The 72,089-nt window shown below is 43.8% G+C and overlaps 1 protein-coding gene across 5 annotated transcripts; it reads right to left on the bottom strand.

Annotated features, from left to right (window-relative positions):
• Window positions 1-21,443: 21,443 nt before the first annotated feature.
• BCAS1 (brain enriched myelin associated protein 1) lies at window positions 21,444-55,236 on the bottom strand. 5 transcript variants are annotated; one of them, XM_072350015.1, is made up of 12 exons: window positions 55,093-55,236; window positions 54,899-54,980; window positions 49,689-50,269; window positions 44,376-44,534; window positions 43,761-43,805; window positions 40,384-40,521; window positions 38,299-38,334; window positions 37,746-37,949; window positions 33,138-33,302; window positions 30,251-30,316; window positions 27,188-27,457; window positions 21,444-22,365 (listed from the first exon to the last, which is right to left on the bottom strand). In XM_072350015.1, exons 1-12 carry the CDS (start codon window positions 55,159-55,161, stop codon window positions 22,291-22,293), a joined length of 1,890 nt encoding a protein of 629 aa, XP_072206116.1. In that variant the 5' UTR covers window positions 55,162-55,236; the 3' UTR covers window positions 21,444-22,290. The 5 variants fall into 5 exon arrangements, with proteins under 5 accessions (XP_072206116.1, XP_072206117.1, XP_072206118.1 ...); XM_072350016.1 differs by lacking the exon at window positions 30,251-30,316; XM_072350017.1 differs by lacking the exon at window positions 40,384-40,521.
• Window positions 55,237-72,089: the final 16,853 nt, after the last annotated feature.

The raw sequence follows: 72,089 nt of genomic DNA, 5'->3' as shown, positions 1-72,089 counted from the left end.
ACACTGGATGCGAGTTTCACATTTGCCATGTAGGTTTGCACACAGCTTTGCTATAGGGTCGGTCGTACAGCACAGGAGATAATGTTTCAGCAATTTAAGCCATAACAGCTGCTGCAAAGAGCTGCCATTGGCCAACCACAGCGCTGCTTTGAAGTTGCCATGTCACAATAAAACTGCAGCTTCTCACAAATGCAACGTTTGGGATTATTGCCACAGAACTGGAGAACCTTTTAGAAATCACTGACGGGAAAAACAAAACCCAAAACCCATCACTAAAACACATTCAGCGTTTTTCTGTTAACTTTGTCTTGAAACCTGCAGCAAAATGAATCAAAACTTTGTTCTTCTTAATGACAGCGCGGAGCACAAAGAAAGAGATTAGGGTTTGCCCTGACTTCCTTTTGTGCTTGTTTATATCGTTGGAGCAGAAAGAATCTCAGTGCTTGGCAGCCCACTTCCTGAAGTCAGAAACAAATAACCTACATTTACTGCAAATGGTATCGAGACGGCAGAGCTCTGATATCACAGAGTCAACGATCTGGTCAAGTGGGAAAGATAGATGGGACACTTCCCCTTTTCATTTATAAATCCCAGCACAAGAGACAAAAACACGCACGGCCTTTTCCTGCCCCAAGCTGGCTATTTTGCTCCTCGAGAGAGATGCCTACATTGTATTTCTAAAAGCAATAAAAAATCATTACACATAGAGCACTGCAGCCGAGCTCTCGGTAAGGGCGCATCGGCATTTTATAACATTCACTTGAAAACATCTTAGGAGCTGAAACTTAATTGAAATGCTAAAGCTTTGTTTGCTCCCTCGCTCCAGCACAGCTGAAACAACAAAACCAGTCGGACAGCTTTTCCCCTTCGGTCAGGTATGCGCTGAACGAGCGATTTGAGCTCGGGGCCGGGAGCAGCGCTGCGCCCACGGCTCAGCCCGGCCCGGATCCCTCCATCCCTCCCGGACATCCCCGGCAGCTCCCGCCGTGATGGTGCGGGTTCGGACGGGTCGTGCCTCCGCTGTGAGTCCAGACACAGGATGCGGTGCGAAAACACAAGGGGTGCACCCTATTCCAGAACTTGAAAAGGTCTACAGAAGAGAGTTTAAACCTTCTGCCTAAGCGATATGTGCGTACAAAGGGACCGCGTTCCGTTCTCCCATTAAAGCTCCCCTTTCACATAAATGAGGGCTGCTCGTTTTATTCCCCTCCCCGTTGTTTATTCTCCAGATAAATTAAATTTCTGAAATTCCAATGGAGGGCTGCAACCTTTTGTAGAATCCGAAAAGCTTCAGGTTCTGAAACTGTCCAAACTGTTAATGTTCTTTTTTAAAAGCTACCTGGAGTAGGTGTAGTTAGGCAAGCACAGACACCCATAAAGCACTTTTACACCTCCTCTGCCTCAGAACGTTAATGCCAAATAAACGCTACCGTCTCCATTTCTCTGATGGAGAGAGCAATACAATAGGAAACCATAAATCTAGATCATATAGGGACAACCAAAGCATCTTAATCTGCATTTATTCTCACTCGCTGCAACAAAGTAACTCAGCAAAATGTGTATTATAGGGGGTGAGTTTTACTCCCATTGCCAAGCATCTCCAGTACAGCTGGAAACTGAGCAAAGGCAAAGCGCCTGCATGGTGTGTAATTCATCATCAGGGTATTGTGTGCGTTTCATGCCATGAGGACATACCTAACAGAAGGGTAGCTACAGCATTAATGATTTATTTCCCAGAATTTGGGAACATCAGTTGTACCTCTTTTTCCCCACAGTGGGAAGCCATTATTAATATTTACAAGCAATTCACTTGTAAGCAGGTAAAAACTCATGATCAGAATCAAATTACTGCACTCCTGATGATACTTCACCAAATGAGCACTTTATTAGGAAACAAAAGCTTCCAGAGAGACTATTTAACGATAAGTACTTGGTTTCTTTAATACTCCAATGATAATTGTTAGTGATACAATTATTTTTCTTGCCCAATGATTTTTCCCTCCCCTAGTGAGAACTGCTGTAGCCAATGCTTAGAGGATAATGTAATTATCAAGTTCATTAATGGACAATATTGCTTTTCCATTCACTGCACCAGATTTCTGCATCTGTTTGAATAAGGGTATATAACTCTCCAACAGTGCAGTGCGTAGTTCTTAATGCCCTCTGACAGCTAAGGGAAGCCCTGTGGACCCAGCACTGCGCGCCCATTTCAGAGTGCCCTCTGCCAGTGAGAAAAGGCCTTCTATCACAGGATTTCCACACCAGGTCTCCCCCAGCTGGCTGAGTCCCTGCTACAGGAACAGCAGTTAGATTCCTGTCTTGGGGTTAGGAGGATGAAAGTAATCATGTAATATTTTCTGTTCAGCTATCCCACTCTGCACATAGAAACAAGGGCTAAGTAAACCATAGACTGGTTTGAGTTGGAAAGGACCATAAGGGTCATTAACCCAACTCCCTGCAGTGAGCAGGGACACCTCCAGCTCCAGCTGGTGCTCAGAGCCCATCCTTGGCCATAGCTATCTCAGGGATGGAGCACTGCCTCCTCCCAGGCAGCCTGTGCAGTGCCTCACCACCCTCAGCACACAGAACTTGTTCCACACAGTCTAAATCTTCTCTCCATTAGCTGGAAACCATTTCCCCTTGTCCTGTCACAGCTGTGAGAGGGACTTCCCAAGCCTGGAATCACTCCACACCACTGAGCTCAGTGCCATCTGCAAAGATGTGTCATAGATGAAGACATTAAAGAACAAAAAGGTGAAAGGTAAACCAGAAAGGCACTCTGACAGATAGGACCAGCCACTCATCGGGACAGAAATAGAAAGAAAAGTCAGTGATGGAGGTAGTTTAATCTACCTGCATGCAGATGCTCCACCATGAAATATCAAAACAGACTTGTCCCCTTGACTGAGCTCTCCTTACAGCACTGCAGAGCAGCACCAACTTCACTGTGATCAAGATTACTCAATTTTACCTTATTTTTACTTTAAATGGTATTAATTCTGAAAGTTTTGGAATCTGTTTAGACTGTTTATTCCATAAAGTCCTGGTCATTTTAAAGGCCAAATCTGCTCATGAATCAGAGGAAGAAACTTATCTATTATTTTTGGTTAGTATCCACAGACAGAATAAATGTGCACACCCCTCATATAGCACCTTAAGGCAGCAGCACACCATGGGGAGGGACGAGGCCTGAAAGGAAACTAAATGCAAGAGAAAACTGTGGGGCTTTATGCAGCAGAGAACCAAAACTAAGCCTCTCCTAAATATCATTTTCAACAGGGTAGTGGGAAAAGAAGTTCTGATGCTGAGCATGTGAACCAAGACAAGGACTTTCACTGAACATTCAGCGTAGTGCCAGTAATTGCTGCCCACAATGAGAACAAACAAGCTGCAGTTGTATCATGGTACCGCAGCACATAATGCTGTTTGAGTTTCCCTTCTGTATGGTTTTGTATGCTGGGTGCTGATAAAGATCTTTTCCTCTAGTTTCATGTTTGCATGGTATTCTTGTGAAATGGCCAAACCTGTCTGATTACAGATTCTGCTGTCTCTTCTGATTAATGTCCTCCTCTCTGGACCCCATGGGAGAATCTAGGAAGCTTTCAGTGGGTTTTGGCTGCTTTCTGCATAACCTGGGCCATCATTCTCTGTGTCAGCCACGCACCGCTCAAAACCCAGCAGTGTACTCTGGGCAATGCTTGAGCTTTTATTTCTGTTCTTCAGAGCCATTTTTCTCTGAATTTGTACTGAACCCAACTTTAGGAGTGATCAGTGCCACAGATGTACAACATAGATATCCTGGTGTCACTTGGATCCAGAATTTCAAGTCCTTGCCTGCAGGGAGCCAAGAACAGCACAGCTGCTACAAACTGTGATTCCAGGCTTGTGAATTCCCTCTCACCTGACAGCAGTGAACAAGAAACTCTGGATTCTTTAGTCTTTAAATGGGGAGGCAGCATGTAGTATGCAGTACCAAGAACAAGAAAGCACACTGATATCAAGCCAGTATTCCAGCAGTCCTCTCCTGTGGCACAAGCTAACAGCTGGAGGTTCAGTAGTCATTCATTCCTGCCAGCATCAGGAAAATAAGCTACACCTGCCCTGTGGGGTACTATTGCTTCAGCCTGGAGAACCTGGCTGTATGGGAACGGTGGGCACCAAAAGGTGAATACAATAAAATTATTTGAGGTTACATTCCCATAGAAACTGTTGCTGCAGCAACAAGACCTTAAGTCTCTTAAAAATAAATAATAACAGCAAAAAAAGGCTTCGTCTCCTACGCTGCTTTTTCAGAAAGGAACATTCTACCTGGGCAGAGTGCTGTCCTGCTCTTGGAACACCCAGCAGGTGTACAGCAAGCAGGATGGCAGTCACCATCACACCCCATCCGTATTTCAAGGCAGTTCATCACAGCATTTATTAACTCCCCCAGAACAGGAAAAGAAAACAACACATTTGTGTACAATGTACTTATTTTGAACAGCTAATTGGGAAACGGGGGGAGGGCTCACATGTGAAAGCTGAAGAGTATTTCTTAGCGATGCTCACTATTACATTTGACAGACAGCATTTGCCTCCAACCTTTCAAACCAGAAGTGGAACAGATGTTCATGAAAAGCCAGTTAATTTCCTGCCATTTGTGAACTGATTAGAAACTGAAACATTAGCACACTGACACTTCTTTATTTTTAATCTTGCTCATGTTTAGAAAGGAAAAGAACCAAGGTCTGGTTTTCAGAGAGGGGTGGCCACACATTTTTATTTCCTCTTTTAACCCAAACCTGTGCTGCCGAGGAAATAAAAGGAGAGCAGAACGGACTCCCTGCAGCCCACTAGGAAGCAAACACTGCAAACCATCGGCTCGTGCTGGGCTGATGCAGCACAGTGAGCACAGGGAAAGGCATCGCTGCCTTCTCACAGCCCTACCTCCTGCCACAGCTGCTGAGCTCCTGAACAAAGGTTCTGAAGCTGTTTGCAAACACCGTTACCAAACAGGCAGTTCTGTTGTACAGGTCATAGTCAAAAACTCTGTATTCTGCCCCGTAATGAGGAAGAAGGAAGGAGGAACTTTCCCAGTTCCAGTTTTCAGAAGCAGTGCTACAGAGCTGCAAACACAGCAGGACAAGCACAATCTGCTTTCACAGTTCCCAGAACAGAAATCCAGGCCCAGGTGCAAATCTGGTATCGGCAGGCTGGATTCCATTCTAAACTGAATACTGTCTCCAAACCTACTTCAGGGACAACTAGCTTTTGTTATCAACATTTATGTGCTCTTATTAATGCCAAGTGGGAGAACTTTAGGCATGCAGTATCAGCAACTCCTGTACTCCTGCCCCAAGAATGCCTTTTGCTCTCCCAGCTGAGATGTAGGAAGTTACTCAACAGTAAAACTGGTCAGAATTTTTCAGACCAGACCAGGCTGCATTGGACAGGCACCTCTCACTGAACCTGCAGTGTGTTGCTGGCACAGCCTGGGCTGAGGGAGCCTTGGGCCCAGCCCAGGCTGTCCCTGAGGCAACTGCTGGGGCTCTGCCTCCAGCCAGGCTCAGCACTGCTCTTACAATGGCATGCAAGGGTCCCACTTGGGGGGGGTGGGAGGGTTTGAAAACCAACTATCCTAGTGCAGACAGTGTGTTTAAAGCAAACAAAACCAAACATACACCTGTTTTCTGCAAACTGGAAACCCTGCTTTTCCAGCCAGCTGTACCTGGGAGGGATTAAAAGATGAAAATATTAAAAAAAAAAAAAAGAAAAAAAAAAAAAAAAAAAAAAAGTAAGATTTCTGAAACAGAGCTCAAGGATTAAAGGAGAGGAATCTGCCAGGAAAGACTTTCTGCCCAGTCACAGGGACAGTCAGTGCTGGATATCCTTTGCCCACACTGTGCATACACCCACAGTGGGAAAGGCATACGCTTTCAAGCGTGTAATGTATACATTCCTTATCTTTGCTTATCTGAAGCCTGAGCAGTGTAACTGTGATCAAACAGAGACTCGGTGAGCAGTGGGCTCTCTGTGAGGGCACGTGTGTGTGCGACCGCACAGAAATGCAGGGCTGGTGTACAGAGAGCTGCTGAAAGACAAAAGCTGATGCTTCTATGAAAATTGTCTTGACTGCATAGCTGTTCCAGCCAAGGTGTGCCTTTCGGGGCACTTCTGGAAATGCATGTAATTGCTTTTCTGATTGAGTTTCACGTTTTAGTAACAGGTGGTTGGACTAATCCTCACAAAGTCACATGCAACACAAAGCTTAACTCATCCCGACACTGCTTTTCCCGTACTGAGCGGCACACACCCAGCTTAAAGGTTATGAAACCATGCAGTGAAACTCTCCGAGCCATCCACCTCCCCCCTGATATACGTGCAATGAGGATGTTACACAAATGTGCTCACCTCTGCTTTATTCAATTCCTTCAGGCCACACCTTTGATTGGAATAAATCAGAGGAACTAAACTAATAGCAGCAGGATGATGCACGTGCTTAAACATAAAGCCGGTGCCTTGCTCAGGCTGGAGTTTTCAGTTTCTCCCAGAATTTAGCCCTCATTCCAAAGACTGGCCAAAAAGTGCACAGTTCCCCTTTAAATCCCTTTCCTTACTCCACTTTCCAGTTTTCTTTACTATTTAATTCCTTTCTTCTTCCCACTTCTACTGCTCCTCTGCTTCCCCCTCTGCTGGGGGAGGGGAAAGGGAAGAATAAGTGCTTTGTTGTCCTTCCCCTCCCCCAGCCTGCCAAGTTTGCTTCTCCTCCCACCCCCTGGAAAACTGCATTTCCCAACCATCCGAAAGAAAGAAAAAAGTGCAGTTTTTAATTGACAATGAAATGTTTGGGGGAAAAAGAAAAAAATAAATAAAAAAAATAGGCTTTGTGGGCAGAAAGAATTCTTTTCTTTTTTCTTTTTGGCCAAGTGATGTGTAACTGCAGGATGGGGCTGCACATCACGGTGCTACATTTGTGATCACGTCACTCCCACCAGCGAGAGCGGAGCAAACTGAACTCACTGAGAAGTGAGAAGCCGCTCTGCTCCCCCCAGCTACTGCAGCCCCACGTCCTCATCCACTTGGCTCCAGGTCTGTCAGGGTTTTAATTCCCTGCTCTCTACTCTGCAGGCATTTCCTATTCCCAGCTCTTCCAGTCACCCTCACGCTTTATGAGGTGATCAGCTGTTAGAATGGCAAGTGCCACCGTGCAGCTATGCGGAGCTGCAGCCTGTGCACTCCCACAGCAGCACCCCAGCAGTGGCAGAGCTCTCCATCCCATCCGTTCTGTGCTCCCTGCTTAGTTCTCTTCCAGCCTTAACTTGACTCCCAAAACCAACAGCTTGGAAGATTTATCAGCTCACATAGGGTCAATAGCAGAATTAATAATTTCACATGAACCATAGATGTGCTAAACCAAATCACTATCAAAGACTCTGAAGAAAAACCGGTCACAAACTAATTTTAAAGTCATACACATCCAACTGAACAGAGCTCCACTTGGAGAAGAACGTGAAAACATTGACTCCTCATTTCCACAACTGTTGTAACCCTGAACCAGAGCTTTAGAACTGAAACCAACACAGAGCTTCAGAACTAAAACCTCCTGCCTCCAGGCAGCTCCAAAAGCACAACCCAGCAGACAACCAAAGCGAAACCAAAACAGCATCAGCCCAGCTTCCCTGTGAGCACAGAGCTTACTCCAGATGTGTGTTCCCAAAGCAGGAAGGGCTCTTCTGAAGCCTGGCACACACACTCCCTCTGGGCAGCACTCCACATTTTGGTCCCCAGAACAACATTCTTTTGTCCAAAAGCAGAGCATTAGAACACATGAATTATAGCAGCCATTTTTCTCATATGGAATCACCAAGGTTGGAAAGGATCTCCAACGTTACCCAGCCCAACCAAGACTTCCCCACTAAGCCATGTCCCAGCAGCACCTGCTGCAGAGCACAAACACTGAAGTAACAGGAGAGTGGGAAAAGCAATAGTCCAAGCAGAAATCTTTCTAAAAATAAAACTCATAATAAAAATAAATCCACTAAAAACCTCCAAGTAAAAACTGCTGAATGAAGATTAACAGTCAGACGCTCATCCACACTCAGGGCCTGCTTGTATGTGTGTGTATGCTTGTATTTGTGCTGTACTAACTCTTTTTATATCATTATTTCTGGCAGTCTTGCTCAATTGCTATTAGTCAATATTGCTGGGACCATAAATGCAACGGAGAGGCACTGTTGGGTGAGGTGCATTCTGCAGTGTTTCCAAGGCACCTCTGAATGCCATCGGTCTGCATGCTGGCCGTGCACTGTGCCACCACTTGTGTATGTAGTTGCAGGCTGTCTGTACTCATGCATTAAATGAACAGTGTAAGCACTGCCAAAAGAAGAGGAGGAAAACAAAAGCAGGAAGTATAAATGCAGAGAACCAAGATTTGTGCATCTTTGTGTTGAAGAGTACTGAAGAAAAGCAGCTGCACAGTGAGCCCTGATGCAGTGCTGGCTGGGTAGAACAGTCACAGGTAAAGGTGTTCTTAGGACATCTCTGAAAAGCTTTAAATACATACATACATAAATAAAATCTTACTGTAGTTAATAGTTGAGATAATTGCAAGACCTGCCATCTCCTAACCCAACCACCAAATAGGAAATAGCAATAACAGAATATGACTTGTGACCCATCATGTGACCCACACTGAACAAAGCTGAATCTCTTCCTGTACCGGCTGTGGAGCAATCACAGGACAGGGTTTGTTTGCAGAAGCTGTGTGATGAATCACTGCTAATGAACAGATTCGAATCAGGTGGTTCAGAAACAAATAGGAGTTAAATTAGATAATTTATGATAGCTGTGATCAAATTTAAGTGGCTTATTTTATCTCATTTCTTTTTGTCTAATCAGACCACTCAAGGCTTAAGGCACTGCACTATTGCTTTCAGTGAGCCACACTGAGCAATACTTTGAGTGATGAACATATTGAGCCTCCCACAGTTCAGATTTGAGTTGCTTGTTTGATTCAGTCCAGTCTCATTCCCAAACCCACACCTGACCCTCAATGGTGTTATAAATATCACTCCCCTACTCCAGGTACTGCATATCTTGCTCTTCAGCACATCCCTTCAGCGTGCAAACCAAAATAGCCTTCTCTCTGTATCCATAACAGTGGCAATGGCTCCCAGCACAGCAGCCTGGGGTGGGTTATCAGCAGCTCCACATGGGTCAGGTATAGATTCCCAAACCTCCCTGCATGTATCAATCCAGGATTGGAGTATATGACTTGATTCTATTTTCACTTGGCAGCCTGGGAAGAAGAAACTGCAGATGCTGTTTCAAAACAGAATAAATCATCCTGCCTGCAAAATATTGATCTCTGGGTCCCAATAAGCCACCCCAGGCTTCACGCTGCATCCCAAGCTGCACTTGGGAGATCGTGCTCTCAGAACTCTCTCTGAGGAGCTTTATCGACAAGCCTGAAATAAGCGATTTCTCAGAGCAGAGATGTGCTCTTTCTAAGAACACAGATATCTCTTCTGAAAATCTTCAGCGAGATGTTCAAGCAGCACTGGTGCATGTGGGAAGCTGCATTTCACAAGCATCTCACCACACTGCCTCCATTCCATGTGCCAATAAAACAGGGCACAGGCTCTCGGAGGTTAAGTGCTGCATTTATTTGGCCTTTAAGTTTTGATAGAGCTTTAGCTGCTGTGTGATCTTTATTAGAAGCAAGGAGACACTGTGCAGCTTGTCAGGCAGCGGCAGATGTGAAGGAGTGTGTGGTTTCTTTTGTTTTGTTTTTGACTCCTAGCAAGTCCTGACAGCCCTGCAAACATTTGACCCTATGCTGCGTATCAGCACACAATGTGCATTTTTTTATGCTTTTCTGTTTCAAGATTTCATTCATCGTAGTGCAGTTACGGTCAGAAAAGAACCATCTGAAAACACACCCAGCCCTCCCTGTGATGTGTCTCGCGGCTGTGTTTACCACAGTGGCTACAGGCACTTTACAGGACAAAGCAGCACGTGAAGCCAACCTGTGCAGCTGCCCACTCACCCCAGTGATGCTCCCCATCATACACAGTGCAGTGACACTTCCTGAGGAGGATAATCTGGAAGGAGTTTGTCTCCATAAATCAGACACTAGTTTCCATGCCCACTCCTTGCTGCCAGCTCAGAGCTTGCTGGTGTGCTGGTTGTTATGGCTGGGTCACTTGGCCTGAAATCTGTGAACCTGAACAATCAAACAAGGTGCTACCTGCCAACCTGGGTCACATTGCCTGAGGAAGGTTTGGGACCATCTGTGTCAGCAGCAGGCAACACAGGGACTTGGGCAGTGGGGCAAAGGCATCCCTGCTCCACAGGCAGCCCTTATAGGAACTTCATGCAGGGAGCTGCAGCCCGCACTCATCCCTGGGGCTCCATGTGCCCCGAACATCCCACAACAAATCTTGCTCAGAGCTCCAGTGCTGGAGGAAAGTCACTCTTCTTCCAGAAAGGTGACCACATTATGGCAATGGCACTGCCGAAGCCACGGGTTTGGCAGACAGGCAATAGAAATAGCTGAACAGGTTATCCCACCTTTACCCATGCTTGGCAAAGCCATGAGGAAATGCAATGATTGTTACCGGACCAACTGACACATTGTTTTTGTCCTCCTTCCAGATAAGCCCTGAAACAGAGCCCTCCTTCACAAGCAGAAGCATCCGAGCAGAGACTGAAAACAACTACTGCACATCTGTTTATTGCTGCATCTGAGAGAACACAGAGGTGCTTCTGGTACGATAGGAAGAGTTGCTGTAGGGGCAGAACACAGAGCACGTGGCCTCCCAAGAAAACACCCTTTTAATTTCTGCCTAGGTCTGCAGCGATAGGGGACAGCACACCTCCAGCACAACAGCAGCAGCTCCACGTCTGTGATTTTCAACACCCAGCTCCATTCTGAGTCTAAGAACTAACATTTCTTTTCGGAATATTTGTGGGTTCCCTTGAAGATCAAAGTCCCAGAAGACAAAGAAGTGGCGACTGTGCAAAAACAAACAAACAAAAGCACTCTGGGGCTCTGCTAACTAGGAGGCTTTTCTCCATCACACGATTCAAATGCACGCAGGGTCAGAAACACACACCAGTAGATATCGAACTTCTCAATGATGAAAACACTGCAGCTGGAAACACGAGGGCCTCAAAAAAACTATTTTCTTCCTCTAAACTAGGCGTCCGCCCCCTCCCAATAACTTCTGTTTTAACCTGCGAGTCGTGATTAAAGGACAACCCGCTAATTGCTTCAGCCAGCAGGCTTAAATGCTCATTCTTATCACCAAAGAAATCTCAGAGCAGAGCGGTGCCCGTCGGAGCCAACCGAAGGACCCGAACATTCGCCTCATTTACACAACAATTCGAGCCGGGTCCGTGATTCATATTTGCCTGAACCAGGGCGCTGACACTGAATACCGGGAACTTCAGACAGCCCTCGTGTGGGAGCCGTCCCCTGTCTGCAAAAAGAGGGCTCAGAATACGCTTCTTTCCATTATTAAACTGAAATACATATTAGTCAGTTTTAGAAGCGTTTCACCATTTTCAGTCTCAGGAAATGCCATGGTTCGTAAGAGCTGCAGTGGCTGCAGCAAAAGACAAACACTTTACACAGCCAATGCCTTCTTCCATGTATAAGTAAAGTGGGAAATTAGAAGCTTTCTTTTACGCCAAAAGGGTTAAAGGATAATGAACAATTTATAACTGGTCCTGCTAAATGTGCTCGTTAAACCCAGATGAGTTTGTATTCGAAATAATACAAGCAATGCTGGGAGATTCCTCCCAGGCTTCATTGTGGGGCAGGGACCACAAGCACAGGGCTGATACACACTGTAGAACATCACTTCCTTTTAACGCCCGCTGATGCCGGGGTGGCTCTTCCACTCAGGTGACCCATAAGGGATCCCCATTGCCTCGGTCCGTGCGTTAACAGTTTATCTCTCTGGGGATGCTCAGCCTGTCACGACAGGTATGGCTGCTCTCCTACCCCACTCACACGGGTTATCACTGCGTATGGTATTTAAATAATCATGTACATAACCAGGCAATTAATTATCTCAGTGGGCAGTTACACAGTTATCTGATGCATGAACCAAAACCACAGACCCAACGGTGCAACTGCATAAACACGTGTGACAAATCAGAGGACTTGGCTTAACTTCGAGCACCTGCCAGCCAGCAGCCCACCAGCATTTTTGTGCCAGGCATTCTTTGCCACTTCTATTAACAAGCAGCTTGTTCAGATAGATGGCAGCGATAGGTGGAAAAGGTTTACATCAGGTTCTGGAGGTCCCGATCAGAAAACTGATAGATGCTCTCTGAGCAGACTGTGGGGAAAGCAAACACCGCAGGGTGCTCTCCAAGCAAAGCGGGGTGCAGGGGGGAGTGCACACAGGTAAGCTGGTCTCCCCTCCAACAGCCATCTGCCCCAGCAGGGCTTTGTCCCCTTCTAGTCATTAGCATTGCTTTTATTTCATTCTTAATACGAACAGGGCAGCAAGAGAAGAACAATAGCACTACCACAATAGCACAAAAAGTGACTTCCGTGTTATGGTGTCGGCCAAATCTCTCTTGACCTTTGTTTTCCTTCTGCATTTGAAAGAGAGAAAGGAGCGGAGAATGCATCTTTTCATATACAGAAGGCACTTCTTTCACTCTTTTTGTTTTTAACGGCATTTCCGCGGTGTTTGCTTAATGCTCCTCTTAAACTGTGCACCGATGCCCATTTAAGTACGTTAATTTTCCGGGCTTAAATACATTCGGTTTCGAAACAGATGAAGCCTCCAAAGCTCGCTCTCTCATTTTTCCCTTCGTCTCTTCATCACCCCGCTCCCCCCGGGGGCTCAGCTCTGAGCCCCCCCCGATGCTGCAGGTAAAGCCCTGCTCTCGGTGCCGCCCCGAGCTCTATCGATCCAAACATTTAGAACGAAACCACGCCGTGATGCTGTTTCATTCTCCGTGAAGGGACGTAGGGTCAGCAGCATCTCCGAACAGAAGTTACTTGGCACAGTATCTAAGTTGAGTAATGCATCACGGGGGGGAGGACACATACATATATAAAACGTGAAATGTGTATGATGAACACTCAAAACGGAGTTAACAGAGAAGGAAGCCTCAGGCGCGGAGCTGTGCGCTGCCGTCCGCCCAGGGGAGCGCTATTGAGCGGAGCACCGCGGGGATGGAACATCTCCGAGAGCTTTTCGGAGGCGCCTTTCGGTGCCCGCCCCCCCCGAGAGGAAAGTTCCTCCCAAAAGAGAGCACGGCTTGAAGCCCACCGTCAGCCCCGCAGGCATCGCTCCGTGTGCTGATGCCGATCACGCAGGCTTCGGCTTCGCCCGTTTCCTGCTTTGGCCTCCCGGTTTCTATGAATGGGACATAGGGGAAAAAAAAACGCCAAAACCTACAAGAGCAGCTCGGAGCGCTTCCAGGGAGAGAAACGTCCGCGACACTGAAGCCAGGAGCCCCCCAGCGGCACGGGAGAGAAACGCGCGGCCGAAACACATGGCGGGGGGGGGGAAGGGTTGGGGAGGGGGCTGAACTGGCAGCTGGTGGGGGAGAGCTGAGGGCACTTCGTAGTAACCGTAAGGCTGCTGGCACACAGCCCCGCCCTCCCCCCGCTTTTTAACATCACACACAAATACTGAGAGGTACAGCCTGGAACTTCTGAGTATTCCCTACTGAAACGCCTTGTTTTGAAAGTTGAGAAAAATCAGTTGTGCAACAGTGACATTGCTACACGAATCTGGCCCTGGAAGAAATTATATCACATAGCTCTAATAGGAACTTAATCCATGAGGTCCCAGGAATGCTGGGATGCTGTGTGTACATGCACACACACACACACACACTGACAAAACTGTTCATGGAAAAATCTGTTTCAGACTGTCATTTTTTGGACAGAGCAACTCATCCTTGCCCTGTTGGAAAAGTACTTCATAGGATTCTGTTGGTGTCACTGTGCTGACATTGTTTTTGATCCTGCAAATTCACCCAATTCTGTGTCATATACAGTTATAAGGCAGATGCTATTGAGTTTGGTAACTTATCTACATCCTCACTAAGAATTAAAACAAAGGTAACTCTGCTATGGACAAACAGAGGAGCTGCAACAGAACAGCAGGTAGTTACAATAGAGGTAGTTAAAAATATACGTAATTCCAGGAAAGTACTTTTCATTCCTGTAATAACAGCAGCAGGTTTCTCAGGTTCACTGAAGAGAACACACTGAACATGAGAGCATCCCAGCATGTAGGGGTGCAGGGGGAAGTGAAGCTCTGAGCAGGAGGGCTGGATGGAGATGGGATTCAGCTGTCGGATGAGGAAGCAACTTGGGGAAGTGACAGCTCTGCTTTCTGGCAGGAAGGGAAGGGAGCAGCCATGCTCTGTGCAGCCTGAATTGAAGTGGACAGGACTGCAATTACTCCCTGCAAGACTGAGGTAACAACTGCAGATCTGTGCCATGTCACTTTTCCCTGCTGTGTCCCATATCAGTTTCACAAGTGTCACATGCTGAGTCAGTCAGATGCTGGGAGAGGCATGATTCATGCCCTTCATTCATGATCTTCACTACTGGATCTGCTCTGCACTCTGCAGTCCAGTTTAAGTAGTTCTGATTTAACACTCAATTACAGTAAAAGCAAGTTTGTTTCTGACATGTAAATTATTTTAATACATGTTGAAACCTATAGAAATTATGGTAAGGTGTTGTGTGAAATCAAGTTCATGCATCATACTTTTTTTAATGTATTGCATATTAGACTGGAAGCTGATGTGAAGATCAGATTCCCAGTAACCACCACCTCCAGACTGACCTAAAACTGAAGAACTTGGTCATCTTTCTGATATACATTAAGTGTGTGTATATATATATATATCCTGCTAGCCAGTTAGCTTAGGAGCTCTTTCTGTATGAAACACATGTTGGTATTTGATTACTTGCTATAATAGTATCCATCTGTGAGAAGGGCTGCAGTGCTAATACACACACGAAAGCAGTAATCTCATTCCCAATACCAAGAACTGTTTTATCTGCTTCATCTTTAATATTTCCCTGCTGAGAACAGGTTGTGCATATGGCTCTGAGACTCCTTTTTTTGCAGCCCTTCCACTGTGAACACCTCCCCTTTCCACACCTCCCCTTCCTCATCTGAGCTGATCCTTTACACAGCACAGCGTTAGTTTTTCTGCCGTGTTCATCATCTGGCCCAAACCCAAACCTCCTCATGGGCCGGATATTAAATCATAAACAGTTCAGGACTAGTTCTGGTAATGAAAGTTGAATATCAAATGCAACAAGACAGGAAAAAAAAGAAAGTCAGCGTTGCTTAAATGAGGACATGTCTCACTTGAAGAGTGACAACATGGGTGTCAGGGCTGGAAGCACTCTCCCCTGGTGACAGTTACCAAGCCTACCTTGTCACAGGTAATGTACAACTGAGAACAATCGAATTAAGCACATGCATACACAGCTGTGTTTCATGTGCTCCTTGTTTACCACCTTGGGAAGAGCCCCCAACTCATCCCCGACTGGCTCAGCCCCCTCTCAGCATGCAATCTCAGCCTGAGAGCTCCCAGCAGCAGCAGACACAGAAAGCTCCACAGCCACACTTCAGCCCTTCACCTGCGCATTTTGCTCTGTAGACAGCAAACAGCAAGACTGATTCCAACTACTGCTGGATTAAAGATCTCTTTTTAAGTACCCGAGATGCTTGCTGGTGATGACTGGACTGGCTGTAATTCTCGTCTCAAATGGAAAACTGAAATCTTTCAGAAGTACTTTGATACTTCCCATTCACTTGTTGGTAGGGCAGAGATCATCAAGATGTGTTAAAACGAAGCCAGACAAAAAGCAGCACTTAAAATCAATGAACTAGCCCACAATACACATATTTGATCCTGAAAACATCCCGGACCTACAGTGCTGTTTCTGGTGAACACTTCAAATCCATTTCTGAACTCAACGTTCTTCAGCTTGTACAGGAAATACCACCACGGTCTTACCAAGAGCCCAACAGGGAGAATAAACTCAAAATAAGTGAGAAGGCTGAAATATGCTGATAGCACCAGTTTAGAGCAATCATTGCAGCATCACTGCCAAAGAACCAGCATTCATAGGAAGATCTTTAAGAAATTAGAAGCCACGCACCCCAAAACAGGAGCATGCATAACCCTGAGCTGCTTAGGAAATTCCTGGCAACCACCACCTATAAACAAAGATACATCTGTGAACAAATGCTTAAGGAGCACTCTTTGCAAAGCCTTAAATATCGCTTCTATCCCAGAATACTGGCATTTACAAGCCATTTTGCCAGCAACCAGTTGTAATTTTAGTACAGTGTTTGTTTCCAAGCACTCAAAAGCACCTACTCTTGTGTAACGGACTAGAAATAGTCACTGCCAGCTTCACCCCGTCTGCAGAAATCACTCTGCTTTTTTCCTCCCTGAAGCTGGAAAAACGAAGCATGGGTTTAACAGAAAGAAAAAGAATATCCTCCCTAAATTCTTCTCCTTTCAACATATGGTTTAGTTTCAGTTTCCTCCAAGCTACAACAATATGCTTTACAGGAGACAAGATGATGAATGCTTAATTTGGGGCTCAGGAGAAACAAACAACTTTCTCTAGAAGCACATGCTTTGTCTCAAAGTGACATTTGTTACAAGCTCTGGTGTCCGTATTGTGTTACATCACTGCAGGTCAACTGTCAGGACTGACACAGCACAAGGCCGGCACAGGAAGACAGGCTGCCCTTAACCCTTCCTGCTCTGCTTCTCCTGGGCACTCCATGCAATTCACGTTCACACTGCACCTCTTCTAAATCACAACCAAGGCTGACTACGAGCTTTGAATTCACAGAGGCTGAGAAAGGGATTAATGCAGCAACCACTTAAAAACACCAGAGGAACATTTAGCACAGACTGCACATAGTCAACAGCCATCACACACCAAGATGCTGCAAAGTCTTGCTCCTGCCTGCAAAAAGACAGAGCTTGCTATTGCTCTGGGGAGGATTCTCACTACTTCAGGCTATCAGTTAGTTTACATTTTAGCACAGCCATTTACCTTTAACAAAGTATTGACCAGGGTCAGAGTTGTTTATGATTCCAGGTTGAAGTTAAGTAGCTAAATCCACATTTAGACTTGTAACAAAACACATCACCTCACTGACTTAAACCACTGACTTACAGGTGCACAACATTCCCAAAACCTTTACAAATGAGCCAAAATATTGCCACAACCTTTCCAAACCAACCCCATCACAAGCTCCAGAGGACCTAAAACAAGACAGGTTTGCTTACTAAAGACCAATGTCCCCCTAGGAGGCTATAAGACTCCCCATGAAAATCTGAACACACACACCAGCACAAACCAAACCACCCAACCCATCTGCTCCCATTAAGAACAGACCACTCCTACCTGGATCTTCTCCGCAGCCAGTCCCCTCCCAGAGCAGCTGCCATGCTACCTTTATATTCTTTCCCAATCCCTCTCAAACAGTTTAGCTCCTTTACTGCCACCAGCTGTGCTGGCCCACCCCACAGCAGAAGTTAACCCTTGCAGGACCTGCAAGACCTGTGTGTCCCACTATGACAGCAGCCTATGAGAGACAAGGCTCAGATTCCCTCATAAGTGTACCAGTAGGATTGATTGGAGATTAGAGGGTGCGAGAGGGGACAGGGGACCCCAAATGTCTTTCAAGTACAGTCATTATATTCCTAAAAGCCTTAGTATGGATTTAGTTACATTGGAATTAAATTTACATGGCTCATGTTTCTGATGGAGCCCCTTTGCTATAGCACAGTTGTAAAGACAAACACCAAGGTGCTTCTGTGCCCAGCATCAGTGGGTTCCCTGGGTACTCAGAGCTATTAATTACAACATTTACCTGGGCCTGCTTCAGGATTGGGATTGTGTTGAGGGTCTGTGTTCATCGTTCTCCATACACTGCCGTGGTCACAAGGGACCCCACCACTCTGTGTCAAGGTGACGGGGCAGTGTCAAGAGCTGCATCACCTGATTACAGTGGGATGTGATAAAGGAGGAATTTGGACTTTGTACCTTTCCGGTTTAAAGCAAATTGTTAATGCTTCCTCTGCAGGATTAAGAAAAACCAAAGAATGTTGATAAGGGATTTATTTTTCTTCAAAGCTTTTGATAACTTGTTCTCAAAAAAATAATGCAGTCTTGAAGGAATCTGCTCAGTCCTTCAGTCTCTGTCAAGGCGGGTGCAGAATTTCCTGTTTTTGTATTCTCAGAACTGCTAAACTGCTGAAGTTGCCAGTAAAGACTTGGGTGTGTTATCCAGAAGAGGCGGAGCCTACAGCAAATCCAGCTTCCTCACTGATATTCTCAGATGAGTATAAAGAAATCACAGCTATCCCATCTCTGTGCTCACAAGTGGGCTCAGCCCCCACAGTCACAACTCCTCTGTGTTCTAACCCTGTGTGCATTTCTTGCCATGCTATTCCTTCTCAGTATGAAACTGGATTTTCTTGTATGCCATCCCAAAGCCAGCTGTAAATGCTTACATAGAGAAGGGCACAAAGGGAGGCACAATGCTGTACAAGCACAAGGCAAATACACCCACCCTGGCAGCAGCTCTGTCCATCCCCTGGCTGGATCCTTCCTCACCAGTTACCTCTAAAGCACAGCATTGTCACTAAAGGGCAGAACACAGCTGCTCTCAGCTGGAGAGCTGCCCCCGCTCCATACCGTGCACAGGTGGGATGCAGGCCTGGCATGATCAACAAGTAGAAAGCACAGGTGTGAGGTACTTTCAGGAGTGTTTCTTTCTTTGCAAACCTTCTCCTTGGAAGCACAATTCAGCAAGCACTTTCAGTAGACATGCAACCCATAAGGAACCTCAGAAGTTGTATTACGCAGGAACTAGACCATCATTATGATGTGTTGGGGCATATAAGCACAGCTAAGACAAATCTAAGACAACGTGAGAACCATAAGAAGTAATGTGCCATGAAACTCAGTACCCCAGGAGCCTGTGCTCTGCATGACAGTCTCATGCTCAGATGGGCTCCCAGGCAGTGAGCAGCACAGCATGCAGGCAGTGGGGCTGGGGGCACAGGGAGGGCGAGGGGCCCAAGGGCTGCCCTGGGGCTGGGCCTGCAGAGCCACAGGGGCTGCTCAGAGCCTCCAGCCCTGTTGTCATGCACAGGACAGGCTTGGAAAGGGTGGTTTGTTGTTGTTGTTGCTGTATTTTAAGAGAGGCTGTAGGTGATTGCTAACACCAAACAAGTACTAGCTGCTTAAGTGCAATTATTTATTTTGTGTGTACTGGTAATTAGCAGCTGGTTATGCATACAATTAATGGGTGGACTGTTTAAGACCGGATATTACCTTGTTCTATGCAGGCTGTGTGTTGTACAAGTCAGTGCAGGGCAGCTTAGCTGGGAATTATCTGTGGAACCCACCTTGAAGTATAATGAATTTAGACATCTGGATGGGTTCCAGAGAAGAGCAATTGAGCTCTGATATACTTTCAAAGGAGATCATTTGCTTTCAGGTTATGAAAACCCACAGCACACAGGCTGCTGCAATGGTGCTCATCACCACGGGCTTAGGTAGAGCGTGGCCCAGCCCCAGCCCAGCCCTGCACAGCATGCAGGAGGGCAGACCAGGGGGTAAATTCCTGTACACTGGAGAGGAGCGCTTTGCACATGGAAAGCAGCACTTAAAATCTATACCCTGGGTTATTTATTCCTGAGGTTGCATTTTGTCCTTAAAATTCTTCTGCACGTGCATATCTGAAGTAGTCTGATCCGCTCCAGTTCCCCTCAAAAGATCTTATGTACAAAACCAGAGCTGTCTGCTGACAGCGCAGCCTAAATGCAGTGCCTTGGTTTGGCTGCTCCTCTCCTTTGTTTTGGATCTCAGTCCTTCCCAAAGCTTTGATTTCCCAACGACTCGTTAAGCTTTACCGGGCCTGAACACAACAGCTGTACTTTCATGTTTCTTACACAGCACATGGAATGCGGAAGCTCGACTTTGCTGAGATGCATCTCCTAAGACTTTTCTTCCTCTTGGGGCTTTGTGTGCTCTGACTCGCTCCCTCAGAGCTGGCATTTTCCTGTTGTCAGAGAGGAATCAAACAAAACGGGGGATTTCTCTGTGGGAAGCAGTGCCAACAGAACCCTTATTCCATCTGCAATAACAGCTCCGTGGCATCGGGGCACCCGCAGCCAAACTTGCTGTTTTTCTTGTTTCTCTGCCAAGAGGATTTCCTGATTCCTGAAGTTCACCCCACTGCCAAGGGATGGGGCCGGAGCACATCTCACCAGCCCTCATTGCCTCAGGAGGGCAGAATGGCAATCAGTGCAGTTCTGCTCCTGAAGCACAGACCAGCGAAGAGTTATCTTATACAGAAGGCCTGATCTGTCCATAATATAACAATCTATGCAATCTGTAATGCAGTAATAATAATGTATGGGGCCTATCATACAATTAATTAGCCCCCCCCTTTTTTTTTCTTCTTTAAAGATAGATTAAGTGCTTTTCTAATGCAGAGGCAATTACGTGGGGCATGAGGTCACTGTTACAGCATGATGGTTTATGCGCCTTTTCTGATGGCATTCGCTGTGCTGACATCTAACTCTTTCATACACACATGTAACCATGATGGTTGTCACACCACAACATTGCATTCACTGATTTAATTAAGACTGCATGCTCCTGCAGCATAGACAAAGCCTAAAACCATTTGATTTTGTTGCAGTGTTGGATATAACAATCCCAGTTCTTCCCTCTTGATGCCATAAATGGAGACCCACAGGAAATCCCACGTCCCATGCGGCAGTAGAAGTACACTGTTATGAATCAGGTTTGAAATCTGTAAGCAGCTGCTGTTGAGTGATATCACTGTATGCTAAAAGCCCATGGAGCCTGGGAGCAGAACAGAAGGTGCTACTACAACTAAAAGGCCTTCTGGCTCTGCTTTCTGCACACAGAAACGTTGGCAGGTTTTGGTGATCTGCATCAAGCCCACAGGCCTGCAGAGGCCAGTGCAGAAATACTGTCCATCTCCAGAGATTCCTATGAAGAAAAATGGCTCTCTTACCTCGTTCTTCTTTGGCTTGTTTCTACTTAGAGATGTAGCTCCGCAGATCTTACAGAATCCACACTCGGTTGCCTGTAGTAATCCTTCCTCAAATAATGCCAGCTATTTACTTCACAGGCAGGACTGCAAATGTGTTGATTTATACCTAAACGTCACATCAATCATCCGAGAACAGGGATGTAAATAATGAATTTTGTCTCAAGATTAAAGCAGCTTTTAATTTTTTTTGAAAGGATCAGTATTCCTTTATTTAATCAGAAGGAGCTAATAACAGAGCACTGCACCTTTCAGACACAAACGTGCCTTAAAACATCAGGCTTATGGTTCCTTGTTTGAGTGAGCCCAGGGCTGAATAAAGCACCGACACCTCTGTTTTCTGTAAAATTTATTAACCACAGTTATTACAGGAGCCTCATGAAGCAGGGAGCTGCCTGGGCAGCTTTGATTTTATTAGGATTAATTACAAGTACGAATATAAACAAATATCGGAAGCGGCTAAGTATTTCTTCCTATCATCTGCCAAACATTAGGAGCAGGATTGGAGGTACAGCCTGGCGTTAGGGCAGCGTGGGGACGCGGCTGCCCCCGTGTGTTCCCATTAGAACCTCAAACAGCTTTAAATTTGTTATCCTGCCTCACCAAGACAGGAGAGAAGTTGCCTCAATCACGGAAAGCCTTTGCGTTTTAGCTTTTTAATTTACATTAATAACCAAGACGAAGCGTAACTTTAGAACTGCGGATTCTATTGGGCTGCAGGCTAATTTCAGCGCTATATAAAACCACAATGGGTGACTGGGTTGTTTTTACAATTAAGTATAACATTTATCAGAGGAGATTTTCTTTTCCTGGCTAATTTAGAGCTCTCTAAAGCTGAGATTTGTTGCTCACACCTTGCTGCACGAACTGCATTCCTTTGTCACGTGCACTTTTTCTGCTATTTATTTAATTCACTGCCACTTTCTTACCTTACGTGCCCTACCTTCCACAGACCAAAAATGACCTTTCTTTATATATGCTACTACACATTCTTATGATCTTTACAGCTTCTTTCTAACATCTAAAGAACATACCCTGCAAATGATACACCTTACATGATACACCAGCGTTTGCTTGAGCCTCAGGCATTCCATGACAGCCATGTAAAGGAAAATAATGAGTCATCTCTAGTGCAGGTGAGCTCACAGGGAGCTGCCCATCCTCCTGCAGCCAAGTGCCTTCGTTACTTGGATTTCCCAGCAGGTAGGATAGACACTGGATCTGTTTGCACTTCAGCATCAGACATCCTTTTGGAACCCTGTGGAATAAGAAAGAGAAATGTATGAATTTTGTTTTGCTATTTCAGAACGGTTAGTTCAGGGATTACATGGTAGAGCTTTGCTAGTAGACATCATCCACTCATTCTCATTGCTGCCCTTTGCTTTTCCTAATTTACCCCTCACTTAGTTTGTGTAAGTATATGAACACAACCTGACAGTCCCAGGACAATATTGCCTGCGAGCTTGCTTAAATTATTATTATAATGTATTTTTTATATAGTTTTCCCAATCAGCATAAAAAGTGGTTGTGCTTAAGGAGTGGACTAACCTACCAGAGACGTGTCCTGCTTACTTTCGGTATTACAGTTTTGGCCAATTCTCACTAAAATATCTCTGACCTAAATGGTTCATTGAAGCTGTGCTGGGCGCCCCTCAAACATGATTAATAACGCATTATAGCCAGCCTTGGTCTGCTCTAAGTTAAAGGAGCATTAAATACTTTCATGCATGACAGATATTTGACAATGTTAGAGCGATAAAACTTTTCTTTGCGACACATATAATTCCAGGTCTGGAACCAGTTCAAGACACTAATCCAGTTTAGGATGAGGAAGTGCACAGATCTAGCTTTGCCAACTAAATTTTTGGCCAGTAATTAATAGAAACTTGGCTCTAGTTTAAGCTATCTTGACCTGATTTTACTTGCTTTGAAGCCACTGAAACTTGAGAACACAGAAGCAAAATGGATCCACAGACACTAAGAGATGGCTGTTAACAGTGCGTATGGATGCCAAACCTGTTTGTAGCCCCATGCCTAACTCATTGCAGGCTGAGCAGAAGAACACAGTGACAATGCTAAGTGGGGCTTTGTGCTTTCCCTACAATATGAACTGTGCAGAATCGTATATGAGAATGTCCTTTCACACAGCACGCTTCACACTGGAACCTGCCACATCACTTTGAGACACCATGGGACTATTCTGTGTCAAATGGGGAGAGAAAGACCTCAACTTCCTCATTCCTTTCAGAGAAGTAAGATCAGTGTTTTTTTTTTAGAGGGATTAGACTTCACTGCACTGATATCCCTTCAACCTTTCACCTTTGAATATCTAAGTATAAAGAACAGACAGCAATCATAACGGACTAAAAACATCCCCTGCCTGAGCAGAACTGCAGTCCTGTGCTGGGGTGGCTGGGTGAAACACCATTGCTTGTAGAGGGTTTGTTTCTAGTTCTGGCATCATTTGGAAGATGCTAGAACAGAATGATTATTATTTTGTCATTGACATGCAGCAACAAATAAAAGACACTTTAAAAAAGTCTCAGGCTTCAATGTCTGTCATACAAAGCTGAATGTCATTTGTTGGATGAATATGATTAAATAAAATTAATTAAATAAAAACTTGCTCAAGTTAGATTTCCTCCCCTATAAGACTCACTTTGAGTCTGTCAGCTGCAGCTATTCTGTCCAAAACATGGAGGTACTGAAACATTTCTATGCTCTACAAAACAAGATGATGATATTTGCTGTCCTTCCTGTAAATGATGCAGATGGGGTGGAGGAAGGAGTAGGGGAGGTAAAGCTCATTTCAGATAATCCCCGTTTTGACTCATTTAGCACATTTGCAGAAGTGTCTCACGTTATTTGCCAACACAAGTCTCCCTGCTGCACCCATTTTCAAGGTGATTGCTGAGTAAAGCAGGAAGCTGTGAGGGAGAGGGCTGATGATTCTTGTTAAACTGGAATTTCCAAGCACCACACAAAATAAAGAACCTTGTTCCTGCCCTTTTAACGGCCAAATTCCAGCTCTGCCATCAGATTCTTAAGCACAGGTATTAGTGCCCATGTCTTGCTCTCAATTACACCGGATAGCTCTTTTCAGTGCAGTGAAAGTTGTCTGCATTTGGGACAGCTTGCCTGGAGCACACTTTGGGCAGAACACCTCAAAGGGCGCACCCAGGAATGTCACAGTGGTGGAGGATTTTTTGTTCAGAAGTTCATGTCAGACCTGAATAGGTCTTTTCCCATGTGCTGAGCACTCCCAGCTTCTGATAACCTCAGTATGAGTTATTCCAGCTCAAAAAACAATGTAATTATTTGTTCTTTTATTATCAGATCTCACTTTTCTAACTCTCACTGAATGCCTTTGTATTTCACATAGCTTAGAAATACGTCTGTTCAGCCATAAGAGCAGACATCAGACCTTAAGGTCTGTGCCAAAATCATGCAGCCAAGCCATAATATTGTTTGCCTGCATAACTGGCTTCATTTGTATTAAAAATTTCTGTGTTTCTCAGCCCAAGTGGGAGCAGATGTTTGAGCTGAAGCATCTCCATCAGCTGCATTCCTGGGCTATGACATCCTCTCACTCTGTGCCCTTTCCCAGAGGAATCAATGCATTGAGGAGAAAGTGGTGCTAAAATAGCTGCGATGGAAATAGCTTGCCAGAGTTCAGGAGGAGCTCCATGGCCATGGGTTATGCAAGCGAGGCCTCCTGGATCTCTTTCTTAGTGTGCTGGATCCTTTGGTGTGGGCCATCCCAGCAGTGCTGGAGAAAATGTACTCATTTCCTGGGGGATATTTTCCATACACAGAACTTTTTCCACCCTCAAAAACACAAAGAACTAACCAAACGGGCTATATAGTTATTAAAACAAAAACAAACAAAATACACACAAAAAAGCAAACACCTTAGAAAGTGTTATCTCTTGTTAATGGCAGAGGGAAGTTAGAGAAGCGTTACCCTCTATAACTATAAGAGGAGACGGACTGGCTCCATAGCCAAGCTGTGCAGCTTACTGCTCGAGCAAGCAGAAATATCACTGCACACTTCTACTTCCTCTATGTTTGTTTTGCATACTTTTTTCCCCTTGAATGGTCCTTTTACCTGTACACAACCTCCTCGCTTCATCAAAAAGCTTTTCTTTTCCCCGTATCACAGCTACCTTTCCTGCGACTCTGAATCTTTCATGACCCTGTACTTAAAAGCGCGAGCTTACAGTTCCTGCTATCTCTCTTTCTGGAATAAGTCTAAATTTGTATCTACTGTTAAACTCTATGCAATATTTTGGATACAGCGTCTATGAATGTCACTAAACAAAGCAAAGCTGGCAACACAAAACCCTTCCTCACACATGCAGGAAAAGTCACAACAAAGGAGAGCTGGCAGTACCTCATTTCAACAAGTCTCCAGACTAGGAATAAACCACAAACCTCAGCATGTCCATATAACAAATAATAGGGGTGGTTAACATTTGGCCCATTTCCAGATAACCTCATGTCAGAGAAACAGACCTTCAGAGTCATCTAAGGGGTGTGAGTGACGGAACTCCCGGATTCATTGCTGGAAGGAAGTTGTCAGTATACTTTTCAGGACACAACACCCACATGTGTGCTCCTGAGTGGGGATCAGGCATTGTGCACCAGGCAGATCTCAGACACAACGGGGGGAATGCAGAAAACAGAAGTGGCTGCACTATCCTACAGCCAGTCAATACTGCCAAATGACATTTTCCTTGGTTCTTAATCCCCCGACCAATATTTAACTATTTTGGTAATGCAAATAGCCTTCCTCAGGATAGAGAGTAATTCAGTGAAACGTGTGCAAATTAAACACTTCTTACGATGTGGAAAAACATCTGCCTCAGAATGAGTCACGCTGGTCTGCGGGGCAGCCTGACTGCAAAACTCCTAATGGGGCTCATTTGCAGATCCATGCTACCATTTCACTCCGTATTGCTTGACCTTTCTTTCAGACCTGGAGGGTTTCTTGGCTGTTCTTCTCTTTAGTGACACGCTTAGAGGCAGAGCAGTGAGGAAGGGATAAAAGCTGATCGTCTCTCAAGAGGAACCAGATTCACTAGGAATCATGGCAGGTAATGTTCAATCAGATTCTTTGCACCACTCGAGCTTTGTGATGAAGCTCAAGTTTCCCAAAGGATGCTAACAGTGATCCCGTAACTCCAGACTCACTGTGGCAATTGAGGAAAGACGCAAAATGCTTCCTTCCAAATGATCTATCAAAAGTAATGGAAATCTGCACTCTTGCAGAGAGGCTCCAGAGGCAGTTCCAGGTCTAACCTGCACCCTGAATGCAAGCAGGAGAAAAGAAATCCATGCATTTAGTGCTCTGAGGAAGCATTTTTGTTGCATGAGTAATAGCAAACCTTACAGAAACTCAGATTTTTAGTGTCCTGAATTCTTTCACATCTACATTTAAGGTTTCAGTGAAGGGGGGCAGATCAATTTTACTGTACATTTTGACGAAAGGAGAGAAAAAAATAGCATGTGTAATTTTTCATTTGCTAGTCTGTGGTTGATTACTAATTCTTGGAGCTTATCTCGTGACATCTGCGCTTGTTTCCAACCAGCAAGAGGAATGCCTTGACTTTCTCCTGGAGTTCGGTCCACTGCTCCTTGCAGGGATGCACCATCTGCTCCAGAGCAGCAGCTGAGCTACCACTGTGAAGGAAGCATGCCTTGGCAAACCGACACCACCCTCACTTTTCCTTCATGTATACACTATAATTTGTAGGTGGTTCAGCACCTGCTACAGGAGCAGTTGAGTCATCCCCATGGCCAAGGCATGAACCTGTGAAGCAGGGGTGTGGGAGCAATTATGGCTGTCCCACTGTGCACTGTACCTGAAAATCACTACCCTGAAGCCCAAGTTTTCTTGCCCTTAACCAACACATTGCATTTTAGCATCTAGTCCTGCAAGCTGCTTACAAAATGACGCTCCTGACATGGACGTACTGTGCATCAGAGCACAAATCTCACAGGGTTAACAGCTTGCAGGCTGGGAGTTAAAATTAGTTAAGAAATAAATAACTTAAAAAGACAGGATCAACATAACGTACAAGGCCTTTAAAAAAGCCTCCAAACGACTGCCTCTTCTCCATCCTCTTGAAGGAGGTGGGTTCCTTGGCAGCGTCCCCTCCGCTCTGGATGGAGTCGGTCTCAGCTGCGTGCTGCTCCCTGCAGTCTGGCTGCTCTCGGATTTCCTGCTTGCTGCCCTTCTGCTTGCTCAGCTCCGCTGGCGGCTTCTTGTCTTTGGAACTCTCCTTGCTTTTTTGGCCCACTGGTTCACTTTCAGCTGTGGCAACTGGCCTCTCTGTGGAGTTTAATGTCTAAAGCAGTTTCAAACAACGGTTATTTTTAGTGGGAAAAGTAAACATTTTGGAAAGCGATCCGTAAGTATGTTTAAACATGAAAGTCCACCTGGCAAGGAGAAATCCTGCTATCCAACAGGTGTCCATTTCAAGAGTGACTCCTGCAGCCTTGACTCAGGGAGCTGACTGAGCTGAGCCAAGATGGCAGGATCAGGCCATCACTACCCAGCCTTACCAACAGGTACGTCAGTGCTCCAGCTGCATTAGGAGTCAGGGATCACACACACAGATGCACACAGCATCTCCACAAAACTGCAACGTTGCATCAGAAACTAAAATTCAGGCATGGCTATGAAAGACCACATTGAAAATGACACCCACAAGTGCAAAAGAAGAGGAGGTAACAATCCAAAGACAACAATGTCAGCGCACTTAATTATAGCGAAGGCAAAGATTCTGAAACTCAGAAAATTATGGGATGTGCTTGAAGCTGACAGGAAAACAGGTGGATCTGGCAAACAAGTAGTAGGAGAATGAAATTCTCTTTTCACTTGATTCCCCTTTCTTCCCAACCTTATCTTAAAACAAACACCACCACTGACCATGTGTGACAGAAACTATACTGCTGTATTTAATGCACTCAGCCTTGACCATTTAGCTTAAATCTTCAACAAATTGTGCTTGGATTTAACTATTCCCCTTCCCAAAGGGCAAACACGTCTGGGTATGTTTGCTTAGATCTGGATTTGTCTGCTTTTAGACTTAAAAGAAAAGAGAGAATCATGAAGTTATCATTCACTCTACTTCCTCAGGACATGGAAAGCCAGCACAAGAAAGCTGGAGATGCAGCTCTGTGAGCCACAGCCCCATAGGCCATGGGTGGGCACCATCTGAGTTGCAGCAGTTGATAAAAGCAAATTCAAGCAGCTCAGAATTCAGGGTAACAGTGAGGTGAGCTGCACAGACACCACCTGCGCCTCCATCACCTCACTTGAGGAGAGAGTCCAGCTCAGGTGTACAGCAAGGACCCAAGTGATGCACGAAGCTCTCCCGGCACAAGGACAAGCAAGGCTCCATAAACTCTAATTTAATACTGTCTTTCATTCTGACTCATTTTAACTATCAAATAGGAACACGCAGTTTCTGGCTCCATCACCTGGTCTTACAAGAGCCTTCTTATTCTTATGTACCTTCACTTGTTCCTGAAATGTTTCACTTCAGTGCAATTGCAGATGTGCACATTCAGTTCAAAAATAACCACAGCACACAGAACACACCTGTGAGATGGATATATCGGAGTTCAAAGGTGGCAGAAGAACTTCCAGCCTTTGTCAACACTCCATGAAGTCTGTGGGTTTACTCTGTGTAAAATTAGAGCTGAGTCTTCCTCACCACACATCTAATTGTGTTGATGCCTGAGAGCTGCAGTATTGCAGCCCAATGCAAATTGGGTGCAACAGGGCTATTTCTGTGAGCAGGTCTGGGCCTTTGATGTCTGCCCCCCAAAAAAACCACTAAAAAAATATTCACAGTATATTTTCCAGGGAAAACAAGAAAAAAATATTCTATCAGATAATCTCTTTGAGGTGTTTCATATTAACCTTGAAAGGCAGGAAATTGGCATATTTTATATTGACGGTAGCAGCTCAGGAAATACAAAGTGAAACCTATGAATAATGAAACATGCTAATGTTTCTTATTCCACAGGCTGATCTGCACCTGACAGATTGCTTTTACTCTCTCAGCTTTAACAGTGCCACTGAAAAAGAGATTAACAGGACAGTGGTTTCCCCATGGCGCTGCAGGAGGCCTTAATCCAAGGCTGCTTTTTAAATGAGAAAGAAATGCCCCATAAATTTCAGCAGACATTGGGTGAGCGCTGCAGTGCATTTTGGTAGGGCACAGAACAGCAGTGAGGAAAAGAGAAGAATCACAGCATCCCAGAAGCACTTTGGCAACATTGCAGGAGATTATTTGGCAGAAATTCTAATAAAGGGGAAAGTCAGCAGCAGCAGCAGCAGCTCCTCCTTGTGCACAAGGCTGCCTTAATTCCTAGCAGCACGAATAAGAAAGGCAGCGGAACAAAGAAGTTGTTCAAAACAATCTGAACTGGATGCTAATTGAAGTAATGGAATACTAAAGAACAGATCTAGGACTGTAGCTTTTAGCTACTGGGGGTGATTATGCAGGATGTCCCGACCTGAAGCTGTGCCTCTTGGAAAAGATAACAGTATTTGCATTCCTAATTAAAATATGGGTTTGCTTTTTTTTTTTAGGCATTTTTAAAGCTATAAAGCATATAATCTAAAGTTCACATTTCAACTTCCAGTTTTAATGACACAAACACAATAAAAGAATAAAGCAGATAAGAAAAATATCTGCTGGTAAATTGCAGTGGGCAGTTTTCATTCTCTCCTTTTTCCCTGTTCTATGGGACCTCCCAGCTAAATGATCCTTTCCTCTGCAATATAAATCAGCAAAGTCAAAATCATCCTGGCTGTCTACATTTAGCTTTGCTGGCTAAACCAAGGTATGTGCACAACATAACTAGCAGCAAAGAAATGAATTTGTAACTATTGTAATTAAAGACAACAAAAATCCCATGATTCCTAACCTGGCAGTGGCCTTTAAACACTTGTTTAATGGTATAATATATAGAGAGGTAAAGAAACAGGGGAATGAGGCAATACAAGATAGTTGGTGAGCACGTAGCACTGTTGTGTCAGTGACTGTTCCATTGGAGAAGCTAAAGCTGGATGGCAGTAGGTGAAAGCGACCCTCCACCAACAGAGAACACCTGCAGGCACTTACTTGGTGGTCAGGGCTGGGTACAATCTCCTCTGCTGGGGGGGTCGGCCCTCCACTGCCCCTGCCTGACTGAAACAACACAGCGTTACCGCGCTTCTGACCGGGCTCTGCTCTGCAGCGGTCAGTAACATGAAAACATCGACACGGAATTGTGCAAGGTTTGGTTTAAGGACATTTTCCACTTCCAGAATCCCTACCAATGGTTTTAGATAGCCACGGTTCAGAGGTAGATTTTTGCTGGTTCTTTTCTGTGTTGCGATTGCCTTTTGCAAGGCAATTCTCCCATGAAGCAGTAAGAAATTCCAGTGAGGTCTCAGTGGACCAGAGATCATGGCCAGTAAACAGGGCAGTGCTATCAACCCTGCCCTGTGGTGTTCTAGGAAAGAGATTCTGCTTGCTTTCCAGAGACAAACCTGTCTTACAACATGCAGCGCTCCTGCCTTTCTATTGAACCATCACACTAAGAGCATACTCCGTGAATAATTAAAACCCACTCAGCTGTACAGATACATTTCTATACATATATGTATCTTCCATCAGAATTCACTTTCCCACTTTTTGCCTGTCAGTTTAAGTCCTCTCTCCATACGCAGCTGCCTAACAGCCCCTCTGGGTGCCCACCTTCCCATCCCAATGCAGCACAGTGGGCTGCCAGGCTGCACATGCAGCTCACTCACAGTGACCTTAAAGCAAGTGAATTATTCATGATGCAGAAAAACACTGCTTGACGAAAACAGCTGAAGAAGTCGACATTACAGTGTTCTTGATCATTAACTTTTAGTTACAATTAGTAACATAAGGAAACTGTATGTACACACTAAATTAAGAAGCGTTAGAGGGTGGTATTCCCTGCAGTACCACATAAGCCACAGAGCTTAGCAGCAAAGCATAAAGTAAACTCCAGAATTTCAACGTGCCCAAATTTAAACATCATTTTTCATTGCATACAATCAGTGAAAACAATGAAAGGATGTGACTTTTGTTCTAAAGATAGAACCGGACGATTTGTGGTTTTATGCAGCTTGTGAATTTGTTACTTGAAACACATTATCTGCTTGATCCTGTGCATGCTGTTATTGCAAGGACTTGTTTCAGACTCTGATTTTCCTATGAAGCCACAGAAAAACCAACATGTAGCAGCAGCAGCATGAGAGAAAGCTGAACTGCTCCACAGCAATTAATTAATTGCCACAGACCACAGGGGAAATCTTCCTCCCAGAGAGTGCCCCTGCTCAGCCCATTGTACATTTATGGCCATAAATCTTTACCTGTGGTAGAAATGGGGGAAAGGAAGCACTGTGATCTGCCTTCACGCTGCAGGATAGAAACTCAGTCCAGTGTGCGTGCAGTGCCCAGTGCTTGTTACTTACTCTGCCTAAGAGCACCTTTTTTAGCCCAGAAATGGGTTGTTTTATTTACAGGCCACACTCAGGGCATCTTCAAACCACCTGTTTTGCTCAGCATCTTCCTGGCTAAGGACAAGGGCTTTCACTCCCAGTTTACAGTTAGCAATCCTGCTCATTTGGATCAAAGAATGTTATTCTGTGCTCTATTATCTCCACAAAAGAGATATTTTGAAGAGATTTCTCTTACTTAAACTTGCATTCCTGTGCATAAACACGAAGAATACAGGAATTTTAAAGGCTCAAATCATCTGATGTTGTCTAGATCCAAAGGGACTCTTGGACTGCTCACCTCTACTCATTGCTTCTGCAGGGCATATGGGGGAATGGCTCACATGTCACCATTGCTACTGAAACACCTGGAGTGTGTTAGGTATATCCCCTCCTGCATGTGGTAAGACAGCTATTTGATTTGATTAACGAGAAACAAGTGACTTCCAATTAGCAGCCCTGGATTTTGTATTTGTGTAGACACGGCCCATTTAGATAACAGAAAAGGGGGGTTTTATATCAGAAAATACTACTTAGTGGGACAATTCACTGTTAGACGGCACAAAGCTGCATGGCAGCTACATGGCAGTTATCCAGCAATCCAAGAGTTATTCAAAGGAAACTGCTCGGGACACACATCAAAGGGCAAAAAATATATTCAGTACTCAGGGCCTGGTTGGAAATTGATGGCCAAAAGTAGAGCAGATGAATACGAAGTGCTTCAAAAAGCCACAAAACCACTTGTCTGAAGGTCTGTCTACATTCTACTTCTGTCTGTCGAGGCCAAACTGGGGATTAACCCTCTGCTCTTTTAACAGCTGTTTTTTTCCATGGTGACTAAGATGGGTGTGGAGTGCAGCTTCATTTTCAAACAGTGCTTTATATTTTTTTGGTAGGGTTATATGGCTTGAAGTCACAGTTGTCTCAGACTTCAGTGTTGGATACATTTTCCTTATTCCTAACAGACGAATCCTTAGTGTCCTTCACAACCAAAGCCCTGTTGGGTCTACAGTGCCTTGCCTGATCCTACAAATCATGGTTTAGACACTCCAGTCCACCAGACTGACTGTATAGCAAAGTAACACAAGCAGAAATAAAGGCACCTACCATGGGTTGGGCTGCAGCTATCAAAGCCCATAAAGCCAAACATTGCAAAATTCAGGGGGTGGGGAGAGATTCGGAGTGTTGCTTTTTCATCCTAGTGCCTGACTCATTCATTTTAATATTTGACAATGTGACTGTTCATAGCTGCGATTGTTTGGAAAACTTGGGCCATCACATGGCATCATAAGAAGGAAAAATAAAGTCGTTTTTTGATGCATAAGCTACTCTGGCGGCCACACCGTGTAGGTGCTTGAAAATAAAGCTGGCCGGCTGGCAGCACGGGGACGTTCCACGCTGCGCCGCCAGGGGGCGCTGCAGCACGAGCCTGAGCTCAGCGCTCGCTCACGTCGGCAGGGGGCTCCCGGGGCTCCGGCACCCAGCGCTCTGCTTACCAGCTTAAAAAACTTCCTCAGGTTTGCTTTGGGGGTTTTGCTTTCTTCTCTTCTAGGTTTCACTTCCAGCACTTCTGGGCTCCTCTCATCTTTGTCGGGAGTCACAGCTTCTAAAGACGCATCTGCTTTCTCATTGTGAGCAACCTCCGCTTCTTCCAATGCGTTCTAAGGGTTGTTTTGAGCAGACATTGAGAATGCAGGGAAAAAATAAATACAGGCTAATGAGTGAATAATCAGTAATTGTGGATTTAGCAAAACAAACCGGTTACAAAGTAAGCAGTGGTGGTACCTGTTCCTAAACACAGTAATTTGTCTTCAGCTGCAGTTGAAATAGAAAATGTAAATGAAATTACTTCCAGGAGGATGCAACGTGAGCAGGTGACACTTGCTACAAACAGTAAAAACGAGCAATGCCATGCCCAGCTGATTCTTCTGCCTTCAGTAAATGCCCTGGTAAGTAACATTCTCCCATGCCAAGAACCACTAATTAATTCCCATCTTACTGTAATTGTATGAAGAAGTGTCTTCCTTTCTGCCACCAAGAAGCTATTATGCTAATAACCAGGTGATCTGAACTGAATCCAGCACTTGGCCATTTTGTAGTCTTTTGCATAAAGGCACACAAAGCTATAAGCACAGCATAAGTTACACTTCGGCCTTCTATACCAAATCAAACAAAAGCAGTTACTCTCATCATTGCCATTTTAAACACAGGTTTCTGGTTAAATAGATAGCAGTTCCAGCTGAAATGCATGCTGACAACTGCTGTAAGTAAAGCAGAATAATTTATGTTTAATAACTTTAACATACAGGAACTCACGTTTAAAGAGTTCTCACAGTCCTTTCAATAAAGAAGCCACTCTATATTTATGCACCTCTTCCCTCTCATCATTATGCCTTTAGCTTTATGATATGCTCTGAGTTGGGGAGACCAGGGCTGCAGGCCATGTGCAAGGAGTGCACTCACTGTGTGCTTGAAGAGCAGCACGACAGCTTCTCTGGTGTTTTTTGCTCCTCTTTTATGGATGAGGTGACTTTGGGAGATGACAGGAATGATGCAGGAATAAACATCCCTTGTCCCCTATCACCTGAGATGGCAGCAGCACACCCCCTTCCCATGGAATTGTAGATTTAATTCATAGTTATGAAAATTCCAGAGATAACACCTAATAATCTTAGCCCATACTTCTGTCTCCACATAAAGTCAATTCACCATCTATTTCCTTGAAGAAAACAGTTCATCGCATGAGTTGGGAGCGGCTCAATAAAGCAGCAGCTTAGCTTCTGGGAGCCCATCATTCAGTGACTGCGGCTTGGGATCATATTACTGTTATTCTGTTACAGCTGCAACCCAGATGAGTTTTGTCTCTCAAACTACATCTGTGCAATGGCATCAGTGTCACTGCTAACAAACGTATCCTGGGGGAAATGCCAAACTGAGAAGCACTGCCTATTTAAAAGAGAGGAGAGCTAACAGTTGGCGATCCAGAGAGATGGATTTGTTTAAAGTAATTGGTATCTCTTTGTACATTTCTTGTGCGTTACTCAGAAGCCTTCAGGAAGATGTGAGCTCAGCTTTAGTACACTTAATTGTGATTTATTGATTGAAACAGATAAACCATTTACCTACTGAGTTATTTTAATTTGTGCTCTGTCAGACAAGGTTGTTGCAGAAGTTCGTTTATCTTGAGAACTTCAGCTTGCAAAAAAGGGGCCAGAATCCCCTTCTGTCCTGCCTCCAAGGGCACGTGTTCCAGGTACAGAGCAGGTAAACTGTGGTGGAGACTTGATAAGTCCTGAGTAGTTTTAACATTAATCTTGCATGCTCTGCCCAGATATTTATCTTTGTTTTCCTATGGCACAGTATGATTGCAGGGTCAGAAGTAAGCGGTGTCGTTCTGCTTCTCCTAATAGCTAACCTGCTGGCTGTTTGTATCAGAGGAATATAAATTCTCCTCATCAAGAAGAGCAAGAAGAGCACTATATTTCTGTGTTTGTACGACAACAGTTTGTAATGTACCAGCTCGTTTTGTTTGCTTTAAATAGATCTGCTTTAAAAGACAATTCACAGGGCAGTCTTAATGCTCTGAGATTTCCTCCATTCTTTACTTGCGTACTTTTGACCCGATGTAAAGGAAGAGCTGTGATTCTTTGCACTGATCATATATCTACAAGGTTTTGAAGCCAGCTTTTCAGCACAGATATGTGAAATTATGATCCGTAATTTTCTCTTAATATTCCTTAACATTTGCCAGAAATGCTTCTATGACAAACAGTGGAGTAATGCTTGTTAACATTCTCGTATGGAACAATCAGGAAATGGGGTAAATAGAGCTGAAGCAGTTTCAGTCTGCAGAGCTGAATGAGGACTTTTTTTTTCCTAACAAATACATTCCCTTCTAGCCTGAGCTGCAGCATTAACTGCAACATGCTGACAGTCACTTCATTAGCTGCGCTTTGAAGTGAAAGCTCATCAGAAGATGGATATCTGAGAGTCTGCCTGGAAGGAGAGAAGTTGGGTCTGAATTCAGAGTGCTGCAGTTGCTATTTGTTAGTTCAAAAGGACGATACATGGCTGAATGATGGAACAGCTGTGAGCATTATCGCTCCGCCCTAGCAAAGGAGCTGTGCATGCCAAAAAGAAACACAGCAAAACAAAACACTGCAAGTAAACTGAGAGAATCCGCAAAGCAAACCAAGTTGGAGATTAACCTCTGCTTTAAGGGCCATTATACACCTATGCCTTTTCTTAAAGCCTCAAGCTGATTGGGTCACCTCTCTCTCAAAGGAGAGAACTGCTGTCAGCCAAGATAATCCAGCAATGCAACTTGAGCCTTTCATAGGAAAGGATTCAACCTCAAGCAAACAGGTTTTATTTATTTTATAAATCCTAAGGACCACACTCAGTTTTCTATTGCAGAACTTTACCCTCAGAAAACTTGCAAAAATAATTGGTCTCGGGGTGATTCCAGAATCAGAAAGCTCACATTAAGCATAAATAAGCTTATTCTGCATAACTCGATGCCAGATTTCATCTACTAATATAGTTCAGAATATTTGTTACAAGGATTCAAGTAACTCTTAGTGTTTTTGGTAGCAGCCAAAGCCAGCCCTGGGTTATGGTGCTTTCTCCAATGTTTTCTATTCATTGAGCTAAACAGCTTTATTTTTATGTAGGTAAAACTGGATCCAGCATTATGAGCAGAAAAGTGAAAGGATTTTGGCAAGACGTGTGCAGCCCTGAGGTGCTCAAGGTGCCAGAACTTCTGTGAGAACTGTTGACAAGTTAAAAAGCCACATGGTTGTTATGTAGGCCTAATTTAACTACAATATGGAATACAATATCTGCATCAGTTTGAGCTAATCTTCCTAAATAAGGCTTTGAAATCTTACTGAAGTTCAACCAGATTTTTGAGTTCCCTGTTTTTCTACAAGAAAAAAATCCCTCTCCATGTTTTTCCTTCCTTGAATACAAAGGGCTTTGTTACTTCAGTTATGAAAATGCAGAGCTTCAGACCAGATTTATTACTCAGCTTTGTGCTGCAACAGCATACAAACACTGACTAGAAGGACTCCTCATTTCACCCTGATGCTCAGCATACATCCTGCTTCCCAGCCTTGTTTTCAGCTAAGCCAGACTACTCATCTGTAGAGAAGGTTTCCGTAGCAATAGTGGCTACATAAAAATATGCTCCTCCCCACCCCCACACAGGTTTCCTGTCATTCTGCTTATCCAATTCACCCAGTTCCACTGGAAATGAGGTCCTCAATAACAAATGTTTCAAGCTTGTTTACTCTGTAAATATCTAAACTTTTTCTTTTTTTCTTTTTTTTTGCAGATAACACCCAAACCATCTCCAGTTTCTCTGCCCACAGGAAAATACAGCTGCAGGAGCTGCAGGGCTGGCTGCTCAGTCTGCATCTGTGCATTTGGAAGCATTTCATTTCTGGGACTGGAAGTTGAACAGAAGCCCAGCAGAGCAGTTATCCCACATCCAACATTTCAGTGAAGTTTAACCCAGCTCTTCTCTCAAAGAAGGAAAGCCGCAGCCTTCAGCTGGTAAAGCACTGAGGATCATGGAAACAGCCAGTCCTAATTTAAGTCACAATGGCTATTTAACCCGGGGAAATGCATTTCTGTAACCAACTGACCTCAATCGCCAAACTTCAAGACTGATGCACTCTCATGATTTATTTTCCATTGAGTAAGAGTAGACCCACCAGAACTAAACCATTTCTCAGAAAAGAACTACATTTCTACATCTATATCTCTATTAAGGAGATAACTTGACAAATAATGTTATCTCTGGGATTTTTAGTGCTTGTGTTGAACTGATGATTGGTATTTTTTCACTAATGTTATTACTCAAAAACACTACAGCCAGGTTTTAAAGACTGTGGTTTTACAAGATTTTTCCAGAGGAGCCCAATTGCCACTATTGGCAATGTGTACAGGTGACTGCCCAAAGCTTGTATAAACATTTGCAGCTGTATATATTATTTGTGTCCCTATGCACTTAGCATGCAGGATCTGCTCGGCTTTGCAGATTTGCCTGCTTTACTGTAACCATAATCTCCACAGTAACTCCAGATGTGGGTGAGACATACCTTTTTCCAAAAGAGTTTGCTCAGTGGCATAGGAGTGGATGATCCTTTCTCCTTTGCAGCCTCTCTGGGGGCTTCGGTGGCTGCTGCCTGCTGCTGGGCTGCAGGCTCAGGAGTCTTTGTGTTCTGCTTAGCTGTCTGTGGCTCTTGAGCAGAAGGAACATTTTTGTCTGGTTTTACAGGGGAGACAGGCTGCTGTTCAGTTATCTAGAAACAAACAAACAAACACATCGGCTGCTGGAAACATGTGACTGATGAGCTGGCTGCAGTGTGTTTGGGCATCAGCTGGTGCAGGAGGTTGGTGCACAGCAGGCTGTCCCTGCACCGGCCGTGCAAAGCAGCAAGGTGCAGTGTATGAGCTGCCTTGCCCTGTCTTGAAGTGATGTCTCAAACAGAGGAAGCAAATTATGTAGCAACCCACCCTTCCTAACAGAGGGGATTAATTGATTAAAACAAAAAACACCTTAAACAGTCTTTGAAGCTGAGAATGACAGTGAGGATAATTACCCTTAGACTACATTATTCATACACAGATAACTGGAATCATACTACTCACTTTGGTGTTAGTTGTCTGTTGGGTCTCCTTTGCAGCCTGGAGGGAAACAAAACAAAGACAAGTCTGACAACGTCAGCTCTCAGTTACCCAGCTCAGAAACTGTCTGTCACAATACCTCGTATTTTTAGTGAATGTTTGTGGAAGTCCTGGCTCCTGCAACCATGGAAACTGATCCCTGACAGAGGCAAGGCTGCCCTGAGGGACTGCCCGTGCCTGTCCCACCTACAGCAGCTCCTCAGCCTTGTGCCGAATTATTTCATGTTAATCCTGCTGTGCTTGCAGTCCTCAACTTGTTTTTTTAAATACATGTACATTCCCCATCTCATCAGGTAGGACACAACACAGAGGTTTAAGACATTAGATTTTCATGGCTGGCTCAGTCTGTGCCACTTTCCATGCACACATGGAAGCTGGAGTCAGGTCTACTACTTCCAGCAGCAGGCTTTGCCCCCTGGGATACAGAACAGAGGATTTTTGTATGGAGGAGAGTGTGGAAAGCTCTCAGGTAAGGAAATCCAGGTAATTGTCAGCCCAGCAGCCAGGTTTTGCAGCGTGCTGCCCTGCCTGCAGACTTCTTGAGACAGCTAGAGAGGGTTGTTTTGCAGGAGCCAGGAACTTCTTTTTGTGGTTAGCTATAACAAGAGCCAGAGCAAATGATAAAAAGTGATGTCAGTGCCATGAGCTGATGTTAGTAGTAATGCTGAAAATAAGGGATTAACCCTCTCCAGTGAAGTGCCTAGAATTAAACATGAATATTTACACACTTAATGTGATGATTTCAAATAAACCAATTCATTACTTATCCATCCAGTTAGCACACCTGGCATTTCAAGGATACAAAAACTTAAAGGTGAGGATTTCAGGGCTTTCCTGTCACATCATTGTTCTGATTTGAATTCCTTCTATCAGCCTTTCAGATAAACACAGCACCATTGTAGCTCATATTGTTTATTCTTAATACATCATGAATAATACCCTGCTTTTTTCTGTATTTTGTATGCAGAAATAAAATTATGTAAATAAAACAGTGAAGTTCTAAGAGGCAAGTTTCTTTTTTTTTTTTTAACCATAAAATATTAGAGGTGCCGCTTTGCTTCAAGATAATGGCTCTCATTCCAGACCCAGATATTTAAAAAGAAATCATATCAAAGCCTGAAGCAAAGAGGAGCCATTTCTCCCAACAACAGATCTCAAGACTGAGATACTTCAAGAGGTTTAGCACCTTAAAACAAAAAAAAAAAAAAAAACAACACCGTTTATTGCTTCTTTCTTTACCTAGAGGGAGCTCCAGTTAATGATGGAAAAAAACATATTTTAAATATGTTAAATAAAAATTAATCATTGTCATAGATACAATAACATCTTAATTGTTTAAGTAGTTGGCAAGAACTGTGGTCTTAATGCACTGGCAAGATCCCTTTAGTGACAATGGGATGATGGTTTTAATCTCCACAATGAAAAGAACATAATTGTTTCAAAAACAATAAAGATCTCCCTTTGCCTTGTGCTCAGATATAACCCTCGAACACAGAGCCCCTTACTCACCCCAGATTTCCTGTGGGTGTTTTGAACAAGCATTAAGTATTAATTACTTTCCTCCCTCAGCCCAAGGGTCTCTGCTTCTGCATTCTTTGGGCCAAACAGCTACAGCTCCCTGCTCGCCTGCCACAGAGCAGCATGGCACAGTAACCTCTTCTGAACAAAGCAGAAATGCCTTTCACTGAGGATGATGAAGAATTCTAGTTTAATGCTCCATTGCTTGTCAGTACCTTTTATGTCCATTTTCAGTGGCCAGTGACATTAGTGAACATTAGTAAGCATGACCTGGGCAGCCCAGAGCATCGCGGGGCTCAGGAATGGTTTCAGAATCCCGAAGGCACACAGATGGTGTATCACATGAAGCACTGCACACTGAGATTGGTTCAGTAACGTGTGGCACAGAAATGCTCACACCGCTAGTTTTCAGAGCTCTGCAGAGCGGAGCTGGCCAGACCCACTTCAGTTAAAAATGCAGTGATTTCATTCTGGGACAGGAACCATCTGTTACTGCTCAGGGTTCTGCTCATCCCCGAGTTTCATACAGACCTTATGCCTAAAGAGTTTGCTAAACGTGCTGTGTCCCAGCTTGGGACTCTCTGCCTTCTTTTTCTTGGCTCCTTTAGTTGGCGATTCTGCCGTCTTCAGAGCAGGCTGCCCACCGCGGCCTTGTTCTGCTTTTGATCCCTTTTGTGCAACATCACATCAGTTCAGTACTTGTTACAGAACTCGCACAGTTTGTTTCATGAGAAAGATTCAAACATTTTTATACTTTGTATTTAAAGCAAACAATTCCTTTCTGCTCTGGACAAATTCTACCCCCTCCCACCACTCTCCCCCAGTTCTTCCCCCCCAAGTAATTTCTCAGTTCAACAAAACTTTCACAAGTAGAGAATGAAATACAAAAGATACAGAAATCAAACTGATGCCAAACAGAATCAGTTCACTCAAGTACTGAAGGTAGACTTGTGTATTATCCTAAATTCTTCAGCGGCCAACAGAATTTGGGGTCATAAGTATAAATAGAGCAAATATAACTATTGGGAAATATACTAACCAGTATTCTACAGACTTAATGCTGTGCATAACGAAGTATTTCTGGAATGTGCAATATCCATATTCATGAGATACCACATGAAAAATTACAAGTTCACGCTAATGTTCACAAGATCAGCAAGAAATAAGGATATAAAAAAATAACGATAATGATACTACGAGTGTTGGATCAAAAAGCATTGGGTTTCTTGCACTCCCTTCTATGTGTCTTCAAAAGGCACTTTTTGCAAGTCATTGCCCATTGAAGTTAGAAACACGATCTCTAAAGCTGTGAGCACCTCACCGAGAAATCCATTACAACAAGCTATAAATCAAAGAAAAACATCGATATTCGTGTTTTTAATTCCCTCCCTACTACTTTCAAGTATTTTGACAAGGAAAAAAAAGGGGGGAAACCCAAAAGCATTGCTTAAGTGAGGTGCAACATACACTCAAGTCAGCACAAGTGTGAGCTGTGCTGGCAGCCTGGAGCAGATGCCCACGCTGTGTGAGTAACCACAAACACAGGGCAGCGTTCTTCCCACTGCAGGGTTTCAGCATCAAGTCTTGAAGCACTGAGATGCATTCACATTACTTACTAGAAAGGAACATGTAATATTTTAAGCTGTTACTTGCTAGTATCCTGAATTTCATTCTTCTCTCCCACAGCATTTTCCTCAGACAACTTGTTTCCTGATTTAGTTGATATCAAACAAGCCAATATATAATTAAAAATAAATAAATCATTTTCATCACCTTTCAGTTAGAAGTATTTACTCTCCTGAGAGCTTTGAAACAAGCTGACTGAAAAGTCCAGGAACTACAGAAACAAGTGATTGAACCCAAAAGAAATAAATCAGTCCATAGAACCTACACCATAAAGCGTCAAGCACTGTGGCTGTCCACAACTAACAGGTTAGGAGAAAAGGTCCAAAATAAACAGCGCAATACTTGTGAGCATGTTGAGATGAAATCTTGGTTTCAGGATTGTTCTGTTCAGTGCAATTACAAGCTTCTTCCAAAGGGATGTGTCCTACGGAAGGGCTGTGGTCAGTTGCATCACAACTGGCCATGTTTTCCCTGTTGTACACTCCCATGTGTGCCCTGTCAGCACCTATCAGGGAAGACTTCAGGAGGTGTTCTGGAGCCAAATGAATGCTCTTAGGTTAGTATGAACTTGCAAAGGATCAATTCACTCCTATGACTCAGCTGAGCATTGTTTACTCTGTAGGCTAAACTCCGTGTTTACACGGATGGAGTGACAGCCATGAAGGGTGTGCCCGTGCTGCTGAAAGCACACATCTTTAGGCACCCAATTAAAGCCAGGGGCATTCCTGCTGACAGCATATTGCTACATAGCCAGCATTCAGCATGAAGACAAACTCAGTGGTGCTGCACACCTCTGCATGTCACCAGGAGGTGCTGCCATGCTTTGCTGTGATGTTACTCTGAATTATCAGGGAAGAAAACAAGTAAAAAATAGAAACAGAAAAAAAAAAAATCCATCTTTTTAGCAGTGGGAAAATTATTGAGATCCTTGGAACGTACCAACCCGTGGGTGATAAAACCCAGCTCCTTCCTGCAAAGCAGATGCATAAGCAGTGGAAATGAATGTACAACTGGGACTCATACACAGTGGCCTCAGTGCCACCCAAGCAGTGCAAAACAACAGCAAAAAGCAAAAAGCAAGCAACACCAAAGCCCTCCAGTGCTTGGGAAAGGCTCAGACACACTTGGAAATGCATCTAAGACAGAAGTATTATATATATATATATATATATATATATATATATATATATATATATATATATATATAGCTAAGAAGCAACCATTATTTCATTATGCACATCAACTGTTGTAGGAAATGTAAAATTTTGATGGCTGACCCATTACCCATTTTAATACACTTTTCTTGGATATAGTGAAAATGTCATTCTTTGGATCAAAAAAACACTAGTGAAGATAAAGGAATTCTCTGTGAAAAGCAACTCACATTCAACCACAGTATATAAAACCTTTGCATATCCTGCTAGTCATCTGAATTTGTTTACCCTCAGAGGTGTGATAGCAAACCAAACCCCAACTGCATATTTGTTTCTAAATTACAGCAGGCCTTCACCAGTCACCTGTTGCAGGAGCACATGATAATGTCTGGAAACCACACTGAGCAGCTGGAGCTCTCAAAAGCTGTTGAAACAGCCTGAGTGTTAGGTCCACCCCACCATGAGGTCTGAGTTTGGGACACAAACAGATCCTCATTACTGCATCTAGGTGGAAGAATCCTCAATGACACTGGAAAGTACAGCTCTCCCTCTGCAGCTCCCTCACCTTCCTAAGGTCTCTGCTGTGAGGAACAGCCCACTAGCTCCAGCTGTGCTGTGGGCCAAGAGTACTTCAGCCTCCTCCACTTGAAGATGTGGTCCTACAGTAGGTGTGTCTGCCCTGATCCACCTAATAGAGCCACTGTGCCCGGGGACCTCACATGTCCCTGGTGCAGCACTGCAGTTGTGCATCTTTGCCATCTCTCTGCACATGTGCCTTATGGGATGTATAGAGCTATGCATTTTATCCAGCTCTACGAGAAAACTGGGCTTCTGTAGATTCAGGAAGACTCCATTGCAAGGACCTTGCAAGGGCAAGTCACTAACAAACAAAAACATTGTCAGCTCACAAATCTTACAGAAGATGCTACAGATCTGATCTTGACTGCAGCGTATGCAATAGTTACACTATATTCATGCTCATCTTCCTTTCCAACTTATTCGGATGGAATAACATTTTAAATTATTATTGCAAATGATAATATCATTGGGGGAGGAAGCAATACAATGAAGAAACATCTGCATTAAAGCCCATACATTTACCAGCGACAAAAATGAGGATCTGCCTACCTTGTCTTCAGGTTCACTTCTGGCTTCAGCTTTGCTTGGGGAGACCTTAAATACATTTGAGGGAAAAAAAAAGTCATATCTAAATCTTTCCAAAGCTTTGAAGGATCATCTGCTTGGTTCTAGCAAGTCAATTTATTTTCCTGAATACAAAGGTGAGAGCACAGACTTTCTTCCCCACATACTGGAAAACTTCTAAAACAAATATTTCTGAAGAGTAACCTACAGGCAGTAGCAAAGATGAAAAATATACGGAGCAAAAATTGTATTGGTTGTATAAAATTCAATAACTCCATAAAAGTGAAAACTATTAGAAAATTTAAAAATCAGAGCTTCAGTAGAAAGAAGAGATTGAAAGCAGACAAATGCCTCCAGGTCTGCAGGTGTCTGTGCAGCAGAGAATGATCTCAGAGTAGGTCAGCATCACTGACTCACAGCTGCACTGTGCCTGCATCTCTCTGTACCTCTTGTACTGTTCCCAAAGGTGTCTGTTTGGCTTCATTGTTCCTCACTGCACATGACAGCGAGTGCATTGCATTAAGCTAAGCGTGGCCGCATATGGGATCTTTACAAGAACTCAAACTGAACTCCCAGATGAAGAGGAGAAGCAGTGCTTACCAGTGTTTTAAGGAAACTCATGACGGAGTTGTTGTCCACTGCAGCAGCTGGCTGGGAGCTGTCTTGCTTTACCTCTGCCTTTTCAGGCTGCCCAGCAGTGAGACCGCTGACACCTGCTGAGTCCTGCCGGAGGTCCCTCTGGTTGCAGTCATCTATCTCCTAAGAAATGGGGGCAGAGTTTCCTCAGTCTCAGCCTGCTTACTTTGCAGTGGAATGCAGAAGTAACATTTGTGACTCGCATTATGTTCCACAGAGTCACAACCTTAATTCCAACCATATTTCTCCAGCCTACGTCTTCAGAACAATTGAGCATTTATGCAGCTCTTTCCCCTCTTTTCTAATATATTCAGCATTTGCTGTTGATTGGAGGAGCATTGTTCCAAGCTACCAAGTGTAACAGAAGTAAAGTTGCACACAGCATCCCAAACAACACGGCTTTTCTCTTTCCAAGGCCAAACTTGTGAATAGAAACAAATACTGAGATTTCAGCCTTTGATTGTTCAGTGTCTGATTGTACCATACAGAAATTTCTTCCGACACCCTGTTATTCTGCAACTCCAGAAATAAATTGTCTTGTGAATACAAACATGGTATAGATTAAAAAGAAAAAAGTAACAACTCGAAGTAATCCTTTTGAGCCAAACTGAGCTGACTCCTTTCTTGCCGGAATTACATTTATCAGAGCCCCAAAATGGTATTCCAGTGTTCAAGCACTCACAGGTGTGTAATATTCTTAAAGCCCACCTTATTTCTATTCAGACATCTAGACAAAGGTCCTTTAGATCACTTTTGGAGAGCCTGGAATCCCTTTACACAGAATTGTTATGCCATTCTGCACACTTTTGCCTTCAACCCACACGGGTAAAGCCAACATAAACCTTTTGCAGGAGAGAACAGCTTGAGAGAAGTCCTCATGTCCTATTCAACAGCTCTTGAAAGATCACTACATTAATAGCATCTAGTTATTAATATCCAAGTTTTATGGGTAGTACTCTCCCTTTTGCATATCTGTATAACACGATCATGGCGGTGGATCAGTCACTGTTAGAGAAGTAATTGTGCCCAGAATGATGGCGACCTGGACTCCACTGAATGGAGCATCTCAGCCATGCTGCATTTCTCCAGAAGTTATCAACCCCAAAGAGACAGCAGTACACATCCTGTCAGTTAGGAAGCAGCAATAGAGGAGCAGTTGTTACGATGTTAGATACCTGGATGACTCCAGAAGTAAAATTAAGACAAGAAATAGAAGAGAGGAGCCTGTCCAGGTGTCTCTGGTGCACAGCATCTTTGAAATACTGCCTCTCAAAGACTGGCTATTGTTCTAAGTGACACCAATATATATTTTATTTTCCTAAACTTCCAAATATATGTACTCATCTGGTGCCATTTTGACCAGAAAAAAACATTAAAGAATATGAAATCATACTCAGGAACCTTTTGCCTATACCAAGGGATTTAGAAGCACTATTTTTATAGAACTTTTAAAGAATCTACTTTTTTTGTACATCTTTTCTTCACTAAAGGAGAACAAAAATCTTTAAATGAGTGAAGACTTCAGGAGGTTAATCTGGCATTAGAAAAAGTGAACACACAGTGACCAGTCTTGATGCAGTTTTCAAGGAGCTAAACAGACAGCTTTACTTACAAGAACAGAATTCTGTAATCCTCCACCCACCATGTTCCAAATTTACCCATGAAGAAACACAGCGCAGTAGTTCAGAAGGTTTCAGCAGCCTATTTAGGAGTTACTTGCAAAGTCCTAACACACCACTTTGTCCAGCTGCCAGTCAGAGGCCCAAGTGGTTCCAAGAACAATATGTCCCATGCAGAACGCATGCAGACATGCCAGCTCTGGCAGCCCTTCCTCCAGGGATGCCATCTAAAGAGTGCTGCTTTTATGAAAACTGCTGGCTCTATTTCAGATATTAAAGGGGCAACAAAAGCATGAAGACAAGAAACCCAAGTTCTCAGAATAGGTCACCATTTAGGCAGAATATTCATCACTAAACAAGATTTTAATAACAAAGTGTTTGATGCTATAAAAACAAACATTTTTACACATGCTCAAACCCAGGCTCTCCCTGCTTAGACTGTGCATCATTTAGGAAGAAGAAAATTGCTAAATGCCATGGCAAGCAGCTACTGTGAGCAGCAAATATTACCTGAACTCACTGCAAAAATGACAGTCACCACCACTGGCAGCACTAGCAGGGTCTCCCTGCTAATTCCAAACTGCCGAGCAAATGTAAATGCTATTGCAGATCATGAAGAGCTGGAGGCATAATGCTTCAATCCAGAAACCCCTGCAATCTGATGTGCAGAGCACAGAGGCCACCAAGTGAACCATGGCACACAGAACCCCGAGACCAGGAGTCCCAAGCCAGGCTGCCATTAGCTATCCCAGTGTAACTTGGATAGATGCAGTAATCCTTCTTGCCTTCCACAGGAACACTGCTGTAAGGAAGGAGTACAGACTCAAGCCTTCAGCACATCAATCAAAGTAGAGATAGCATGGAGTCCTACAGTAACACGTTTTAAGAGCCATTGTCAAATGACCACAGAAGGCTCTGCAGCAGCTCACTGTGTAATGCATCATGAGGGCCCTGAAGGCAAATAGTAATGAAAGGAAGCTCTCAGAGTAACAGAAGAAAGTCACCATTAGAAGTTAACAGATCCCATGCAAATGTTCAATTCATTTCTTTGGGGATCCAAGTTTGGGGGTAATAAACACCTTAAGTACTTACTCTGTCATTTAGGTTCAGCCATTAGAAAAACATTTAAAAGAATGTATTCCTGCCAGCACTTTTGTTTGTATGAATCACGGCTCAGTGAAACATTACAGGCATATAATTTATCTTTTCTTTGGCTTACATAGTAAATGCTTCATGAATTCATGAATTCTGTCCTTGTTTTAATTATGCTGTCTTCTGAATGTAGTTTTGTGGACCACAAAAATAAAGAGTGTTTCACCAAACACAGACTGTTTGTGCAGCTCTTAAGCTACAACTGTGGAATCTCTCTTACTTACCAGCAATGCTGCTTGTTATGCGCTGGCACTCAACTCAGGGAAAGTCTTCTTTTGCTTTTACAGATACTATAAGCCATCACCCAACAAGAAATAGAAGAAACTACAGCAGCAATATCTGGATTTTTAGTATGGTTGTCTGGTAACAGTTTGGAGTTAATAAAGTAACAGTAATTAATTTAGATTTGGTCATTCCTGCATCCTACACGAGAATGAGCAACTTTAGAGGAAACAGAAGGCAACTGCACTGCAAGGCAGAGCCTCAGCTTTTGTTTTAGGAACGCAGTTTAAGTCTGGCAATATACCAGGAGTGTTTAATTGCTACTTTTCTCTCAGGAAATGTCCTTATCAACCATTTCCCTGCCCCCAGCACATACTCCCTCCTTTCTATGTTTGAGGAATGAAACACAAGAATTATCATCAGGAAACTCAAGGGTAAGGTTAGAAATTTCACTCTCCCTTATGATACAGTCCTCCAGATGACAGTGCCTCTAATTCATCCAAAATAGCAAAAACGCTCCAGAATTTCTTGTTCTGTTCTCATCCCTTGAGGGATGTTCATCAGAAATGCCTGGTTGGTCTATCCCAGTTACCAGCAAATCCATAACTCAGACTTCCAATTAAAGCTACTTCAGCTTATTTCATTAGAAAACATCTCCTGCCATGGTACTTCCACAGAACGGACTGTGACCTTTTGCATTCTGTTTACAGTCTCAGCAAAACAGGAAATTATTTGTCATTGTAAAGCAAGCAATTGTTTGTAAAAAATAACTATTCCAGCAAGCAGCAAATCTTATGCTGCATATATATCAACATCTGCAGGAGTTTCCAGTGTTGAAAAACTTTATGGTAATAGCTAGAAATGGAAGTGACAGAAGCACACCAAAGAGATGATTCGTTCTGATCCATGTCTGTCTTTGCAGTGAATGACTGGATACACTGCTAGGCTGAGACTACAGATGCTTTAGTTATGTGTACAGATGAGATACTGGCGGTGAGTTACACTTCTGAAACACAAAGGTTAAAAGTGTAACCTCAGTCTTACAAGTAAGTAATGAGATCTTCACTTTTGAGGAAATGTAAAATAGAGAAGTAAAAGAATAGAAGTTGAAGCAATGCTTGGGGATAATGAGTATTGCCAGTTCTAGCACTGAGCACCCTCTGAGCCATGTTCTATGTTATTTTAAACAGCTTCAATGCAGCAGTGTTGTTTGAAAGCCTAAAGTAATCAGACAAAAACCATCATAATGAAAGTGGCACTTAGAGATACCGATGAGGGGAGGACATGCAGCCAGCGCCTCCCTCCTATTCCCAGCCCTGAGCAGGACTTGCACTACATCCCCAGTAGTATGGACCAGCACCAGTCCAATGAACCTACTAAGAGCTGTGCCATTTACACTCAGTCCATAGGTTAGATGTTCTCAATAGTTAACTGCTGAAAATCAATCCTACACTGTTTTCACTGATGTCAGACTTAGCGGGAAGTGTAAATATCTCATCATGTTGTCCTTGAAAAATAGGCTTAATTTGCTTTGGGGTTGAAGTGAAGCCTTACTGTAGGCAGTGAACCATACCAGAGATGAGCCTGAGAACTGAGATGTTACACTCATTCTGGCAACAAAGGACAGTAACAAATGGACGACTTCTGATCATTTATCTTCTACTGCTATCTGTCCTTTTGTTTCAGAAGGATAGTATTTGGGTTACAGAATGGCTACTGCTAAAAGTAACAACACATTTCCTTGATGAGCCACACTAAACCTAGATCTGTTTTCAGCTCCTTTGTCTGGCAACTATCTTATATTGTATTCTCCCCTCCTGCAAAATCAGTCCCAAGGACTGGATTTCCCTGACTAAAATTTGCAATGACTAATAGTACAAAAGCTTTTACAACTATTTATCCCTTAACATAGCTTGCACAGGATTCAATAAATAGACACTGCTCAATCAGAGCAACTATTCTATGAGAATCTCTTTGAACTCTCTGGTGTTAAACTCCAGGCTCCTAAAGCACAAGTAACAATTTTACTAATTTCAGGTATTTCAGCCTTTATGTGTAGATGGCCACTCTTCACCATCCAGACTACTGAGCGTTAATACTGTTACCTTGTCTGTGCATGAATCAGAGCTGCTGCTGCCCAGCGTTCCTCTCCCAGCAATTACCTCCAGTGATTTTAAGACCACCAGCTCACTCACTGAGCCATCACTGCAGCAGGTTGTCCTGTGCTCCTGTTATTCCTAGTTGTCATTAAATGTGGCATGGGAAGCCCTCTCCCAGCACTTGCCTTCTCTGCCGAGATGCTGTTGGAAGCATTCTGCTGTCTGGATGCCTCTTGTGCAGTGCTGTGCTTGTCAGGAGCACCCAAAGACTTCCCACCCTCCTGGGTGCCCGTCTGCTCTTGGCTCCTCTCCTTCCCCTTCTCCAGTTTGAAGATCTTGTCAAAAAAGTTGACTTGTTTTGGCTTCAGCACAGCTGCATCCTCTCCCTCAGGTGTCCCTGGTGCTGTGGGGCTGCTGAGTTGAGGTGTGACTGCCAGCAGGGCCTGATCTGGCTCTTTATGGGTGCTGGGCTGAGGCACAGCTGCCGCAGGGGAGGCTGCGCTGTCACTTGGTGCTTTGTTCCCGCCGTGCGTCTCTGAGCTGACATCAAGCTTCGCCAATCCAACTGATGAATCCGATGCTGGATCTTCAGTACGCCCTGGTACAGACCATGAAAACGCAAAGACAGAGCGGAGCTTTGCAGATGGCAGAGCCCTGCTGGCAGCACTCCCAGCAGCCTCCCCACCCGCCACGGCAGCGCTCCGCTCCTTTGTCTTTGGGGAAGAAGCAGCTGCATTATCCCGTGCAACACTTTCCTTCACATCCACTGCAAAAAAGTATGAAACAGTAATTACCCCACACAGCAAAGAAGTTGTAAGGGTTGTACAATTAAGCATGGTGACCATCCTCCTTAATAAAGTTGTTTGAGACGTGGAGCCCCAGGAAGGACCACACAGTGCAGCTTGTTTAAAGCCCTTGTTTTTTTCCTGCACTGAGCACAAGCAGCAGTTTATCTGTAGGACCAGCCCTTCTGATTTGCCATCCTGTTGTCCCACACTGATGTTGGTGCAAATTCTATGCTCAAATTCTAAGCCCCTGCTGTTGCCTCTTTTCACTCATGAGATATAAGACCATCAACTTCCTCTCTTCTGCCAAAAAATCCCACAAAATTCTCCCTTGGATACATACAGCCATTGCATTTTAGATTAAAAAATCTTTTGTCTTAGAAGTATAATTTATGATTGATATTACATTGATGCTTCATTAATAAACATGAGGTAAAAGTCCCAAGTACTTTATAAGCAATAGGGAAGGATCTCGTGCTGCACAAGACAAAAGCAACAAGAGGAAATACTTTCCTATGTCTGTTTAGCGGACGGAAGACTGAATCAGGTGCTTATATAGTGTGAAACCCCAGAAAATAAGGAGTCTTGTAGGGGCATAAGCCAGCCTTATGTCTTCAGCTGCTCTCCTCTGCTTTGACTGGGATAGATATATATTTTCCCTGTCTGTCACTACCACAGAATTCAAGCATAAATTTAGTTCTACTTAATTATAGCTGGGCAAAATTGTCAGTTTTCAGAGCAAAGTTGAAATTATTTCAATCAATTCTTATAATCCTTAAGCAATATTGCATTGTGTTGCCAATGAAGCCTACCTAAAATGTCTGTCTCCCACAGCATATATTTCCAATATTGTTTCATTTTAAAAATTCCTTTTCAAGATAAGGAAAACTGAACATTTTTAGATTGCAAAATCTCAACCTACTGGCTTTTCACAGTAGAGTTACACCAGCTTTTCAACAGAGATGTGCTGTCGTGCCATCACTTACACATCAAGTGAATTTACTTAAATGCTCTCCAACTGCAAAAGCAACAGCTGTCAAAGCACGGACTGCTGCAGCAAGACTCATAGCTGAGGCCAGCATCTCACCAGCCACCAGGAGGACATGCAATTGGACATGCAATTTGCTTCCAACATTTTACATCTGACATTTGCTTTCTTACTGTGTTTCGTGCATGTGCAGACACTCAGAGGGGCCCAGACTTCTTCCATACAACACATTCCGCCCAGGTAAATAGATGTTTGTTTCTTTGTGCTCTCTAATAGAGAAAATTTCTTGCCCTGAATTGTTACTGTTTAGGCAAGAAAATAACCCATGCTGGCAAGACTCCTTTGCCAGTAATAGTCTTCTACAATATTCAACCAAAAGCAATTTCAACATACTGATGTGCAAAGAGAAGGTACAAATAATTAGCTATTATATCTGTTGAGCCATTAGGCATCAGTTACAGTTTCCCAGACCTCCTGTAGTGCTGGATGAGACAAGGAACTGAAGATATAACTACTAATTATAGCTGGAAACTTGGGAAGAAAGAAAAAGCAAATCCATTTCCAGCTAAAGCAGAAACAATATGTACCGGAAAATAATTGAAATAAATGCCAAACTTCTGTTTCATGTAATAGATAAAAAACAAAGCACAGTTTTTAGTATAAAAATAGAATATAAGATCATCATCAACGAAAGTAGCTCATGAACCTATCAAGCTACTTTTATCTCTAATTATAATCGCAGGAATGAAAGACCTGGAAAGCATCATTGGCATGTGCTCTGCAGCACATCTCTTGTGTCAAAACAGCCCCAAGTGCTTCAGAGAAAGTCTGCTCAGACACCAGGCAAAGCAGGAGAGAACCTCCCAGAGGAGAGTGGGTATTAACATGACAGGTGAACAGAAGGATTTGACGCATGCCATATACACAGCAAACTGCAAAGGAGAAAGTTTCGAAATCATGTTGTTTGGGTGGAAATGCTGCCACTTTAACAACAACATTTTCCAACCTCTTGACACATTTCATTTCAGCCTTTTTGTTTTGTTTTGTTCCCACAAAGGTTTTCATTTTCAGCCAAACTCTCTGGTTATTGCCTGGAAGTGTACAGTGATGTCTGACTGAAAGAGTTTCTCCCCAGCACCTCCAGACTGCTTTCCTCTCTATAGTCCATTTTTCTCTGAATCAGGTTTTGCTCTTTACATCCTTAGCAGCAGCTTAAGCCACATTCAGGTTTTAATATTCAGGTTTCACAGTTACATTCCAGATCCCTTCTTAAAACACAGCCCTCCTTTGCCTTTTTTTGTTAGTCTTGTTTCAGCAGCTATGTTCACTCTCATAGCTAACACTGTCAGGGATCACCTTCAGCAAGGTCCTGTGATGTCTCATGTTTGCAACTTCTTGCCTCCTGCCCTTTCTCTTGCAGAGTCTTTCACAGTGCATCTCTTATAGCTGTTGAATGAGGAACAACCTGAACTACCAAGGTCCTCAGCACAGACACCTCCTGCTGTAGGCTGCTTGTTGGAGGTGGGGGGGAATTCATTTGATCAGGGCATTAAAAGTACGATCTTGCTATTCCTGGCTATTTGAATAAAAGTCAATTACAAAGAAATATTTTGTTTAGCAGTGTAATTATAGAACCGCAGCATTACTTTCTTCCTTGGAAGACAGATAATCACAGAGACAACAAGCATGTGTGCTCTGTGTGTTTCAAACCCCCGGGAGAAACTGCTGCTAGCTCTGCCCCTTTCCCTTTGCTTGTTCACTGAGCACTTTTAGCACTTGAGGTTCAGAAAGGCCAGCACCAGACATTAGAAGTATCCATCCTTTTGCCACAGAGAAAGATGTCAAGAAGACATAAGGGAACCACTGCTACTTAAATGGCTTTACAGGAGGAAAAGGTGGATGATAGTACTGTGCAATGTCTGCAGCCCTGAGAATCAGAAGCAGGAAAGGCAAGCAATGGAAAGAATCCCAAAGCCCACACATCTGTCAGCCTGTTTGAGCAGAAGCAGCAAAGTCACCAACCTGCTCACCCAGATGTGAAGCAGATGGTGATGGGGCTCTCCCAGATAGCATTACTTCCCCTGGTCGTATTAAGTTAACTTTCATGATTCCATTTTTTCATTATATTAGCAGATATAGATTTCATGCACTCATTTATCAACTCTATCATTTAATGCATAGCACATGGTCGTATCTCTAGCAGTCTAACAAGATGAAGACCACAAACATATCTGTTATCACAGCTCTCTTGCTTCACAAAATAAGTATCTGTTTATTAAATTACAGAATCTGACATGATTTCAGTGCTATTCAAGTAGTTAATGATTCAACTGTTCCTGAATCATTAATAAAATTACAGAGTAATATCAATACAGCCCAGTCCAATATCTCAGCTTGCTACTTAATCTAGTTAATTACATTAATTAAGGAGTCCATTCAAACAAAATAATAACTGATGCTTAATTTTACGTGTTAAAATTAAAACATGCACTTACTTCCTAAGTCTTTACCCGGCTTTTATTTACTGCCCAGGACTCTGCTGGTTTACACTAGCAGAAACACACAACAATGAGCTTGTAGTTTTAATGGGTAGCCATTTCAACTGACTTCTTACAGCTAGGTGACATTAGGAAACTAGCAGGGAATGGGGCATTCTGATGGCAATCAGTACCATCTACTTATTTCCATACCAGACTCAATTATTTTTGTCTACATTTTGATTTTTCAACTAGATGTAACAGGATGTAACAGGCTGAGAAGTTTCTCTTAACAATGAATAATAGAATAATATTTTCTTTCCTTACTGAGATTGGAGAGAATTGTTGGCTTTCGTTATGTTCTGAGAACAGAAAGAAATCTAATATGAGGAAAACAGTGGTAAAATTAACTTGGCTGAATCTGTAGAGACATGAACTGAAGCAACACTGTGACAGTGAGTGCTGCTTAATATGGCTCCAGAGCCAATGAGAGGTAATAGGAGAAATTAATGAGGCACTGAAGTGCAAGGGGAGAGAAAGAGACATTTCTGGGGCTGAGAGCAATTGCCCATGAATATATGAAGACAACATCCCAAAGTTGCTCACAGCCCAATTTTAAGCACTCAGATCACATACTTCACAGCTGAGATTCAGAAAGGATATAAACAAGGAAAGCAGGGCTGAGCTGCTGACAGCCACCTTCCCTTAGAGGCCAGGATCCAGCCAGCCTCCAACAGCATGATATGCTGGCCTGGTCACTGCCCTGCTGTGCACATCACAAAATAGGTGATAAATGGGATGCTCTCACTGAACAACAACTTACCAACATCCCTCCAAAAGCACCTGATACCTCTCTTCCTTTTTCTGTTCTTTACTTCATACAGAAAAGCATTGGACAAGAACCAAGCCATGGCAAATATCATTCTACTTCCAAACTAACACCCACAATTTACATATAAGGGTAAATCAACCACCATCAGTCTGTTCTTGCCCTTTGGTACTCCATGCTGAACAGACTCAGTGATAAGAACTGAAACATGAATTCACCACTTAACCTGAGACCATACATCAATGCTTAATGTTGCTCTAGCATAAAATTCTCTCTTTTGTAGCAAAAAGAGGTTTAAATGCTTCCCAGTGCATACCTCCACCATTCATTGTAGGAGAATGAGCCTGAACAAATACAGCAGATCCATTTTTAACTGTTGCAGGAGATTCAGGTAGAGCCTGAAAAACCAAATGAAAAGGTTCTTAGGATTAGATACACCATGAGATTTAAAATTTAATGACTGCAATAAGTTGTAGCCAAGGAAAGTGAGCGCAGGCAGCTCTTAATTACCTGGTAGCTTATTACTGGACACGTGCAGTCTTCTTCAACTTCCTTTGGAGCACTCTCTGTGTTCCCCATAGTTCCTATGAAATGGAGAGGAAGGAAAAACACAATTCTTCTTTCTCATTTATATCAGTTTACCAAGCAATTCAAACTGAGAGACAACCAATGTCAATAGACTTCAACAGGCTGTTTAAATTCCTGATAAGCCCCACCTGTTTTCTCAAAAGCACCTGCCCTAGTCGTCAGTCTGCATCAGTTAGATGTGTTCCAGCCTGCTTACTCATAGTGGCTCACAGCTGCTTACTGGAAATGCTATGGATTACATTCTTCTTTCTTGAGGAAAACTGGAGGAGTCGCACTTACACTGCTTATCTGGACTCTTTAGATAGGAAAGAATTGGATTTAATAGCAAAATAAGGTGAAAAAGACTGAATTATATGAAGGAATTACAGGAGCTTTGTGGAGGTCTACATTTTTGTTGTTGACGCTCATGGCTGTTAAATGTAGGGCAGCTTCAGGTGGCTTTGCTACCACCCAGCTGCAGTTCATAGGTGGGCTGAGAGGTGCTCCCTGGGCTAGCTTCAGCAAAGTGAGGACATAAATTAGTCCCCAATGGTGTTCACTTATAGTCCTGGTTGTGTTTTTGGAGCTCACTGCATCTTGTCTTGGTACAGCTGTATCACCACTGCCCATATTTGGCAGTTTTAAGACTGCTTCTTGCATTAATTCATGTTGGAGTCACAGCTCTGACTGCAATCCAAGCATTATCTTGGCTTGTTAATTACCAGTAGCTCATTAAATAATTAAGAACTTCAATCTGAAATATATTTATGTGGCCTCTGAATTCTTTATGTCTGTGAACTGTAAATTCTTTGGAACCAAACACATCCCCTGCAATGTGGTTGAAAGTTGAACATAGAGGAAGATTTTTATTGACTTTGGCTTAGGATACACATTAAGCTCTCACAAGTAAACAATAAGGAGAGACCTTTCTGAGCCACTCCTTGATGGAGGATGGTCTTCAAAGAGAGGAAGGCTGAGGACTGCAGCCAGTTCTAGACCCCGTGCATCCTTCTGGATGCCTGGCACAGTCACCACGAGTGCCAAGCATCCAGTATTGTTTTGGTGCACCTCTGAGTGAGTCAGGGAAGTTGCAGAGGCATGGTGGAACAGCTCCTTCCTTAGTGCCTTCATTAAGCAGCTGTTGGCTATTGCAGAAAAGGAGGAAAAGAATGGTTCCTTAAAAATTGAACCTCAGAATCAAGAGGAAGCTCTCATTTCAGCCTATACTTCCAGTGTCTGCTTCCAGTTATTGTTCCAGATGGTGGGTTCTTGCTAACCACAGTCTATGTACAGACCTTTTCTTTATAGAGAAATTCAGGTCTGATTTCTAATTTATGCTGCATCCTAGTTGATGTGAAATACAAACTGGGCCTCCCTTCAGGCCTGTTTTTTGTTCTCTGAGTGCCCAGTGCTGAGCTGAACACAGAATAACCCTCACTGAAGGATGCTGAAACATGAACTACAATCATGTCCAGCTGAAAATCACTGCACTGATAGCAGCTGTAGAACAGAGCCTTGATTTCAGATGCAGACTCACTTTATGTGGGTTTTATCTTCTCAGCTGATATTTCCACTATAATTCAGAACTTCTGATTTATTGTGGAAATCAGCCGACATCTCCCCATGGATGTACAGTGCCCTCTTGTCCTTGATATGCAATTCTGTTTCTTAGCAACACTGAATATTATTCTATTGGAAGAGAAAACAAGATTCAAATCCTACTGCTTACTCTCAGTGGTAAATTTAGTATCTTGTTGAATCTGGAGGATTTACTTTTGTTTTCCATTCCCAAGGCCTCCTGGTTTATGCCAGAAGACAACTTGAGCAGAGGATGGAATATTTGCAGGCTGTGTGCTTCCTCTTTTGCATGCACTGTAAAATCAGAACACATCTGAGAGACCCATCTTCTTCAGTATATAACACTGATTGAAATAAAACAAATACAGTGATTATGTGGGCTTTTAAAATATTACCACTCACGAGAAACCAGAAAAGACTCACAGGCTATTTTTGCTAAAAGACTGGGACTAACTTGCTGTGTAACTGCCCTGGAATACATCCCAGAAGACAGAGCTCCATCATGCATGCATACACACACGTGTGTAGAATATCTTCCCAGACTTCTGCCTCCTTGCAATAGCAGTTGATTATTGCATTGGGAGTTAAACGGTGTAAGCCGTATTACAATTGCCTTTTTAGCACGCTCTGCAGCAAAGTGGCAACAGAAGAATGATGGCAACTCTGTAGCAGTTCCACACAGTACTGAACTCATATCTGGTCCAGATTGTCCAGTAAAATTAGGAAGGTTTTCATGCGTGTATGTTTCTGTTTCTGCCTTATTTTAAAGAAAAAAAAAAAGAAAGGTCACTGCCACCTATAGACAAAACTGAGAATCGGCAGAAGGGATATCATGCAAAATGGTACCAAATTGGCAGAGATTCAAGAAGCCAGTTGAGCAATGTCACAGTGATTCACTTCTGGCATTGCACCTAAGAGCTGCTGCATCAGAGGCTACGGCTATTTATATTACATTATTAGTCATGGCTATTTATCAGTGGTAGAGGACCCACTGGTGCCTTTAGTTCCACGTGTGAAAACATCACATTGATCTCTGTGGCAAGCTGAGAGCACAGAGCAAACCTTCCCCAGAGCCAGGGAGTGCTGCTGGAGGATGCTCATGCAGACCAAGGTACTGAAAGCAGGGAAGGATCCTGATGCAAGAACGTGTTTTAAAATGTGAATAAACTCTCAAAAGTTGAGAGGAAATGCAGTGAGCACATCCTCATCATTAGGGTTCCTTTCTAGAAACAGGTTTTGTGATTAACCTCCAAAGATATTATTTACCCTCTCTGGGGGCTCACAGCCCTGCTGGAATGTAGCCGGACTGGTTTGGAAGAAGCACTGCCAGCCTGCAGCTCAAAGCTCAGAACCCCTTCCTTGCCCAGCTAATACTTCAATTATAGCAATGAAAAGAATCTGAATGTCAAATCATACTTTAAAGATTGTTGTTACGTCACATGAACTGTAGTATGCCTGAAGCATGAGCACCACTCTAGGTAAGATTTACTTTTCTCTCACTCTCAAAACCTTTTGTTTTGCTCTCCACAATGCAGTAAAATTTTTTGAAAAAATAAGAAAATTACAGCAAAATCTGCAGCCTGCTGTGTACTCTGGTTACAGCCAGGTGCTGGCATCTGTAATATATTGACCAACCTGCAGCATTACAACCACCTGTGTCACAGTGTTTGTTAACATAGAAAGTACCGGCAGATTCAACTGATTCCTCACTAAAACTTGTTATGTGTTACACTTAGATGCCAGAAGAGAACAAAGCTTCACCCGGTTCACTTTGTATATCATTTCACTATAGATCTGTCTACTCCATAAGCATTGGAATGAGACCAAAAAAGCCTTGTGTAAATTCCAGAGGCAATGAAGGACCAAACATCCATCAATTCACACAGAGAACATCTACACTGTGTCCGTAGGGTGAGGGCTCTCCAGTACCTCTCTATAGACTGTCTCTTGAGAACAGATGAGCATGGGGCTGTTTCTGGGCAGAGAAGCATTGCTCCTGCTCTGATGCATGTGGAGCCAGGCAAACAGAGGCTTTAGAATGTCTCCTTACCTTTCTTCTGCGCAGATCTCAATTGCTCCCTGGCAGGAAGATATAACTCAGACACGTGCCGGGTATGATGAAACCAGGCGACAAATACATCTAAGGACTGTCAATGACCACAGGGAAGAAATGAACAGACAATGGACAGGAAAGTGACAGAAGGAAGGATTGGGTTGACTCACCCAGAGCAAACAAGAAACACCCAAGAACAATTCAAGTTGCAGCCAGGAAGCTGGCTGTGCATTCAGGACATGCAAAATAACAGCCCTTGAGGCTCTACGGGCAGTTTTTAATACAATCCCTTCAGCCACTTTGCATTGTAGTCAAATGGGAAAAGCAAAATTGTTCAAACATTCACACCCTTTTTTCAGGGTGGGAACAGCTCAACAATGGCACAGAGGTGAACAAACCCAACCCGGATGGTAGAAAGTCTATCAGAAAGGAGATCCTTTTATTCTTCTGTCTTTTTGCAGAAAATACAAATGCACTGAAAGAGAAAATTCATACTAAATATGTTGATGCCCAAAGAAAATAAGCTGAGGACTTACTGGAGCTCCCAGCCCCCCTTAGCATGGAGCACCCACAGTCCTCAAGCGTGGGACAGAAGTGGCAGCAGAGGAAGACCAAAAGCAAAGCCAAGAAAACACAGATGGGAGCAGAAGCAGCAAGAGTTACCTGAGGGAAGGTAGCCAGCACCCAGGGACCAGCACCGCTCCGGGCGAGGAGCTGCTTGTGTCCACGGCTCTGCCCTGTTCTGCCCCAGCCCTGGCACTGTGCACACAGTGGGTGCAAACACACAGAGGGAGGGGTACTCCACTTTCCCAGCCCTTTGTGAAGGGTGTTCTGTTCTCCCTGGCCACCCAAACCTGTACAAATGTATACCTGAGTTTATGGCTTTGTGGGCAGCCCATCAACCATTGGTGCTGGAAATTGTGGATTTGGGCTGGACACATGAAAACCCCTTCCAAAGATGGGTGATTCCCACAGTGGCAGAACAACAACAACAACAACAAAAAGTGAACTTAATGGCATGGCTCTTAAAGTGGATCTTGATATCTTTCCATAATATGCAAACTGACCTAGTACTTACGTCTTAAGCCTACCATCACAACGTGCTGACCCCTCATGCTCATCACTGAGCCCACACTGGGGTGCCTGAAGCAGGAACAGGCTTTTTCTTCTGTGCATTCTTATCTCCTCACAAAATAAAACTTGGTTCCATGAGCTGGGGATTCCCAGAGACTGTTGTAATACAGCCAACAGAAACCCCACCTTTATTCTGTATGGAGCAAAGTGGTGTGAAAGGCTCCACTGGGTGATGCCATAAACCAGCCTGGGATAGGCTGCAGGGCTCAGGGAATTAACTGTCATGCTCCTCCCTGCACAGCAGGTGACAGCAGCAATGCTGTTAATGTTGTTGTGATGTGAAGATACTAAAAGCACAGTGTCAACTTCTCCTTAATTATTAATGAAATATCCTGAGGCCGGGGGTTCTCACAGGTTCTCTTTAGGCTTGCTTTCATCCCAGCCTGCTGTACATAGATTGCTTAACTGTCAGCTTCAAGTGTTCAGATATATTAATCAGCTTGTTTCAAGTTGGGTTATCCACAGAGTATGCGTCTCAAGAATGAACAGAATTACTGTACCAGTGCAATACCCTCAAATTTTCCCCTATTGACTCGCTCCTACCATGTAGGCAGCACTTCTATTTCTCTGTCACTTTGTTTTTCAACATAATTGTGTTACTAACTATGATAAAGGAACAGATCTGTAACAAGGGTGATGTGCTGGCTGCTGGTGGTTCCAGGTGTTTCAGATGATGACAAAGAAAAAACACACATGAAAGGAGTTCTCCAGATTACATCCACCAGCTCAGCAGTGTGGGAAGATGAAGGAATATTCTGATTCTTTCAGGCCTTCAAGCATTAGGTCAAGCATCTTTGTTGTTTTTTCTTTATTTTACCATTTTAGATACTGCAAGCCTTTGTCTACAAGCTCAGAATATGAGTAAATTCAGTCTCATTATCCTGTCCATCCTTTCTCTGGGTGATACACATCATGGTGGCCAGCAAACTTACCTGCAGGCACTGGCACAAAGCACCAACCTGTCTGTAAAATCCACCATCGAGTCAGGTGACTCTGGGCCTGCTTCCATTTGCTTTTTATTTTGGTCATCCACATTGGATTGATTGTTGTGAAGTAATTTTGAATCACAACATGTAAACATTTCATCCCACAACTACTTCATTCCTTTTAAAATGTCAGTAAGATTCAGTATATGCTTGCAATGTATTTTGCTTGCCATGGGCTTATTGCTCCTAAAGAGCTGTGAGTCAAACATAAAAACTTAGTGAGTATCACAAAGGGAAACAGTTTGGAGTAACACCCTTATCTTCCTTATGGCACATGCAGTGAATACAAGCAAGACACCACTGCCTTTCAAGAAGGTTATCCTTAGAACTGACTAGTAACAACCAGATGGCAGTATTGCTGAAGGGTGTCTGCTTGCTTTCCTTTATTTGCTACAGCATTGCTTTTTCCATTCATTATCCAGGCATAATTTTTCCTTTGCCTATGGCAGAGCACTGCCAGCTTCACTGTCCTTGCAAAGATGGAGAGATGAGCAGCAATACAATCTCTGAGGCAGCTGAGGAACAATTAGGCACTAATATAGGTAAATTTTGACAGCTTCAGACAAAAACCAAATGATACTTTGACTCAGCCTTTACCATTTTCATCCCAGTACGATGAGTGAAGTGAATCATGGACTTCCTCTTTCTTTCCCACAAGGGAGGACCAGCCCAACATTCACATTGCCCCACTTACTTGTTCCCAAGGCCTGTCAGCCACATCCAGTCCCGTGCCAGATGAGGAGGAGGAGTGGGTTGGACGGACAGGCACATGGTGACACACAGGGCTCAAGGTCTGCAAGGTTTGCCCTGGGCTGCTGGCTGAGTAACAGCTGTAAGCACCACGTTGTGAAATAAAAGATGTTTCATGTGCAGAGAAAGATTCCAAGTTCATTGAGTGCAATTTCATTCCTGGCCAAGACTACAACAGAAAGGGAAAATTAAGTATATTTTTGCTTTCTTTAGCCAAAGAAAGAGGCTGATCTCTTGGGATTAGAGATCTGCATTAGTCATGTGCTGGAGTTGGTGATGTAGAACTGTTTCTCATGGTAACTGGATAAATTCATCTGGGGCTACGCAACCACCTCCCTTTCTGTGGTTTCAGCTTAATCTAGATGTCTAAACCACATCTAATATCATCTATCAGTCTCAGTGGGAATTTTATCCAGTGGGAATGTTTGCCCAATGCATCACTTAATACCCTGTTTCAGAGAAAGCTGTCCTGGTAGTTGCACATTGGTACAGCCATCTCAGAGACTAAGAGAGACCCCAGCTTCTAACACTTCAGCACAGGTGGCAAACAGCAAAGGGCACAGCATCAATCTGAGGCCTCAAATGCATCCTTGCATTTCTAGAAAACATTGAGTGAGACCTCTGCAGTTCTGCCCAGTCAGACCAGTGGAAGTTCCTTCAGTAACCCATCACAGAGCAGGTTTCCAGAAGCTTCCAGGCTGTTCAGTGTGAGGTTGTTACAGATCTTGGGCTTCAGCAGCTGATCTCCCCCAAAATAGGACACTGGCACTCCTGTACACCTGGAATGAAGTTAAGAATCCTTGGGACAGATGTAGGCTTGAAGGTGTAGAGGTAGAGTCAGCCATCATGACAGCTCCCCTCCTCTGGGAGCAGGCACTGTCCTGAGCTGGATTCAGAAGAGTGCATCTGAAGTCCTGTCCCTCCAAAACCTGCATGCCTCACTCAGGGTCACAAGGAAAACTGTTTCTACTTAAGTTCTACTTAAGATTTAAGGCTTATTGGATCTGACTCCTTTACAGTTAGCAATTCCTACTTATTACTAAAATATCATGCTTTCAGCAATCAGGTTTCCCCCACTGTCTCATATTAATTGTTGAATCTGTCTTGTATTTAGCCAATGCAGCCTGAATGGGTAATGAAAGGGAGTGAATAATTGCTTCAGCATGGGGAGCCGTGTGGGTAAACCAGCATTAATCAGTACCATGCTCACAGCTTTGCAGTGGGTTCGGGGAGCACAGCCATGGCTGCAGTTGCTGTGCTCCTGTTCCAAACCAATTCCACCAAGCTTGGAGGAATCCCTCCAGCCTCGCTGCAGTGTGAAAGCAGAATCTGGCTAATGTTCAGCTGACACACTATGTGGAATGAGAGCCATTCATCAGGCAGCTTACCAGACAGAGCCGGAATGTGATTTTCCAAGCTGTGTGTCTCAGCCTCTGGTTTCTCCAGAGGGTCATTTTGGTTCACAGTACTGATGTAGGAAAAGAACTGGTAATCTGTTATTCTCTGCTTCCCTCATCGCAACGTCAGGCTCCTGCTGCCGCTATAAAGAGGGAGAGTTACAAAATATAAACCAGTTATTTCTTCATGTGGGAGCTTCAAGAACAAAGAAAGGTTACTGTGTCAGGATTGGAACACAGAGGCATTGTACATACAGCTCCTTAGTGGGTGGGACAGGCATCTGAACTACAATTATTCTCCTGTATGAGCATTTTATGTTTCCATCAAATATGCACTGATGATTACAATACTATGTTAAATATTTCACTTCATTAAGACAGCTTCTGCAAAGGCTGGCTTATTGCTTTTGGCAGCTGTCACAGCTTTGGATCTTGCAGGATGTACATCCCCCCATCAGTCTATCACCCTTCCTCCTCCCAAGGCTGAAATATAAAATGTGAGGAACCTGGGGTACCTAATAAAAAAAGGGTTTATTATAGTCTGTGTGCACTATGCTTTGCTTCACAGAGAAACTACTGAGGTCACAAACTGTGAACCTGCAGCTGCACCAGTAGTAAGAGAAGCAGTTTATGAAAGAGGGTGCTTGAGCCATGTGAATCATATCTATGATGCTCTGCTGTCCTTAGGAGGAGCCAGGTGTGGGGCCAAGATTGTACCAGCAGATGAAGGGATGAGATGAGATGGGGTGGGATGGGATGGGATGATGAGGGGTTCTAACCCTGTCTTTCAAGAGAAATGCAAGTCCCCACATCAGATTTTGTCTTGGCAAAGGCCTGGCGTCATCTGTAGGTCTGTGACCTGGTGCTGCCATGGTTTGAATTTGAATTCTTAGATCCCCATCAGCCCTCATGGCTTTGGGCTGAGATCCTTCCCACTGACATTCCTCCTCCAAGAGATCAGTGCTGAAATTGCATCTCTCTGTTGTTAATTCTGTGGTAAGGACTAATATTCCCTGAGGCAGAAATGAAGCTGCATCAACTTTAATTTGTCACATCTCTATGTCATGTTCCAAAAAAGAAAAGAAAAGAAAAAGAAAAAGAAGTAAGAAAGACATCCAGACTCTCAAAGAAATACAGAGACTTTTGTTTTTTTCCATTTCAAAGATGCACCCTGGAGCCCAGCTGATGTCTTGCTCTCCAATAGCTCATTCTAAGAGAATGACATTCTCTTGTATTCCATGGGTTTTTAATGCAATAAACCTTAATAAAACTTGAGATTCACCCCCATTCTGTATCTCTATATTGTTGAGATTGCAAATGCTGTGTTATAAGTCTAGTGTATCCCTAAAAGTCAACACAGGGAAAGCACAATAAAACAATGTGGGTGATAGTCGAGTGAGTAATGCTCTCAGATTCAAGCCAATTGTGGATCAGGTAAACGAATGAGGCCTGGGAGCAAACGTGGGTTGGATGAAAACACCTAACAGTCTTGTTAGTACAGAGCAATTGCTCTTTGCTTTTGGGACTAGTGCCAATGGGAATGTCCCCAAGGTAGAAAAGCATGCCTGCTGGCTAGCTGCAGTGATGGCGTGGGTGACACTGGGCAGTGACAACCTTGGCACATCATCCAATGTGCAGAAGTGGTCTGGGTGCTGCCAGCCCTCTTCTGCTCCTCTAAATCCAGATAGGAGAGCTGCTGCTGCCTGCAGCCCCTCCTAAAGGTCCCAAGCATGGAGCAGGTGCTCTGGAGAGTCAACAGGTTTTGCCATGTGAGCACAGGACAGGCGTCCTCCTGTCTGCAGCAGGCTGTGCTTGGGTGCTCCTGTGGACATGTAGAGATAAGTGAAGTTACAGCATAGGCTGACTGTCGGTTTCAGAGCCATAGGAACTTCAAACTTGCAGATGTGAGATGGCACAGTCAAAGCACAGATAGCCTGGATTTACAGGCATCTGTTCCTCTCCAATGAGAGCCAAGATTTCACCTCAGATTTCTGCTGAGAAATTCAGGTTTCTGCCAGAAGAAATTCATTCTTTCCTAACAAACGTCTCCTCAATTGCAGAGATGCAAGCATCCACCTGTATATCTCCAGCTGTCAGCAGCTGGGGGGGAGTTTGCACTGCTGGAAGCACTTTCCCCATTCCGGCAGCGGAGGAGCAACAGTGAAGGCAGTTCCTGCTGTCCCCCCCCGGCAGATGGCAGCGTGCGAGCGCCGCGAGAGGGTCGAACCCAAAGCTGCGGGATGGGAGATCCGAGCTGCCCAGCGCCGGGATCCACAGCTCAGCATCCAACCGTTGGGATCAGTCTGAGCTCAGATTGTTTTGGATCCGAACTTTGCTGCTGTGTGACCGACTGAAAGGAAGTGGCCGAAGGGGCAGAGCTGGGGGTGATGCAGATGCTGAAGCTGAGTTCTCTGCTCGTGTCCATGTGCATCTCAGCAGGTGCTGTGCTCGGAGGCGTTTAGTCAAAGTGAGGTTAATAGTGGAGCATCTGTTCCTGACCTCCCGCATGAAAGAGAAATCTCAAACCAACGCCATGTAAATAATGAGCATTCCAGCTCAGTGGGCGAAAAAATTCCTCAGAGATGACTCAAAATGAAAATATTCCCCCCTCCCCCCCAAAAAAAAAAAATTAAAAAATTTTTAAAAAATTAAAAAGGGAAAAATAAATCTTCAATTCATCTGGATCATCTGGAAGATTTTATTTGACCAGAAACTGTGATGAAATAGCCCATACAGAATCCATTTCAAAAGAAAAGAAAAGCCCTCAAATTACAACAAAAGTCAATAATTCACCAACTGAAAACAAAACCTTGGAAGTTATTGGAATAGTTTTCCTTAACTTTTTCCTCCAGCCCTTAAGCAGCTTCATCCACATCTAGAAGCAGCTTCCCTCCAGCTCTTTCCTAATGAAACAATTACCTGCTGAAAATAAGTTGCCTGTTCTCATTAATCACAGATGTGATCACTCAGCTCAGAGTGTGACACTCACACTCAGTGCACGCTGCCATGCAAACTGACCCAAATCCCTTTGTATTCCTCTATTTACAGGCTGGCCGAGCCCACATGTGGCAGCACAAGACCTAAATCCCCGAGGGGAGGCAGACAGGCAGAATGTCATCCTCTATTACCGCTGCTGTGACAGCAGATACGTAACTCTTGCCCTTGTGCACATTAACAGAACGAATGCCTGCAGTCAATGGGAGCCTCTTTTTTGGCAAAGCCTTTACCGAGCGCTGCTACTGCAAATTCTGCAAGTGGAACTGGGAGAATATATGCTTTATATGCCTTGCCAGTTACAGCCACTGGTGTAAGCAGCTGGACTGAGCACTGCTGCTTTACTACAGGCAAGGATTCCCAGGGGCTGAATTCCCACCTGAATGGCATTTCCCACTGTTTTCCATTTCCCAGTGAGCCTGGAGAGCTGCAGGAAGGGGCTGCTCAGAGGAGGCAGCCAGCAGTGTGAGGCAGAGGGGAGATGTGTGAGGGGCTCTGCTGGGGAAGCGGTATCTGGGGAGGCAAAGAGAAGTGGCAGTCAGCACTTCCCCCTGATGCTGCCTGCTGTAATTGTGAGTGACTCAAGGGGAGTGCCTCAAACAATGCTGCTGCTTTGCATTTCACTTTCCTCGCCAATCTGATTAGAAAGGTCAGCTACGCTTGTGATGGGGTGAGCCATTTCAACCAGCATTTCTTATGGACTTGGGGATTTGGGGATTTAATCATTAGAGCAATACTTCGGATATATCTCACTGCGCTGTCATTTGGCTCCTTTCTATCCCCAATAAGCTGGAGCTGTGAGGTGAATGCTGTTCCTCGTGCCACTCCTGTCCCTTCCAAGTCTCAGCACCTTGCACTTTTAGACCTGGTATCTCTTGTTCTCCAAAGTTATTGTGGGGAGCAACTGTTGCAAAGGGCGTAGGTTGGACCACAGTGCATGAGGGTGAGATTTCAGAAACCTTCTCAGGGGATTGGCTGCCACATGAAAGAAAAATACAGAACAACAATAGTTACTGCTGGTGTGCTCTTGAAATTATGTTAAGTAAAACAGTGTAGGTTTTAAGATATTATCTTAACAGACGTTAAGAGACCTCCGTAAGGAACAGGGTGTTTGGTACCTGGCTCAATCCATCTTTCTCCTGTTGTTCTTCGAAGGACTTTGAAGATCATTCCTGCTGACAGTGAGATCGGTGACCAACCAGAGGTCTCATCTGAAGGAGCAGTTCCATAGATCCATGGTCTGATCCACAGTTTGGGTGGGATCTAGGATAACTAACTCTACCAAATGGAAGCATTGTATCACCCAAAATTTCCACTGATCCAACAAGCTTCCATTTTGGCCACTGTTGGGCCATTTTCTTCCAACCCAGGTTCAGGCTTCCAGAGGACACTGAAGTGATTCTGATCTGAGCACGTGGACTTCTGGCCTTCTCAGATCATCCTACCTGTACGACTTTGGAAGTTTGTCTTTCCAAACCTGCTTAATTTGGTTCAAAGCTGCCCGCCGTGTTTATCTTTGTGCAACAGTTTTTGAGTCAGTTTCTGAATTTTGCATCGGACAGAACTCAATGCCTCAAGTGAAGTCCAGTTAAAACCACAAGCTTTTTTTCCAAGCCAGTGAGATCTGCATAATTTCCCCAACAGAAACCACCTTCCAACCATACGCTGTCCTTGATGCCAAGCTGAAGGCCGTCTGAAATGTCAGATCTGGGATTACCGAAAACACAGATTGGGTCTGTCTGGGAATTTGGCAGAAGTTGCTTTGCAATGTGATCTCAGTTCATTTGGCAGCTGGTAGAGGGTAGTCTGAAACTGAGTTTGCCTGATTTGTCCTCAAACCTGAGTGCCAGGATGAGGTTCAGGATATACTTTACACAACTGTTTCTCCCGTAGTCTCCATTAGCAAGAAAACAAGCTGCACTCTCCTTTGCTTTTCTCTCCCTGCTGACAAGTTTCAAAACATAATCCATCTAATTTTTATGTTTCTGAAGGTGTCTATGCCTGGAAATCACTCGTTCTCACACAGCTTTGTAACTGTGCACAGGTTCTTCCAGACCTCCCCTCCCTTCTGTGAGGGAATTTTCTATCTGCTCTCCTTTGCCTTCAACCAAGGAAGAACCTGTCTGATTAACTGCACACGTATGTGCATGTTTGTACAAATCCATCTGAAAGTGACACGTCTCCTATTTAGTCAACAACCCCTGAACTCATCTTTAAAGTGCTCTTTTGTATTGTTCATGCTGTTACAGTGCATGCCATTTCCCGTGTGTTATTGAAATAGACAAGCTGTGGTGGCTAAATGGTGTTTCACTGTAAAAGAGCTGTTCTTGCCACTGACAGATCCACGGCTAGGTTTGTTTTGTAGAGTCTGAAGTAAATCCATAAATCACAGCTATGAAAATAATCTGTACACATCAAGTCAGGGACAAGCAGGTACATCCTTAAACAATCTCGCCGTCCTCCATTAGTTTACCTGTCTAATTGCCTCTTAAACAAATAATAACATTCAAAACTAAGAAGCAGCTAAGATTTTTCTTTAACATTTGGATAACTAAGCATAAGTTCAACATACGTTTGTCTGACGGCAACCAATTTTCTCTCTTTAGTGCAGACTGGACAGAGAGTGAATGTACTGCTTGTTGCCATTTCCTATTCTAACCTTATTCTTTTGAACAAAATATCCAAGTTAGGCATGAGAATTTTTCTGAAGGTGGATCTACCCCCCATGTTCATGCTATGCATGAGCCATGATGCTGCTCAGGCTGTCTCCCATGCCCCATGGCAGGACGTTTGCTCTCATCCCAAAGTTAGCTTCTTCAAACCATGTTTTTGTGCTATTAAAGCTGCTTCCAGGGGTTATGGAGTCCATGCTGACATTTTCAGGTGGGGTTAATGATTTAATGTGACTCATATGTCAGTGCTAGCTCGCTCAGGTCTCACAACAAACCCAACCGATGACTCAGGATGTCTTTTTATCATTGTGTTAAATGATGGGTGCTTGCAGTGCCCAAGATTTCCAAAAGAAAGAAGTAATATATATTTGGCAGTTTTTTGTCCCTACTATCTCTTTACAACTTTGTGAAGTGATTAGATAGTCCTTATCAGGAATAGGTCACGTCTCCCAGAAAACCCCAGGCTGTTGGCTCCCTGCTGCTGATAGAGGGCTGGGTTTAAAGAGGACATAGTGGTTAATGTTTTTGCAGTCAGCATGTGACTCCTGCCACAGGAGACACACAAGCAAGAAGAGAAAGGGGATCTGTGCTTTGTGTGGTGCTGCTGGGGTTGCTGAGTGCAAAAGACAGAATCATCTCGGCCTCATGTAGGCAAGAAAGGAAAGGAATCCATCAATGTTAACATTCTGGCGGTGTGAAAGAAGACAAATAACAAGAACATTACAGAAATAATGTTGTGTTTTTCAGGTGCTGGTGTGCATAACACTGACACTCTGTGCCCAAACAGAAAAAGGGTCCCAGCCTAGAAATAGGTCCAAACCAGAAAGAGACCTGCGCATGGCTCTTCGCTCTGCTCCTGCTTTCCCTGGGGCACAATACAGAAAGGAGCAATGGGATATGCCAGGTAAATAGTCATCTGTCCTGCCTAGCAGATGAGATGCAGCCAACAAGAACACCAGTCCCATAGGAGAGACATTTATTCAGCAGAATACTTTCAAGTGTATTCCCTCCATTTCTGTCAATGAGCTGAAATACCCCTTTTTTCAGATGCAGTCAGTAGTCAATTGAATGCTACAGTTAGTCGCTAACTTTCTTAGCATTTCCTTTTGAGCAATAATATGAAATGAGAACTTGATTACATAGCAATGAACTGAGCTCCTTCTAGAAATGGCACAGAGATTGCAGCAGATATGATTGCTGCGTGTCCCCATCCCTGTTCATTTGTCAGAGATAGAGCTAGTATAAACAGAAGCTGGGCTTTTGCTCAAATGTAAAGAATGAATTTGAAATGCTGATTCATAAGTGATACCACAAGAAAAGTGTGGGCTCAGAGCTGAGACCTGGAGGTGGCTCATAAAACAGGAAACTTATTCAGCAAACATTAGTAATACCTTCAATATAGTGTTATGGGAGTGCACGTCTTTGTTATGCTGGTGAGACGCAGACACTAATTTTTTATTTTTATTTTATTTTTATTTTATTTTTGGGCTGGGAATTCAAAGAGCATCTTTGTTGTATTTGCAGAACCTGCAATTTCATATCAAAACACTTCCGAAGTCTGATCCCTGTTTTTGTAAGAGTTATAAATAACTGGTAGGAAGTTCCACACGTACCACTAGTTTGTATAATGTTTAAACTAGGTCAGTGTGCAATGAACTCTGCAGGTAACGGAGTCCAGTGGACAATTATTGCCTGACACTTCAGTTTTCTATTTGGATAATTTGACCTTTTAATTGAGCACTTAACCTGAAAGTTTACACAGTTCAGGGCCAATTTGGGAGGGGGGTGTGGGGGGTGGGAAGCATATCTCTACTACATGTGTTGTTCCATTAGATCCCAATTAAAATGAAGAAAATGGAAAAAAGCAAGAGTTTTCATGTAGTTGATGACCAATGTTGAATTTCCCAGGAAAAATATACACGGGTGTTTCTCACTTGAAGCAGAAATGACACGTTTTCCAGCAGGGCAGTGTGGGTCACGTACTCATTCAGCACTGGGATAGGCTGCACTCTTTGGTCTCTTCCTTATCGTGTAGGAGCTCTGTGCTGCGTATTTGTTCCAAACACACTCAGTGTGAGCTAGGTTTGCTACCTGTATAAAAAATGACTGTATTTCATGTTTCCCAAAACCTGACGCTTTCCTGGAAGCACTGGATGTGCCGTGTGTGCTGTCAATTTGCTCATCACTTTCCTAAGACTGAGCAGGGGAAAAGCATGAGCAGACACAGCCAGCAGGCTGCTCCCTGTGCAGCCCCCAGCCACCCCAAAAAGGCGTTTCCCATGGCTCTCATCATTGTTTCCACGGTCCAAAATAAATACTGCCTGCAAGCTGTAGGCTGGGTCACATACCTAAAGATTGAGACTGGTTACAAAAGAATTCTGCAGAAAACACTTTTTTTGTTTAGAAAAGCTACATCTGGATCAAAAATAAACATTCCTTGTGTAGTTTCTGGGGCAGCTGGTTATCTTTAGAGCTCTTACGGGCTGCCCAGCTGGTAAAATAGGCTGTAACGCCACCAAGGAGCTCACACAATGTTCCTGAGACCTCAAATTACAATGTTTTTTCCACCTTGACAATGTCCAATAAAGGATAAAGTCTGAGAGCTGCTTTTCTTTAGATCAAAGACTGCTAAAAGCAAGGGCAGTACTCTTACTCATAAGCAAACTCAATAATCCCAGCAAAGTCTCTCATCAGTTCCCTGAGACGAATATTCCAGTTTACATCATGCAGCTCATTGCTGGTAAAAAGGAGGGGAAAATTTTGCAATCTGTGCCTAGGAGCTGATAACCCGTTTCTATGAGCCTTTTACTAACAGGTTGCCCATGAAAATCAATGAAAACCTTAAATCAGTATTTCCACACCAGTGACTACCTGAAGGATTTTGGCCAGTTGGACTCCGGATATTTTCATGGAAAAAGCAGCAGTCTTGGCTCAAGCTGAGCTGGACAAAATGTCCACAACTGTCCTCAGTGTCCGTTCTAGCTGAAAAAACAAGTGATTAACGTGCACAGTGAATGACAGTCTCCTCCAGAGGAAGAGCCTCGAGGCAAGGGCTGACATAGCTTTAAAGAAATCTATCTAAAAAATGGAAATGTTCATTTCCAGCACAGCTAGCCGTATCCCTTTAGTCATCAAAAGCAGGAAGGTAATGTTATGCAACTGGGAATGTGTATATTGTCATAAGATGAAGGTTTATCTTTCATGGAGACATAAGCTTTAAAGAGGAGTAAATGTACAGAATCTTGTGGAGGAAATATAGCTGCTCAGATCTCCTGCTGGGGCTGGCAGCAATGACCATACGGATTTCCCTGTACTTGTTGTACTCTCTTTAATAAGAAACTATCAACTAAAACATATGTTGACAACAGAGAAAATG

Source organism: Excalfactoria chinensis, chromosome 15, assembly GCF_039878825.1.
Source record: "Excalfactoria chinensis isolate bCotChi1 chromosome 15, bCotChi1.hap2, whole genome shotgun sequence".
Lineage (NCBI taxonomy): Eukaryota > Metazoa > Chordata > Aves > Galliformes > Phasianidae > Excalfactoria > Excalfactoria chinensis.
The sequence above is the reverse complement of the archived record's forward strand: the minus strand, read 5'-3'. Positions and strand labels throughout refer to the sequence as shown.

What these genes read in the sequence shown, in the direction of transcription:
- BCAS1 (XM_072350015.1), bottom strand. Translation starts at nt 55,161, where the DNA reads ATGGGGAACACAGAGAGTGCTCCAAAGGAAGTTGAAGAAGACTGCACG. An exon ending in TGAGTTTCCTTAAAACACTG is followed by an intron (nt 43,806 to 44,375) that starts GTAAGCACTGCT and finishes AATGTATTTAAG; the next exon opens with GTCTCCCCAAGCAAAGCTGA. An exon ending in GAAGTGAACCTGAAGACAAG is followed by an intron (nt 40,522 to 43,760) that starts GTAGGCAGATCC and finishes GTTGCACAAAAG; the next exon opens with GGATCAAAAGCAGAACAAGG.